This window comes from Sarcophilus harrisii, chromosome 3 (assembly GCF_902635505.1).
Source record: "Sarcophilus harrisii chromosome 3, mSarHar1.11, whole genome shotgun sequence".
Lineage (NCBI taxonomy): Eukaryota > Metazoa > Chordata > Mammalia > Dasyuromorphia > Dasyuridae > Sarcophilus > Sarcophilus harrisii.
This window is the reverse complement of record NC_045428.1, coordinates 292,346,178-292,418,266: the sequence shown is the minus strand read 5'-3', so window position 1 is coordinate 292,418,266 and position 72,089 is coordinate 292,346,178. Positions and strand designations below refer to the sequence as shown.

General features: G+C 36.0%; 1 protein-coding gene across 1 annotated transcript; it reads left to right on the top strand.

Annotated features, from left to right (window-relative positions):
* The first annotated feature begins 35,535 nt into the window (after positions 1–35,535).
* On the top strand, positions 35,536–71,803 carry CCDC80 (coiled-coil domain containing 80). The gene is made up of 8 exons (XM_003763586.4): positions 35,536–36,438; positions 36,842–38,711; positions 48,582–48,738; positions 58,602–58,738; positions 61,819–61,967; positions 67,538–67,641; positions 69,160–69,240; positions 70,044–71,803. The coding sequence occupies exons 2-8, from the start codon at positions 36,855–36,857 to the stop codon at positions 70,388–70,390; spliced, it is 2,832 nt and encodes a 943-aa protein (XP_003763634.2). The 5' UTR covers positions 35,536–36,438; positions 36,842–36,854; the 3' UTR covers positions 70,391–71,803.
* Positions 71,804–72,089: the final 286 nt, after the last annotated feature.

Here is a 72,089-nt window from a genome sequence, read left to right as displayed (position 1 = left end):
AAAACCCAGAAGCCATTGAGATTAAGAAATTTTGATTAGTCAATACCTGAACACTCTGGAGGAAGGTACAGTTATGAGATGTAGTAAGCCATAGTATAGCCACTTCAATTTTTGTTAAAGGCTTTGTCAGTAATGTGGTTAAGATTTATAAAATTATGAAATATGGTAAGTTTTGTTATAAGGATTTTTTCAGTGATGTAGTTGAGTCTGTGCAGTTTTTTAAAAATCTGGATCAATTGAGGCAGAAAGTAAGATAATTTTTAAAGATCTGATTTGCTATAGTAAACTAAAAGTACCCAGGAATCTCCAGTGTTAGGGATTTCTATATTGCCTTTAGCCTATAACATGAATTCCTACATTGCCTTTCTTTGGTGGATTTTCTAACAAAATGTGATCCCTGGATTTTTTATAGTATTTCTATTTGCAAGCTTAGAGCAAATCAGAAAAGTTATGAAACCACAGGAAAATAGAGAAAACTAAAGAGAAGTTAAATCAATTTAATTTTGAGGGGCCAGGTCAGGGTTGTTATTTCTCAGAAAACCATTTCCTTTGAATCATCTTTAATTATACTTTACAATATACACCACCCTAGGCAGAATTGCAAATTCTGCAAAGTCCATTTCTCTTTGTTTCAATTTAAATTGACAAATGCTTATTAAGTAGTTACCCTGCATAAGGCATTGGACTTGGTAGGGAGATATATATAATAAGCCCTACACTCAAGAAGTTGAGGGAATGTGGGAGAGCAAATAAACAAAGAATTATGAAACAAGAGCAGGAAAGATCTGAGCAAAATGCTATGAAACACTGGAGGAGGAAAAGGGCACTTTATCAGGATACTGAGGAAGGAGACAGAAAGGATTCATGAATGAGATGCCATGACAGTTGGACTTGGAAGAATGGAAGAATTTATGTTAATTAATTGAACAGAGCTGGAATGGATTCTGTTTCAGGTATTGGAAATCATAGGATCATAAACCTAAATCTGGAAGGGAATTTGTTGCTATTCAGTTATTTTAGTTGTGTCCCAAATCTTCATAACACATTTGGGGTTTTCTTGGCAAAGAAATTGGAGTGGTTTGCCATTTCTTTTTCTAGTTCATTTCACAGATGAGAAAATTGAGGCAAACAGGGTTAAGTGTCTTACTCAAGGTTACACAGCTTTTAGGTATGTGAGGGTAGATTTGAACTCAAATGCTCTATACTCCCAAGCCAGTGCTCTATTATACTCAAGTGCCCCTAAAGGAAATTTAGAGGCCCATTAATCCAAACCCCTCATTTTACAGGTGAAAAAACTGAGATCCAGAGAGGTTAACTGATTTGCCTATATTAGTACTAAGTGATGAGCAAGATCTTGATCTCTAAGATATACACTGGTCTGTCTGAAATACTTGTTTATACTGAGATGCAGTAGAATGTTGCTGATTGGCTGTATACTCTGGTTCTGCCTGGAAAGTTGCAAAACTAAATCTGTGCCCCAGGAAGCTGAAACTGCTGTTAGTGAGCTGTCTCAGCTTCTGATAAATCTTTTTTATATTTAATTTGGCTATTCAAGTCATTAGACTTCCAGTCACCTTGTTAATGGGTGGGATTCTTGTGGAGATCTCTGGAAATCCGGGCTGAAAAATTCCCCTCAAATATTTTCCTTTTTAAAAAAAAAACATTTTAAAAATCAGATAAGCATTTTAGCCACTTGTTCTGGTAACTTGATTAACATTTCTCTCTAACTTACTCTTTTAACTTTGGATTTTATCCAGTCTCCTCTGGGTTGATTCCAGATTTTATCCCTTGTATTGTATGACTTTTTCTGCCCTATTCTGGTGATTCAGCTGGATTTTTTTTGAACCTTTTTTACAGAGAACATTTTCAAAAAATAGGGCCAGTTTATTTGTGTACTGGCTTTTACTTTCCTCTCAATGTACCATGAATTCTTCTCTAAGACTGGGGAAATTGGGAAAGGAAAGGAAAGAGTAAGTGAAAATTTAATTAGAGACCTATAGAGGAAATCCTCAGATGTAAGAGATGTAGTGCAGTTTCTAGGGTGGTGTAGCAATAATCCCTAAGACCATCTGGGCTTGGGGATGATCTACTTAAAAATGATATATTTCTAACTGACCAGGATGCAAAGGCCGCAAATATTGCTGGCCATTAGATAATAGCTGTTGGTCTGTGATAACAGGGCTTCTGAGAATAATGAGCAACTATAATGAAGTGCTTAAATTTGATTCAGGCATAGAACCAAATTGCTGTCTGCTACTTGACAGCCTAAAAATACACCTCCAGAAGGTTTCCTGTGACCTCTGTCCAGAGATTAATGATTATTGCACTTGCACACAAAATCAGAACCAAATAACTCCTCAACTCCACTTCTAAGCCATAAAATTAGCTTATCATTGATATGAAGCATCTGGCCCTTCTCACTTTTCCTTATAAATTTACTTTCTTGCTCCTGGTTTTTTGCTAACTTTTTCTGGAACTTAACCTGTTATTAGTAGCTTAAATAAACTTTTATTCCTTAACTTGGAGACAAATTGAGTTTGCGAATTCTCTGGGCACATCTTCAGTTTGTGGGGTCCCTAATATTGTTGGTGTGTCTTTCATTTCAACATAAAGAGCAGACAAATTTGCCTTTAGAATAGCAACATAAATTTCTTCTGACCTAAAGCCCAAGAGGCAGAAATGTAGGCATGTCAGAAAATGAAGTTATTTTCTTGCTCAGAACAGTGTGACATAATCATAACCAATGTTCACATAGTGCTTTAGGGTTACATATAGGCTACATATATTATCTCTATATCGTTACAATAACTAGAAGAGGTGGGTATTATCATTATCCCCATGTTCTGACTTAGGAAAGTGAAGTCAACCTGCCCTGGATCCAACAGATACAGAGTCATTAGTAGGATTTGAATTAAGGTTTTCCTAACACCAAATTATTATTTGTTTATTCTTTCAATTGTGTCTGACTCTTGGTCTAACAAATCCTACATTTAGCAGCAGCTCTCTGTCAATCAATCAGCACTGCTATTAAGAGAAGCCAGAAAACCCCAAGGTTAAGGAACATTGAAATCTATCCTAATCCAGATACCTGATGCCTAGAATTTTTTTATGTTAATTTGATTGACAGTTATCTTCAATATTATGGATAAAATTACTTATAATATTTTTGTTGGTGATTTGTCTTATCAGCAGGTCCACATATGTTCACCAATTGTTTAAGAATACACATAAATTTTTACAACAATATGGCACATATGTGTTTATCTTATTATTTAGTAAGAACTTGGTCAAAGAGTTTAATAACAAAATAGAGGCTCCAAAAAAAAAAAAAAAAAGAATCACTTATGCTGTTGACAAACTATAATATGAAGGTGATAAAATTATTCCCACTACAGTATCAATTATGTTAAATAGACAAAAACATATTCCTAGGGCAAGAATAGATAGCACAGTGGATAGTTTCCCTTAATCTAATTTGTTACTTTCTTTGTCATATCATCCATTTGAATGCCCAGGCTCCCTTTTGGCATGTTTCTCTTAAGAACCAGTCATTGTTTTTCTCTAGAATACCCCAGCCATCTTTTGCTTTCCCATTCCCATTCATTAATTCTTTACAATTAATTTTAGTAGTTAACATTAAAAAGCAACTTGAGTCAATCAGTACATTGGTCAATCATCAGCCCATCAGTCAGTAAACATTTATTAAGTGTCTACTTTAGAATAAGTTTGAAAATTAAGGGCAAGTTCTTCACATGCTCCCCTTTTGAAATTTTTGGGGAAATGAGGACTATTAAAATTCTTCTGCAAACTTAGAAGGTAAAACTTTTGGCTAGGCCAGGATTCTTAACCATTTTTGTGTGTCATAGACTCCTTTCTTTGGAAGTCTGGTCCAACATTTGAACTCATGTCAGAATTGTGTTTTTAAATATATGAAATAACCACACATACACACTTGTTTGTTTGTTTTAAAGTCTATGGAACTACAGTTAAGAATCACTGCTCTATCAGGGGAGGGGTGGGGGGAAAGGAGGGAAAAAAATTGGAACACAAGGGTTTGTAAGGGTGAATGTTGAAGATTATCCATGCATATATTTTGAAAATAAAAAGCTTTAATTAGAAAAAAAAGAATCATTGATCTACCCCCCTAATTTTATAGATTATGAAAATCATCCCCAGAAGGATGAACTTCAATATCACACAGTTCTGAGTGGGTATAAGGGATACCATGAATATTAAATTTTCCCAAATTCCCAAATTTGTACCCAAATTTCAAATTCTGTTATCTAAATTCTCCCCATATTTCTCTCTTAGATTCTTCTGAATAACTAGCAAAAAGCTAATTTCTTGAAGCAGCATTTCTGGTTTTAGGAAGATGCAGAAAATGCTCAAGGTCTCTGGGAAAAGGAACAAAAAATTATTTATTTATACTGGAGTGGTAGTTCTAAGAATGGCTTTTTGCATTTTAAAATAATTGTTTTTAAATTTATTTAAAGAAATATATTTTTAATTTGTAAAAGTTAATCTTAGCTCTCTAGCCATAAAAAAACAGGTGAAGGGAAGGATTTGGTCCTAAGCTGTGGCGTAGGTTCTTAAACTGTAGCTTCTTGCTCAAGAAGATCATAGAATCATGGAGCTCATCTAGTCCTATTGAATGAGGAAACTGAATCCCAGAGTGGTTAGGTCACTTGCCCAAGGCTATACAGTTCATAAATTACAGAACCAGAATTCAGAATTTGGAGCAAACTCCAAATCTAATCTATTTTCCTCTAGACCAAAGCTTCTTAAATTGGGTTACAATCCCACATGGATTGAATAATTTAATATGGAGACCACAAAAAATTTGGCAACAGTAAAAGGTGCCAAATATTCCACCAAGATTTCATTCTTTATGTAAAAGTAAATAAGCACATCAATCTCATTAGTATTACTTTCACCTTTAATGAATGGTAAAATTATACATATAGTAAAGAATTATTTTAAAATAAACTTCTTCATGATTTATTATCAGTAAATGTTTGACTTACATACTTACTTCATATATGTATGATGAAGCAGTAGATTGTAAGAGAGTGGTTTGGAATGTGACAAATTCACAAAGAGGCATCATAGTTGTAAGGGTCTTTTATTGTGAAAAGACTCACAAGCAAAATCAAAATGATTTATCAATGGGCTATGAATGAAGGAGGTTTTTTAAGGGTCAAAAGGGAGAAAGAAAGAGGAAATAAGGGTGGAATTTAGGGTCTAGTCAAGAGTAAACTCAAATGTGCTATATTTATGTGTACAAGCATATGGTGTGAAATTAGAAATGCTAACAAAACAGTTGGAATGTGACTTTCATTTGCCTGGTAATGGAAACAGAATAGAGTTGATTAAAGTTCTGACAATGGAGACAGAATGGAATGGTTTAAGTTTTGCCACATCACGTATGTATCAGGGTTCATATAAAAATTTCTCAGGTAAAAAGGGGTCACAAGTGGAAAAAAATTTAAGTCCTGCTCTAGACCACATCATTTCTCAAATACCATTAACATTAACTCCCTTCTCTTCTTGGGCCCTGTCTCTGTCCTTAGCCATAATCCCCATTTAGAACTACATAAGTCAGTCACCATGGTATTATGATGCAGGGTGGTCTTCTGCTAAATTCTGGGACAGAGGCAGATTTTTCATTCCTCCTTTGTCCCCCAGAGAGGAGTATTATCCACCTCTACCTGCCCCTTACATGGTTTAAGGTACTAGAAATCAAGCTTATTAAAATGGATTCAGAAGTATTAAAATGTTTCAAAAAGTAGTGAGAAAGAGGAAGGAGGAAGCAAAAATCCTTAAACCATGTATAGGAATTTGTTTGATGCAGCCTAAATTAGCAATTGAGAAGAGTTGACATTTGGATTTGTGTTTGAGGTTTTTCCAATTTAATCCTGACGTGTGAGAGATGGTTGTTGTTGTTGCTGCTGCTGCTGCTTCTCAAACTTATTAAAAAAAAAAAAGTCTTTCCTTTTTAGCAAGTTTGTTAGATAGAGGCCCCAGTCTCTTCTCAGGATTGGTTCTTTCCAGTGAAATGATTATTGTGCTAATGTGGTTTGGGTTGGGAGAGAGTTATGTGAATTCATCCTAGAATAGACACAGTGTCAATTTAACTGAAGCTCTTAATTTGGATTTGAAAGGTTTCAGTCAACCTGAAAAGCAAACATCTCCTCCAGGGTTTTTTTCCCTCTTTCTTTTTTCTCCCATTAAATAACAGCACTGTTCTGATCTCTGCCTGGGGAAGGAGATAGCACAGTGGTTCTGAGTTTCCAGGTAATGTTGTCAGTCCAAAACTAGACTCTGAGACTGTGTAAGGTCATTGGTCAGTGAAGGAAAATGGAAGGAACTATCACATGATATTAAAATAGACACCAATACATTTATAATTTTGTGGTTTAAATCAACATATTTTAAAAATGTAAAATCTTCATGGGGAGGAGAGGGAGGATTGATGGTCCCCTGGGTGTATTTTGTAAATAGCTTATGATAGCACTGCTTCTCTCTGTCACTATGGTAGATTCTGTTCAATCCAGTTTCTGTAATGGCCCCAGATGATCCCCATCCATCTATTGTATCTAGGACAAAAGATTGTATAAAGAGAGAACTAATGGAATCTAAAAATAATTCGTGTTGGAGCTCATCCTACTATTATCAATGTCCCTTGTCTCCAAAAGGAAACTCCTAAATTGAATCTCTATTGTCTCAATAATGTGAGGCAGGAAACCTTTTAAATACATTTTCCAATATTTTTATTTTCTCAGTTACATGTAAAACAATTTTTGCATTTGTTTTTAAAACTTTGAATTCCAGATTCTCTCCCTTCCTCCCCACCCTGACCTCCCATTAAGAAAGCACATGTGAAACTATGCAAAACATTTCCATAAAAGTCATTTTGCAAAAGAAAACATAAATCTTCCTTCACCCCCAAAGAAAATTAAAGTTAAAAAAATAAAAGACTATGCTTCAATCTGTATTCAGACACAATCAGTTCTTTCTCTAGGTATGGAGAGCATTTTTCATCAGAACTTCTTCAGAATAGTCATGGATCATTGTATTTTTATGAATAGAGAAGTCATTCTCAGCTGATCATCCCACAACATTGTTATTACTTTGTACACAGTCCATTTTACTTTGCTTGAGTTCATGGAGAAGACTTTTCAGTTTTTTCTGAAAACATTCTGCTCATCATTTCCCATAGAATAATAATATTCCATTGTAATCACATACCACAATTTATTCAACCACTCCCCAGCTGATGGGCATCCTCTCAATTTCCATTTTTTTTTTTTTGCCTGACAAAAGAGCAGGTATTTTTGTACATATAAGTCATTTCGTTTTTTTTAACTCTCTTTTGAGATTGATAGTTAGTAGTGATGTTGATAGGCCAAAGGATATGCATGATTTTAAAGCCCTTTGGGCATATTTTATATCTTTTAATCATTTATCAATTGGGAAATGGCATTTTTTAAAATAAATTTGACTTAGTTCCCTATTCATTTGAGAAATGAGGCCTTCATCAGAGAAACTTGCTTTAAAATTATTTTTCCAATTACTATGGCTAACTGTATCTCCTCCCTGTTTATTCTATTTTTTCTCTCTCCTTTTACCCTGATCCTCCTCAGAAATGTTTTGCTACTACCACCTCTTAACCTACATACGTTTTCTCTTTTGTCATTCTCCCTACTTCCTATATCCCCTTTTCCTCCTACTTTTCTGTGGAGTAAGATAGATTTCAATACCTATATTGAGTGTGTATATTATTTCCTCTTTGAGCCAGCCTTTTTTTCTCCACTGTAAAATCTTTTTCTTGTCTCTTTTATGGCACCATTTACACCATTCCACCTCTCCCCTTTTCCTTTCTTCCAATACATTCTTCTCTTACTCCTTAATTTTACTTTTTAAGATATTATCCCTTCATATTTAGCTCATACCTGTGCCCTCAGTTTATATATACTTCTAACTGCTATAATAATAAGAAAGTTCTAATGACTTACAAATGTCATCCTCCCATTTAAGAATATAAACACATAAACCTTATTAAATCCCCTATGATATCTCTTTCCTGATTACATCCTTATGCTTCTCCTGAGTTCTTTATTTGAAAATCAAATTTTCTATTCAGCTCTAGTCTTTTCATCATGAATGCTTGAAAGTCCTCTATTTCATTGAATATCCACTTTTTTCCTTGAAGGATTAAATTAATTTTTCCTCGGTAAGTGATTCTTGGTTGTAATCTTATCTCCATTGTTCTCTGGAATATCACATTTCAAGCCTTCTATTTCTTTAATGTAGAAGCTACTAAATCTTGTATTATGCTGACTGTGATTCCATTATACTTAAATTGTTTTTTTCTGGATGCTTGCTATATTTTCTCCTTGATTTGGGAATTATAGACTTTGGCTATAATATGCCTGTGAGTTTTCATTCTGGGATTTCTTTCAGGAGGTGATTGGTGAATTCTTTCAATTTCTATTTTACCCTCTGGTTCTGGGATATCAGGACAGTTTTCCTTGATAATTTCTTGAAAGGTGATGGATTTTTTTTATCATAGTTTTCAGGGAGCCCAATAATTTTTAAATCAACTCTCTTGGATCTATTTTCCAGATCAATTGTTTTTTCAATGAAGTGTTGGAATCTTTACAAAGTGTTAAGCCATTGGAGTTGATTTAATCTTAGAAAGAGTTATTCTGGGCCAGAACTTGAAACAAGGTACTAAGTGGAACTGATTGAACAATGCTTGTGTTCACACCTTTAGAGAGCTCATAAGTATCTAAGTACTTAATGGAGTTCACACGTGTGGGAGGGTCTGGCCATAAGGGAGGTGTGCCCTACTAAGCCCTGCATCCTCCCACACGTGTGAACTCCATTGAGTACTTAGATACTTATGAGCTCTCTAAAGGTGTGAACACAAGCATTGTTCAATCAGTTCCACTTAGTACCTTGTTTCAAGTTCTGGCCCAGAATAACTCTTTCTAAGATTAAATCAACTCCAATGGCTTAACACTTTGTAAAGATCCCAACAATGAGGCATTTCATATTGCTTTCTATTTTTTCATTCTTTTGGTTTTGTTTGATGGTTTCTTGATTTCTCATAAAGTCACCAGGTTCCATTTTCTCAATTCTGATTTTCAAGGAATTATTTTCCTCAATGAGATTTTGTACCTCCTTTCCCATTTGACTAATTTTGCTTTTTAAGGCATTCTTCTCTACATTAGCTTTTTATGTTTCCTTTCATACCATTCTCAATTCTCTTCTCAATTTTTCCTCTCTCTCTCTTACTAGATTTTCAAAATCCCTTTTCAACTCTTCTGTGGTCTGAGATCAATTGTTGTTTCTCTTGGGGGTTTTGCATGTAGGATCTTTGACTTTGTTATCTTCTTCTGAGTGTGTGTTTTGATTTTTTTATCACCATAATAACTTTCTATGGTCAGAATCTTTTTCTATTGTTTGCTCATTTTCTCAGTCTATTACTCAGCTTTTAACTCTCTTTCCAGATTGGAAGGTACATTGCCCCAAGCTTCAATTGGTGCAGCTGTTTTGTGCAGCTGTTTTCAGAGATCCTTCTAGAGACTTGGCCACAAGCTCTCTTTTCTGCCTTGGAGCTGTGAGGAGGATCCCCATTCCAATGTAGTTGTAAGTTGTCTTGTGCTAAAGCAACAGAGAGCTTCCTAGTGCTAGTAAAGAGACTTCCTGTGAGCTGCCTCTGCCACTTCCTGCTCCTGGTTTGCTGGTCTCCCAAAGCCCTCTCACCTTAGTGAGACAAACTGTTTTCTGGTGACCTTCCAAGTTGTCTTTGATGTCTCTGGGCTGAGAAGTCTAGAAACTGCCAATGTTTCTGCTGATTCAGAAGCACCAAAGCCAAATCCTGCTTTGCTGGCACCTGGGGCTGTCCTGGACTATCACCCTAATGCAATGGATCTTTTCTGCTGACTTTCTACATTTCTATCTTTTTGTATATTTTGATGTTCTAAAATTGTTGAGAGTCATTATTTAAAGGGATTTGGAACAGTTTGGGGGAGAACTTGGGTAAGTCCTTGCCTTTACTGAGCTTTCTTGACTCCATCAGCAGGAAATCCTTTCCTCAGTCTTCTTTTTCTCAATAATGTAAGGCCTAAACTCCTTAATCAGGTCATTTGCTCCGAAACTTTCTAGTTAAAAGTCTAATAGTTAAACACCCTTTATTTCCCTAACTTCTTCCTACTTCTCCCCACTTCTCCCTCTGTCTATAAAAGTTGGCTTCTCCTCAAACCATGGTACAAAATCTCCTTTGGATTTTGTCTGTGATATTTTCTCACAAGTAATCTTTTTCTGGCAAAGAGAACATTATGAATTCATTACATGTGCCTTTCATTTTGTGCCTCACTTTTCAAATCAGTATTTGACCTTATCCTACATGTATATGTGTGTGTGTGTGTGTGTGTGTGTATATATATATATATATATATATATATATATGTATATATATATATATATATATACATATATATATATATATACATATTCCATTGGGCATCTAAATTATTTGAATCTCATAATTAAAAGGGATAGTTAGGGGTAGTTAGATGGTACAGTAGGTAGAGCACAGGGTCTGGAATCAGAAAGACTTAAGCTCAAATCTGGCCTCATATACCTAACACTTAAATGGCTGTGTGACTCTGGATAAGTCACATAACCCCAATTGCCTCACCAAAAAAAAAATGTTATATAAAAAAAGGAATAATTATTTTTAAATTAAGTACTTTTTAAAAAACAACAACAACAACAACAAAACACTTCTCTTCTTTGTTCCAATCTACCTAGTTATTTTTTTAATTCATCTTGAAATATGACAAATGGGTCCATTTGAGAATCAAATGATTTCCTTCCTCCTACAAAACAGAGACTTCTCACCAATCAATCCCAGTTGAGGCATCTGGGTTCCTGAGGATCCTTTGTTCATTTTACCCCTTTCCCTAATTTTTATAATCTCCCATGTACGCAGTCACAAGACCATTCTATATTTCTCTCACCTTACACAAACCCTCAGCTAAAGCCAAACTGGGGTCCTTACTGTATAATGCAGTAAGAGAACTTCTGTAGTCAGAAAGTTTAGTATTCGGCTTCCAGTTCAATTACTTTTCTTGGACAAATTCCTCAATCTCTTGTGAGCCTCCTAGAGGATCTGACACCAGAGGTCTACCCTGATTCTGATGATTCTTTAAGCAGCAGAACCCAGGATTAAATAGGACTCCTGTTGAACAAAGACTGTGTAGTTTGAGTTCTTCTCCATGAATACATGCCTGACTTTTCCAAACTTGGCTCTCCTTTATTTTTTGTGTTTATCTCAGCCTTATTCTAGGTTGCCTGCTCTGACTCACCCTGGACTGCCTAATCTGCACTGCAATTTATTAACCTCCTTTGCCCTGATGACTAAGGGACCCTGATTTTCCTTATTTGACCCAAGCTTAGTGCTTCTAATCATTGTTTCCTACAACCAGTCTCTGATGCCGACAGTTCCTTCCTACACAAGTATCCTACAGGAATCAAGCCTAATTTTAGCCTGGATGATCCTTAAAATCACATAATTATATAGCTCTTTAAAGTCTGAGGTCCTTTCTTTGTATCACTCTGATAATATAAAAGGATAAACCCAGTTTTAGATTGAGGAAATTAAGTCTTAGCAGAATTAAACAATTTGTCCAAAGTCACACAGTAAATAAGTGTCTGTGCTGGAATTTGAACCAGATTTCATGATAAGAGAAAAATAGAAAGAATCCTGAATTTGAACTCACATTATTTGAATTTTGATTCCCAATTCTGTCAACCTGTACAACTTTACATAGGTCATTTAATTTGGTGGGAACTCATTTTCCTTATCTATAAGACTAGAAGATCAATCTATATGATCTCGAATATTCCTCCTTGAATTAATCCCACAACTCCAAAATTGGAGGATTGTATTTACAGTATCACACTTTTGTCTGGTGGTACAATTAATTGGTGACACACTGATCCCAGAATCAAGAAAAACCTAGGCAAGTTATTTTACCTCTCTTAATTTCCTCATCACTAAATAATAATAAATTATTATAATTAAAGTCAATTTAACTTAAATAAATTATCATTAAAACAATATAATAAATACTTATCTCACAAATTTGTTGTGAGGATCAAATATGGTAAAAATATATTTGTAATAAATTGTATAAATAATATAAGTTAAGTGATTTGCAAGCTTGAAGAACTATATAAATGATTATTATTTTTACTAGTGTTAGCATTCTGTACATATATTGATGGGATATGACAGCAACTAGAATACAAGAGTATTCTTTAATATTTAGGTCCTTATCTTTAATATTTAGGTCCTTATTATAGCTTTAATATTTAGGTCTTACCACCACTACCTTCCATCCTGCCTCCAAAAAATTCCACTATCAGAATGAATTTGGTTTTTGGGGTCAACAGGCCTGAAAAAGATAACTTCCTTTGAGACTAATATTTGTATATTGATGCTAATATTTTTTCTACTTAAGTAATAAGAGGATTTTACATACCTTTTTTCATATTTTTCCTGGTGTGGAAAGAATGTTATCATCTTTGTGCGAATGTAATCTCTTCCAGCTTAGAATTTTTTTTTTTTACCACATTTTTCAGTTTTTGAAAAGAAAAAGTTTGATTAGTGCCTCACATACCTATGCAAAATCTTTCTAATACTGTTATTTGACATTTGTTCCTGGGCTAACTAAACTTGGCCCCTGATAATTTAGATTTGAGAATGGAATGAAATAAAACACTAATAGTATAGCTAACAATTAACAAAAAGAAATTTATTTAATCATATCAAAGGAAATGTATTCCATAAGGATATTAAGAAAGTAAACCACACAGTTCCTCAGCCTCTGCATTGCCTGTGGTGATCTCCTCATCCAGCACCAGGAAGGGGCTGGAACTTTAAAGGGGTTATTGGAATTGGATGACCAGGAAGAAACATCAGTGGTTTGATCCTCTGGTTTTCTGAGCCAGTTAAGTCTCAAGGCTGATTTCAACATCATTTAAGAAAAAAAAAAAAACTTGGCCAGACTACATGGTGGAGGATTCTGGTAAATATTCTTCTTACTATAATATTCTTTCTCCATCAGTTATTTAGAGAGGGCTGACTCATAGCTTGATGATGGTTGGTACTTTGGGTGGAAATCCTACCAACTTCTGCACACAGGACCTCTCCTGTTTACATTGTCTCACTATTGGCTATTTGCTATTTATAAATCTATACCTCCTTAGGGACATGTCTGAAAAGGAAGCCCTGTCACACAGCTTAGAAGAACAAAATAGTTTTTTTAAAGTGCTATGGAAAATTTAATGATTAAACAAAAGCATCATCATATAAATCCAAAACTATGTATGAACATACACTTCTTAATACAAGCAGCTCATCCTTATTTGAGATCTACAAAACATTTTCTGTCTGCCTCCTTTCTGTTCTGCATTTCTCTCTCTCTCTGTCTCTCTGTCTCTCTCTGTCTCTCTCTGTCTGTCTGTCTCTCTCTCTCTCTCTCTCTCTCTTTCTCTCTCTCTCTCCATCGCTTTCTCTGCCTCTCTATTAATCTGTCTCTGTCTCTCTCCCTCTTTTTCTTTCTTTGTCTCTTCTCTGTGTCTTCTGTCTGTGTCTCTCCCTCTCTGTCTTGCCCTCCTTTCTATCTTCTCTCATATACACAAATTCAATTTATTTATTTGTATATTTATCAGAATCAGGATCAGAACCCAAAGTTGACAACAGCCACTCATCTGGATTATGGTTTACCCCTCCTCCAATATTAAAGCCCCATCGTTTTTTTTCTACTAGACAAGTAAATGTAGCACATCATTTCATTGGCAGCTCTCCTTGGCTCTCCATTTAGCTTGTAGGCCTTTTTTTCCCTTAATGTGATGGAGCACTGTGTATGCTCCATAATCATCTCTGAATGATGGCAGGAGACACAAGCCATGTAGAAAAGAATTCCTTTTTGGACATTATTATAGTAAATATTTTCTTTCTTTGGACAGCAGATTGCTGTGAACTTGCCACGACAAAGAAATAACTGGCTTGCTTTGTCCCTAGAACTCAACCAAATCTGGGAACCAGATTTTTGGATTCCTTCTATTAAAACAGAAAGAAGAAAAAAAGGGCACTGTGTTAAACACTTTCCAAATATCTCATTTGATTCTCACAACAACCTGAGAGTTAGGTGCTATTATTATCCCCATTTTACAATTGAAAGTGAGGCAGGCAAAGGATTGATGGTTTACCCAGGGTCACATAGCTGGTAAGTATCTGAGGACAGATTTGAACTCAGGTCTTTAGGACTTCTATTGTAGCTACTGCTTCACCAATTAGTTTTAGTTTCAAAAGGATCCTCAAAAGAACAAGTGACTCAGATCCACACTCTAAAATGGCCCATTCTACTTTACCCTTCAGCTTGTCACATTTTTGAGAAAATTATAAGAATTGCAAAAAATATAGATAAAACATTAAAAAATACATTTTGAATCAGGAAAGAGAAACTGAAAATTATATATGTCCATCCTACAGCATTTTATTTTACAGGGAAATATGAGCCAATAGCCAGAGATAATCCTCGACCAGTTGCAGTTCATTAATAGTATGTTCCTTTGACCACATTTTCTCTGGAGAATCATTCCTTCAAGCTGCAGTTCACAAGAATTAATGAATACCAGTCCTGCACCCATGGGATGTTTTTGGGTCCATTGCATTGCCAATAATGTATTCTCACTTTTCTCAAAAAACATAGCCATGAAGCAAATAATTTCTCTGCTTTCCTTTTTTCTCTTGCAAATCTATTTCATGTTCCTTAAAAACAGAAAAAAAGTTCGTCAACTACGTGAGCAGGAAGTTCCCTGCTCAATGCAATCTAAGACTGCTTGTTCCAGTTCTTAAAGGGTCTTTGTATGATTCTACCCAGAAGCCTCAGCTCTTGGTACAGCAGGTTCTGTACTTAAACTTACAGCTGTCCCCAAATTTAGATTTTTTTTTTTTTTAAAAAGCTAATTGGTTGCACAGTACAAAATCTAATCAGATTTGGAACTTAGAATCATATGAGGTTTGAGCCATAAGTATATGTAGATATGTACATGCACATGGATAGCATTCTAGTCTACCTCCTTTATTTTGTTTCTCAAGAAATTGAGACCCAGAGCGATTGTCACTTGCTTCAGCTCACATAACTAGTTACTTGTAGAGCAAGGACTGCAAGTCAAAGACCTCAATATCCAGTCCAACATTCTTTATACTCTACCACACTGTCTATGAATCATAGTTTTTTTTTGTTTTTTTTTTGATAGTTTCATTTTGTTCATGCAATGGGTTCCACTCTATTCCATTTTGATCATTAGGACATTGATACACTAGGAAGTACTTGGAGGATGGTAAGTGAGGTTTTGAGAGACCTCAAATTCATATGGTATATGACCTGATTGAAGGAAATGAGGATGTTTAACTTGAAAAAAATATTTAGGGGAAACATATTAGCTATCTTCAATTATTTGATGGATTGTCACATGGGAAAAAATGGACTTCTTTTTGGCCTCAGAGGATTGAGTAAGGACCAATGGATAAAATTGCAATTCAATCAATCAAGGAATAATCAGGCAGCAAGAACTTACTGAGCATCAGTTGCTAAGCACTGGACTAGGTACTAGAAATACAAAGATATCAATAAAACAGTTTCTGATTCCAAAAGCTTACAATTTAGTTGGGGTTGATAATTTTGCATAGACAATATTTTGAGGGGAAATCACATTTAGACTTGAGCTAAGGAAAAATTTCCCAACAATCAGAACTGTTCACTTGTTGAGCAACTCTTAGAGAGGATTCTTGTTTAGGGATAGATTGGATTGGGTGAACTCTCAGATCCTTTTCCAATTTTGAGGTATTATAATTATGATTCAAATGAGGAATCTAATTTATTAATTATTTGGGCCTCTCCCTTATTGTTATGGGCCTGACTCAGGCCAATCATCTGGCAATTTATGTTGATATTGGAATGAAATGAAACATTTTTTATTTATTTATTTATTTTATTTAATAGCCTTTTATTTACATGATATATACATGGGTAATTTTACAGCATTAACAATTGCCAAACCTCTTGTTCCAATTTTTCACCTCTTACCCCCCCCACCCCCTCCCCTAGAGCAGGATGACCAGTAGATGTTAAATATATTAAAATATAAATTAGATACACAATAAGTATACCCGACCAAAACGTTATTTTGCTGTAGAAAAAGAATCAGACTCTGAAATATTGTACAATTAGCTTGTGAAGGAAATAAAAAATGTAGGTGTGCATAAATATAGGGATTGGGAATTCAATGTAATGGTTTTTAGTCATCTCCCAGAGTTCTTTTTCTGGGCATAGCTAGTTCAGTTCATTACTGCTCCATTAGAAATGATTTGGTTGATCTCATTGCTGAGGATGGCCTGATCCATCAGAACTGGTCATCATATAGAAATGAAACATTTTTGAATGGATCATTCAAAAGTTAATGAAACGAGATTTATTTAGTGGATATTCAATAAGGATATGCGTTGAGAACACCCTTATTGATTTAGCCCAGAGAAACTCCCTTGTTTCTGACTTGCCTGTTGTGGTCTCTAGCCAAGTATCAGAGAGCACCTGGAACTCCTTGTATTCAGGCAATGAAGAATTGATATGAATAGCCTGTATTTTTAGTCCCCTACGTCAATTTTTTTTTTTTTTTTTTTTTTGGCTGAGGCAATTGGGGCTGAGTGACTTGCCTAGGGTCACACAGCTAGGAAATGTTAAGTGTCTGAGACCAGATTTGAACTCAGGTCCTCCTGACTTCAGGGCTGGTGCTCTAATCTCTGCTACACCTAGCTGCCCCCCCACCCCATTTCAATTTTTGAGGATGGTTTTGACACCTTTTAAGGAAAACCTAACCTAACTTTTATGGGATCAGAGTTCAGATATTGCTTCCAACATATCTATCTCTTTCCTTCAATCTGTTGTTTATCCTGGACCATTTTAGTACTCATTAGCACCTCACCAAAGAATCTTGGAAAGACATAAGGGCGAGGTTCCCAGACTGCTGAGTCTGCCTTCCTTTTATTTCTTGAGGAGAAAATAAAAACTTCATGAGATAAGGCAGCCACGAATGGGAAAAAATTTGAGGAAGACCTTTGTATTCTAAAACATCTCCTTCATTGGTTTCCTGTCAGGAACCAATTTCCAATTTCCAGTTTCCAGTTTCCAGCATGTGAAGTGGAAAGAATATTGGATTTGTAGCGAGAGCACATGGAATGAAAGATTATGTGTTCTCTTCTTAAGTAATCTTAGGCAACAGCTGTGAGCCATAGCTCCCTCAGCTGAAAATTATGGCATTGAATTAGAAGATCTCTACATTTCCCTCTGGATTTAAGTCCCAAGATCTGTGAATCTATATCTATATCTATATCTATATCTATCTATCTATCTATCTATCTATCTATCTATCTATCCAACTATCTATCTATCTATCCAGACTCTTTTATGCAAAGATATTATGCAAAGATATTATATTTGTATTTCTAGTACCTAGTCCAGTGCTTAGCAACTGGTGCTCAGTAAGTTCTTGCTGCCTGATTATTCCTTGATTGATTGAATTGCAATTTTATCCATTGGTCCTTACTCAATCCTCTGAGGCCAAAAAGAAGTCCATTTTTTCCCATGTGACAATCCATCAAATAATTGAAGATAGCTAATATGTTTCCCCTAAATATCTAGACTCTTTTATGCAAAGAGCAACTTCAGTATTGGTTACAGAATTTTGAATTTCTTTAGCAAAGACTCTCCGAATGATTATCATTCTTTTGAAGTTTTCCCTGCCAGAGCCAATTTAGCAATGGTTAAGTGTTCATTTGAAGTAGATATTTTTTGGAAATGGACACAAGGAATTTAAAAAATCATTCTCAACAAGAATAGGCCATCAAAATCAGTGTAGTCCAGACATATCTAAACAGATTTCTTATTTTAGTAAATGCCTTCATTGAGGGTAAGATATTTATTTATTCTTTGATTATCATACATATCATCAAATGTCTGAGTGTTCAAGGAGGATTAGGGCCTATGGTGTGAGGGCTTGCCAAGTCCTTTTCAGAGCTGTTTGTTCCCTCAAATCACACGCTGATAAAACCATCTTGTCACACAAGCTAAATAAAGTTGAGGGTAACTCACAGGTTTCAAATCCAAAGGTGAATTAGAGGAACATCTACCCAAGGGTTTCAAGGTTTTCTCTGGTGGAATGGGTAGGTAAGAACAATTTGTTCCATTGGCCACGAAGGCAGTTGAAGCAAGTGCTCTGAATAGTTTAGAACTTGGCATATATCAAAGATACCAAGCTCATACACTGCATTCTGGGCCATTGCCAATTGCCTTGACTTTTGTCTTGCCACTGAACTTAAATGACTCTGGAAGGAGTGAGGCTGACAAATTTGTGCAATAGAAGTCTATATTCAATTTGGCAGTCATATAAAGAGCTGCTAGGATGAGATTTAAACAGTTTCCATGTCACAATGCCTCTCCATTTCCCTTTCCTTTCCCCTTTCTCTCTCTCCCTATAAAATTTATGTCAGATAAAAAGTATAATGGATCCTAAAAATAGGGTTTTGACCATTGTAGGTAACAGATGAATTGAAAGATTCAGGAGAGGACAGAGTGATGTAGTGAATGCTGACTTTGGAGGCAGAGATCTTGTGTTTTAATTCTTCCTTATTTGTTCCCTATATGGCCTAAGGCAAGGAGGACAAACTTTCTGGACCTCAGTTTCCTCCTCTGTAAACTGAAGGGATTGAATTAGAATAGACTTTAAAGAGTCCTTCTGGTTCTAAATATATGATCATAATTACTGAGAAGCGTCAAGAGTAGAGTTCTAAAAACATACACTGCCATGTTGGCTACAGATTTTAGACAATGATTCCAAGTTACTTATTGAGTAACTTGAGGTTATTCAATTTGATCTTCCTATCCTTTGACTGAGATGACAGAAAACTTGACTATTTTTGGTTGAAAAAACTAATGCCAGTAAAAGTTAGTATTTATATATAGACTTAAGGTTTACAAAGTGCTATGTTTATATCATTTCCTTTGATCCTCACAACAATTTTTTGAATCATTGAGGTCATTAAGACACTCATAAATCAGGGACATTATAATCACCATTTTACAGATAGAGAAACTGAGCCTAAGAGGGGATGTGACTTTCCTAGGCTCACATAGCTTGTCTGTGACAGAATTTAAATTAATTTTCCCTTAAGGACTAAAACAATATTCATAGCTTGTTTGGCTAAGAATGCTAGCTGGGCGGGGTGGGGGGGGGAGGAGAGGGAAAGAGGAGAGAGAGAGAGAGAGAGAGACAGAGAGAGAGAGAGAGAGAGAGAGAGAGAGAGAGAGAGAGAGAGAGAGAGAGAGAGAGATTAATGAATAATTTACTTCCAGGAGCTAGAGGATTGAGCTATCTGGTGATAGCATCAGTAAGAGAAATATAGGTTACCCATAGAAAGATAATAAAGGAGTAAACTTGAAAGTGTTGTAACAATCTCTTTTATGAAGGGGAGAAGTTTATTGAGCACCATATCCCTTTCTCTCCAAAGGGCTATAGAACTTGATTAAAATACTTCTAAGTACAACACAGCATCCCAAATGGATATTGTTTCAAGGCCTACAGATTCAATTAACTATAATGATACAAAAAAGGCAAAAGATAATAACTGCCCTCAAAGAGCTTACAATATAATGGAGGAGAAGACATGCAAAAATATATATTCAAAACAGGTCATATTTACAAAAAATAATAAATAATCAGCAGAGGGTAGGCAGCAAAATTAAGAGCAGTTGGGAGAGGTTTCTAGGAGTAAAAGATGGGATTTTAGTCAGGACTTAGAGGAAGTCAGGGAAAGTCAGTAAGTGAAGTTGAGGTAGGAGAACATTCCAGGCAAGATAAAGTGTTAGAGAAAATGCCCAGAGCCAAGGGAATAAGGTGTCTTGTTCATATAACAACAAGGTGGTCAATGTCACTAGATTGATGAGTATATGAGAGGAAGTAAGATTTTAAAAGACTGGAAAGGAAGGAGGGAATTTGGGTGATACAGAGCCACAAGAGTTTATCGAGTCACTTTGATGAATGAAAGATGGATTGGAGAGGGAATAGACTTGAAGTAGGCAGACCCATCAATAGATTATTCCAATACTCCAGATATGAGGTGATGAAATCCTGCATAGGAGCCATGACAATATTAGACGAGAGAAGATGTATTTGAGAGATATAGCAAAGGGGAAATAGATAGGCCTTGGCAATGTTTTGGATAAAGAGGGTGGGAGAATGGGGGAGTTCAAGATGATTCCTAGATTATATTACTTTTGACAATAATAGAAATAGGGATGATAAGAGCCAAAATAAATTACTACTTGGAACGTTTCCTGTGGAGAAGCAATCGATAATGCCTAGTAGAGAATAGCTGACAGAGATCAGGTTCAGCACAGAGCAGAACAAAAATATAGTCAGTTTTGCTTATTAGAGATGTGTGACCCTTCCAAGCTTCCTCTGATTACATGGATTCACACCTTTACACAGATGCCCTGGCCATATGCTCCCCATATGTGTATGACCTTCATATTCTCATGAAGGTCCATTCTTCTCACCTCATGTGTGAATGTCTTTGGAAGAGTAAAAATTCAAGATTTAGGAAGGGAATATTTTATGATGATTTTACTAGTTATAAGAAAGTATTATATAGTAAAGTGTTACTTTACTAGTACTGCATGCTATTTAATTACAATGCCTTTCTTATAAACTGTGTGTCATGTGTCTACTGGTTTTTCAAGTGTTTTCCTTAGTTTTTGACTTTTGTTGTTTGTGTTTAAAATAAAATTTTATTTACTTTTAAGTTTAAATTTAATACATTATTAATTATTTAAATTAATTACTTTATATAATAATATATAATTATATGATTGATAAATTAATTATTAATTTGATTTAATTTAAAATAAAAAATAAATTGGTTAAATTTTAAAATAAAATAATTTTGTTAAAAAATAAAACTAATTAGTGAGGACTTGTAAATATTCTAAACTAGCTATCTGTGGGCATGGAATGAGATGTATTGGCTAAAAATCAATGTTTTCCACTACAGAGGTTTCCACAGGAACAGAACTTCAGAAATTGTGATAAAAAGTTCCATATCATGTTAGTCTTGGAGTGTCTGGAAAGCAATAGCTTCTTTTCCTAACCTCCCATGAGATTTCAAAAGTTTCTTTATATCTACAACAGAATGATTGGAATGTGCTGTGGAGACCAGACCCAACTCATGGGTGTGGTGCTCCAGAACAAAATCTCTGAGGTCATTGGTTTCAATCTTATACATGCCACTGACTAATAGTAGCTACTGGCAGTACAAATATATTTGATCTGGGCAGACACTTTTCATAACTGAAGAAATACTAATCAGTGACATAAATTAAAGTCAGTAACAGAATCTTTTTTTGTAAAAATATTACTCAGGGGCTTCCCAATGGATGGAGCACTGGCCCTGAAGTCAGGAGAACCTGAGTTCAAAATTATCTCAGACACAATACTTCCTGGCTGGGTGACCCTGGACAATCCCAAATGCCTCAGCCAAAAAAAAGAAAAGAAAAGAAAAGAAAAAAGTTACTCCATAGAACAACTAAAGATTGCACAAAGATATTTTACATGGTCATTCCATGTTGCATTAATGAACCAGTTTCCTGAAGAGCTAGGATATAAAAATGAATAAAATTCTATATCTTCCAGAAAATTTCAGAAAATTATAGCTAATTAGATATCATTTTACATTCATTCCCCACCATTCTTGAAAAACCTTTCTTGGACCTTACCATCTCCTTAAGCTATTGTCCTTATGAGGTTGGACTTGATAATCTCTAAGGAACCTTAGAGATTCCTTTCTCTAAGAAAGATTCCTTTCAGTTCTAACTCTACTCTCCGATGATGTTTTAACTGCCAAATGTAATAGTCTTTTCTCAATTTTAATCCTTGTTGATATATCTGCTATGTTTGACACCATTAATCTCTCTTTCACTCTGGATTTTTGTAATACTATTGTTTCTTGAGTCTTATTTTACTTGTCTGATCTTTTTTTACTGGCTTTCATCAATATCCCAGCCCCTAATTGGGCAGCTATGTGGCACAGTGAGTAGAGTACCAGGCTTAAAGTCAGAAAGACTCATCTCTCTGAGTTCAAATCTGATCTCAGAAACTTACTAGCTATATGACATTGGATAAATCACTTCAAACTGTCTCAGTTTCCTCATATATTAAATGAGATAGAAAGAAAATGGTAAATCAGTTCAATATATTTGTCAAGAAAATCTCAACTGGGATAAAAAGAGTCTGAAAAGACTGAACAACAATTGCACTCTAATGGTTATAACTAACGGTGCTTTGTAATATTCTCTTCTTTTCCATAGAGTATGACAGGGAAGGGAAGGGATCATCTGAGCCAACAAACCCCACATTTTACTGATGGTTTTCAGTAGGAAGCTTTAGGGAACATCCAGAACTTTGGACTTTTTGGAACTTTCTTGAATCTTCTGACTTTCAAGTTCACTGATTTGCAAGTCTTTTGAGAATTCTGGTTCTCAGGTAGCTAATCTAGGATTGGGCTATATTTAGTAATGAAGAATGTTGTCAAAAGGCAGTTTATTTTAAATTCACCTAATGATGCTGTGTCTTTATAGACTCTACTTCACAGAGGGATGAAGATGAGGCTCAAGGAGATGAAGCCTTCCAAGATGCCACAATTGGCAATCTCACTTAATGATTATATAAAGGACCTGACACATGTAAAGTGCTTAATAAATGTTTCTTGATTGACTGCTTTTGATTGATTCATACTCATTGCTCTCTATATGTACACTATATATGAATATGAATATAGTATTCTCTATATATGAATACTATATATTCTTTTTTGTTTGTTTGTTTTATGAGACAAATGGGATTATGTGACTTCCCAGGGTTACATAGCTAATAATTGTTAAATGTCTGAAGCCAGATTTGAGCTCAGTACCTCCTGATTTCAGGACCTGAGCTTTATCTACTGAGTCATCTCTAGCTGTCCTCTACCCTATGTATTCTGACTTTAGAACTTGAGAGACACTTCAAAAATATGTTATACAAATCTATATCTAATTGCTTACAGTCATGGAGGGAGGGATAGAATTTGGAACTAAAGCCTTTAAAAATATTGAAAATTGTTTTAGCATGTAATTGGGAAAAATAAAATATATTAAGTTTTAAAAATATGTCATCCAAATAACAAAGGCCTGATGCAACACTTTTGCTCATTTTGGGAGTGAGGCTGAAGGAAGAGGAAAAGAAAGGAGACATTTGGATCCCATAGACAGAAAAAGGTGGCCCCCATCTACCTCCCTTTCCATGTTCTTTGCACAGAGATCACAGCTGTAGGCAAAGGTTGGAGACTGATGGCCAAACCCATTAAGACTACGGAGTAATTGTAGAGGAGGCCAGACCTCCTTGAACCAGCTGTGAATCTGTCTGCTGTCTCCTGACAGCTGAATCTCCTGAATGAAAGATACTAATGGATGTTCTTTTAAATAAACAAACAAAACACCAAAAGGAAAAACAAAACAAAACATAAATCTCATTTTAGAATTTATAACTATGGAGATTTGGGTGAGACACAGGATAAAATACAAAGGAAAAATAAATTCTCTATTAGTTTCCATAGGTTATCCTAGATAATCAAAATACTGAGTAAGGTCTGGGTTTCTCTCTCTCGTCGTCATGATGAGTCCAAAGTATGAGACACCATCTTGGTATGTCACACAGAGATATTCACATTGCTGATACTTGAAGTTGGCTGGTTCTAGGAGAAAAACTTGGGACTAGATCTACTCCCCAAAGTAAGGAGAACTAGTTAAGTAGGAACACGATGGGTAGATGAAGATTTTGTTCTATTACCTCATATGAAATCCATCATATTAAATAAACACATCTGGAAGCACAGAAAAAAAATAATACTAAGTCATCCAAATAAGCTCTTAAAAATTAAAAGCCAACGAACTGAAATTCTGCTCATCCAAAGAAGCAACCAGGCTCTAGAGCTGGCTAGCCATTCAGGACAGAGAGATTATATAACAGGGAGATAGGAGCAGCCAGAGGTCAAATCTTTTTTTTTTCCCTCCTACTTATTAAGAATATAATAGAAAGCCACGTAGTGAGATAGAAGACAATAGGATACAGTCTTCAGAAAATTTCTCCTTGTCCCTAAGGGCCATTTTATGGCCAAACCCTTGAGACTATAAATCTAGACAGGGACAGGCATAGGTCTAGGAAGGAACCTGGTGGAGCTGATTTGATTCTGGGGTTGATTGTGGAATAATAGTCTACCTAATTGTTTAGCTTTATCTGAAATTACCTTTTCAACCTCACAGATAACTAAATCTCCAATTACTTGGAATTACTTTGACTCAATGTTATGTGAGTATGTGGAGGGGAGAGGAGAGGGTGGTCTTCTGGAATAGGGATAACTGGGAACCAAGAGAGATCCTGAACTCTTCCTGAGTAGTGGGTGTATAAGTGAATAGTTGGAAAGGAGATAACATTCTAAAACTGAAAAAGACCAAATTAGTTCCTTGTGGGAACTTAATTAATAAATTAAAGTATTGTTTTCTTGGGGAAGCAGCAAGATTTAGGGGGAAATGCATTGAACCTGAAGATGAGACCTTCATTCAAATTCCAAATTTAGCACTTACTAGTTGTATTATCATGGGCAGGTCACTTACCTTTTTTATCCTCAGTTTCTTTGTTACAAAATGGGGTTAAATTATTCTTATGCCACTGACCTCCCAGATTTTTTATGAGAAATGTGATTTGTAAGAGTTGGAGGGTTTTTACATATTAAAGTGAATTATTACTACTAGATATTTCTTGAGAGACCACTTTTATGGTGCCTACTAGGGTAATTGACTTGTGATAAAGTAGCATCATGAGACCTAGTTCTTAGGTGATAGTTCTAGGTCTTAGGTATAGGAATAGGAAATAGTCAATAAGTGTTCGTGCAAGGGAGTGTGCTTAACTCCTGAAGAATGATATTTAAGGGTTTGTAAAATGCATCAGAGAACAGCTGATGAGTCATAGGTCACAGGTCTGGGGCAGTTAATGCAAGAGCTGAGACTTGGTATTGGATACATTGGACAGTGAATAGCACATTGGATCTGAAATCACTTACTAGTTATGTGACCCTGAGTACATCACTTAAATTCCTTTTGCCTTTATCAATTGGAGAAAGAAATGGTAAACCACACCAATATTCTTGCCAAGAAAATCCCATGGACAGTATTAGTATGTTATGGCCCATGGGCTCATGAAGGATTGGAAATGACTGAAGAACAATGACAAATTGAACACACTAGTATAAATGTCAATTACTGCCCATGGATTTCTTATATTCAATGTCAAGGAACTAGATTTGGAGTCAATAGACATGGCCTCAAATCCAGACTTTTATATATATATACATGACCATAAGTAAACCATTTTCCTTTAAGCCTCAGTTTCTTCTATCTGTAAAACAAGGACTAGATGATGTCCTGATTTCCTTCTAACTTTAAAAGTGATGATCCAAAGTTCCAATTTTAAATCAATTTCTGAATTGTCATGTGATCAATCCTTTTCATCTTGACTAAATGAGGCAGCCAAGTGGTATGATGGACAGAGTTCTGGACTTGGAGTCAGGAATATCTGAGTTTAAATCCTATCTTGACACTAAATTACTTAATCTTTCTCAGTCTTAGTTTCCTCAGCTGAACAATGGGTCTGATAATAGCACCTACTGAAAGGTTGTGATCCCTACATATGTGTGTGTCTATGTGTAGATAGATAGATATGATATATGTGTCTACATATATAGTTTTGCAAACTTAAAAATTCTTTATAAATGTTAAGTATTATAATTCAATCTTCTTGGTCCATTTCTTTACAGACCTAAAACATCCTACTATCTCTTTGCTGGGGTGGATAGGGAGTGGGGGTAGATTTATCTGGGAAATAGAAATAATGGTATTGCATTAGTTACCTTGTAGTAATAATCAGTAATGTGAATTTTGAATGACTCTCATTGGAAAGTTAATGTCTTCATATGAAGCCACAGTTTATTTTGTTGTTTTTTAAATAATTACACCAACCCTTATCTCCACAGAAAAACCCTTTTCAGATTATATCAGTGTGTTTTTGTAGAGATAGCTATGTGTAGAGTCATCCCTGTGTAATTTTAGGTACAATCTATGTTTGTATTCATAAACTTCTCAAGGACAAGTATTCTCATGTTAAAGTATTATTTACTTAATTTTTAGCTTATACATATGCATTTTTCCCATATAAGTCATGTTGAAGGAGAAAAATTAGAACAAAAGGGGAAAACCATGAGAAAGAATAAAAAAGGGAAAAAGTGAAAACAAGTATAATCTGCATTCAATCTACATAGTTCTCTTTCTGGATACATATGGTATTTTCTACCCAAAGTTTATTGGAATTGCCTTGGATTCCTGAATTGCTGAAAAGAGCTAAGTCTATCAAAGTTGATCATTGCATTATCTTGCCGTTGCAACGTACAGTATTGAACTGGTTCTGTTCACATCACTCAACGCCAGTTCATATAATTCGTTCCAAGCTTTTCTGAAATCAGTTTGTTCATCATTTCTTATTGAACAATAATATTCCATTTCTTTCATATATTATAACTTATTCTTCCATTCCCCAATGGATGGGCATCCACTCAATTCTTTGCCATCACAAATAAAGCTGCTACAAACATTTTTGTACATGTGGGTCCTTTCCCCTTTTTTTAATGATCTCTTTGTAATACCCAGTTTGCTTTAACTTTTTTCATTCTCTCCAGCCAATACAGGACCAAGCATATACAGAGTTAATAGAGTAAATGGCATTACATCAACCAATTAAAGAATTTGCAAAGCTTAGTATGAGGTTGTTTTTTCCTCTAAGTCCCTATGTTTGAAATTCATTTAATTGCCTAAGGATGAATGGTGGTAACTGGTTTGTGGCCATGTGGTCCAAACATCCATTCTTTGGTTAACTGAGAGCATATATTAGCGTATCATTTCAGTCATTTATGTCTTTTCCATAAAGATAAACTCAGAAAAACATGAAATAATTCCTAATTGCCCATCTTAATAATATAGTGGAAAGAGATTTGGTATCATAAGACCAGGAGTTGATACCCAGTTCTACTACCAAGTAACTGTATGACTTTGAACAAGTTACTTAACCTGAGCCATGGTTTCTTCATTTGTAAAATGAGGTTAATAATATTTGTACTATCTCCTTTATAGGGCTATATAGATCACCAAATTATATAATATGTTTACAGAATTTTGTAACTTTTAAAGCTCAACATGACTGCATTCTTTGTAATAGTATTATGTATAGAAGAATAATACAGTTAAGAGTAAATAAATATAAGTATAAAGACATTTTAAAAACTAAAATTTAATAGAACTAAAAAGAAAACTATCTTCAACACAATCTTTCCTTAGGATGGAAAGCTTATGGGTAAATTAATTTAAACATCTTGTTATTAAGCAAATGTACTTAGTTGTGTTATGTTCACTATCAAGTTTTTAATAGAACATTTAATTGTTTAAAAAGCATTAAGTGAAGCATATGTAGATAGTTTCAAGCTCTAACTTTAGGACAGCTTAGTGCTGATGGGTCACTTTCCTTCTGTCTTAGCCTTCTCACTCATAAGATCTAATTCTCCCGTGTTCCTCCATGTCTTTGTATAAGCTTTGGCTTCTGGAGAAAGAAATGATTTCTACCTTTTCAGTTCCGTGGCCGCTTTCTAAGTAAAAAAAAATGTTTTTTTCCCTCTACTTGATCCCCTTCTTCAGCCTTCAGAGACACAACTTGGCCTTAACTTTCAATTTGTTAAATTGACTCAATAGCATTATTTTGATTAATTTCTGAAAATTTCCTTGAAGTTTTTCAGCAGGGCTTTAGTCCCAGACTACTCATCTAAATGATTTCATTTGTTAAACCTTATTCCCCTAATTATATTAAAAGCTCCTGGAGTCAGAAAACATATCTCATATTTCTTTTGTATTCTCTCCACCCCCACCAACTCCAGCATTAATCAATTAGTTAATTTGTGCATTCATCAATTCAGCAAGTGTATTGGGCACTTCTCCAGGGCAGAATTTTCTGCTAGGTATTCTAGGAAAGATAAAGAAGGCCCACAGTTTGAGTTTATAGTACTGAGTTTATAGTAGAAGACAAAGTATGGTTTAGTGAAAACAGCATTAGATTTGAAATCCCGAGGCTGACAGTTAAATACTGGCTCTGACTCACAAGTTGTATGATCGTGGTCAAGTCACCTAACCTCTCTGAAAGTGTTTCCTCATCTGTAAAATGTGGAAATAATACTTGTTCTACCTACATCACAGGGTTATGGATGGAAAGAAAAGTCACATTATAAATTTTAAAACACTATATAACTGTAATTTACTAATGAAAACCTTGAACCACCATCTAAATGTCTTTTTGGATCACAGATGAGCTACAAGGAAACTTAAGGGTCATCAGCAAGTTTTTTAATATTAAATATGGCAGCAACTTCATCAAAAGTGTCACTTTCTTTTTTTTTAAATTATAACTTTTTATTGACAGAACATATGCATGGGTAATTTTTTACAACATTATTCCTTGCACTCCTATTCCAACTTTTCCCTTCCCTCCCTCCAACCCCTCCCCCAGATGGCAAGCAGTCCTATACATGTTAAATAGGTTGCAATATATCCTAGATACAATATATGTGTGCAGAACCGTACAGTTCTCTTGTTGCACAAGAATAGTTGGATTTGGAAGTTAAAAATAACCTGGGAAGAAAAACAAAAATGCAAGTAGTCCACATTCATTTCCCAGTGTTCCTTCTCTGGATTCTGTCCATCATTGATCACTTGGAACTGAATTAGATCTTCTCTTTGTCGAAATTTCCACTTCCATCAGAATACATCATCATACAGTATTGTTGTTGAAGTGTATAATGATCTCCTGGTTCTGCTCATTTCACTCAGCATCAGTTCATGCAAGTCTCTCTAAGCCTCTCTATATTCATCCTGCTGGTCATTTCTTACAGAACAATAATATCCCATAATATTCATATACCACAATTTACCCAACCATTCTCCAACTGATGGGTATCCATTCATTTTCCAGTTTCTAGCCACTACAAACAGGGCTGCCACAAACATTTTGGAACATACAGGTCCCTTTCCCTTCTTTAGTATCTCTTTGGGATATAAGCTCAGTAGTAACAAAAAGTATCACTTTCAAATGTGAATGACAGGGCTATTTAATGTGTATTAGGATGAAAATACAGTTTTTTTTTGTGTTGGCCCCATAGAGTAGCACTAAAATCTTTCTATTACACATTACACACTGTCCATACACAAGGAGTTAAACCACAAATCCCTGACAAAGCATGGAAAAGAGTCTGCTAGATAATGTGACATCCTTCATGCTTTGAAGCTGCCCAAGTGCTTATACAGAGCATCTCATTTGAGGTTCAACACAACATTATGAGATGATTACAAGAGGTAGTATTATTCTCATTTTATAAGATGAGGAAAACTTAGAACAATTAAATGAATAGAATTTGAATCTAGGTCTTCTTGACTCCAAAATCCAGCTCTCTCTCTCTCCTCCCTACTCCTCACTTCCATGTCTCACTGAAAAGCAATATCACCTTCCAACCTCCTCTCCAACCAGGAACCCCAAACCAAAAGCTCTCCTTTCCTGCAAGTGTTTGTAGCCAGCAGTGTTCTTGCCCCACTGCCTCTGCATTCACTAGATGCTGTTTCTTTCTCATTCAGGGCTGCATTTCTGTACCACATCTGGGCCTGGTATATCTGATCAATGGAGGTTCCCTCTGTCTCCCCAGACTCAGACCCTGATTCCACATGCAATCCAGGAGATGAAAGTTTCTGTGGTTCTTGCTAAAGCTCCAGCCACACCCAGCTAACTTGAGAGTTTCCCATTTAGTGTTTCTGCAGAGCTAACCCAAAGGTATTTATACTTCACACAGGTTAACCCCCCAGCCTGGGATCTTTCTTCAGATCTTCTTGGGTTATACCAGGAAGAACCCTGTCCTGTCCCAAGTCTTCTTGATTTTTCACTAGTCTAAGTTCACCTCAAGGTGTAAATTTCTTCTGTTTGTGGGGGAAATCTGGAGAGCTTGAAATTTATCAACTTACTCCTCTATCTCCCTATAATCCTCCCCCAAAACAACTCTCTGCCTATAATAAACATGTAGAGTACTGTACCTGAGGTCAGGAAGATTTAAGTTCAAATCTGGCATCTAACACTTACTAGCAGTGTATTGCTGGCCTCCTTCATCTTTCAACACAGAGCATTTTCAATGGCTATCTTCCATTCCTGTAAATCTTTTCTACCCTACGTCTGCCTTCCAGCTTCCTTGGCTTTTTTCAAGTGTTAGCTAAAATACAATTTTCTATGAGAAGGGATATATTCATTATACTATATAGTCATTCTAATATAGTTATGCTTCTAAATTTTAGTGCCTTACTTGAACCTACCCCTAATTTTTCTTGTTTACACATAATGTGTTTATATATCACTATCCCATTAGATTGTAAGCCCCTTGAGAGCAGGGACTGTTACTTTTATCCCCAGGATTTAACATAGTGCCTGGCACAAAATAGGCATTTAACAGATGCTAATTAATTGAATTAACCTATTTTTGCTTCAATTTCCTCATATATAAAATGTGGATTATTTTCCACATAATTATAATAGCAACCTACCTCAGAATTGTGAGATCATTGTAGATTGTTTTGTAAATCTTAGAATGCTATTTAAATTACTTGGCTCAAGGTAGAGTATTTAGGGGTATTGTTTGGGGAGAGGGGAGGGAGGAGGGACAATGATTTTATTTTCCCTTCTGTGTATTTTTCTAATTTTTGTGAACTACTGGACATTTAAGTGAAAAGGTAGTTCTGGTGCCAATTTGAGGGGTGACTATTATAGCTAATAAGAGAAATTTGGGGAACCAATATGCCAATGTCAAAAGAAAGATGAAAAGTTGGCAAATTAATGAATCAAAATTCTTATATGAAGCAAGTTCTTTTGTAAAAATTTGTTCAGATTGATACATGGCAGATCCCCAGACAAAATTTGCCAGATGTTTTACCACTCTCGCTGCCATGATTTAAGGTTGAGGCAAAAATCCAACATAGTTTCCCCTTGGTTCCATTACAGTTTCTCATCTCTTCTTTGTTACCCCTCCTGGATAGAATCTCCTCAGTACATCTCTCTTTTTTTTTCTTTCTTTCTTTTTTAAAATAATAGCTTTTTATTTTCAAAATATATACAAGGTTAAAAACTACTCTGTATAGCATTTAGCCTTGCAAAATCTTGTGCTCCAAATTTTTCTCACTCCCTTGCCCCCACCCTCTCCCCTAGACAGCAAGCAATCTGATGTTAAACATGTGCAATACTTCTATACATATTTCCAAATTTATCATGCTACACAAGAAAAATCAGATCAAAAAGGGAAAAAAATAAGAAAGAAAACAAAAAGCAGGCAAACCAACAACAAAAAAAGTGAAAATACTATGTTGTGATCCATATTCAGTCTCCACAAACTTCTTTTTTGATGCAGATGGTTCTGTCCCCCACCATTGTATTCGAAAAATTTTAGTGGCCACTAATTACCCCCAACAACAATATAAAACCCTCTTTGACAATTAGAACACTTCACAAAACTAGTACCTTCCTACCTTTCCATTTTTCTTATACTTTAATTTGTTCCATGCACTTTATGATTCAGCTATGGTGGTTTACATGGTCCTCACACATAATATTCCAGTTCTTGATTCCTGTTCCTCATTCCAGAAATGCTCCCCTTTCTCTTTCTACTTCCTAGGTTCCTGGTTCCCTTCATGGGAGCTGATTGTTAAATTTCTGGTGTGAGCATTCACACTTTAGAAACTGGCAAATGCTGCAAATCAGTATTTGATTTATAGTTTTGGTGATTTCTAGACATAAGAAAGTGATGGAGAAAATAATAATGCAGATTAAGCACAAAAGAGCCTTTGTATCTTTTTTCTTTTCAGAGAGGTAGTTGTTAAACACTTACCAGAGCACTCCCGTCTATCCATAACAATCCGGTTTATAACAGGTTATTAATCTCAATTTCAAACCTAGGTTGGCAGGTCTTTTCCTATTGCCCCTATGTGCTGTTTTATTCTCTCCCTCCTCAGTTTATACACTTCTAGCAGTTCACTACATTCCCTCCAACATTAATTAATTCATCCCAATTTCTTCATTCTTAACCTTCTTGATTTCTCCTTTCCCAAATCACAAGGTTACAGAGTGTTACCTATAAATTACTCATTAAATTGTTATGCCACAGTTCTTTTTTATTGTCCTGACTCAGTTTCCCTAAATTGTCCTGTCTCAGTTTATAATTGTTCTGCTCAACCATCTCTCCTTCCTAATCATGATGGTCCAGATAAGCATCATCAGAATGTTGGGTGCCTTTCCCCATTCTGTAATCCCAATTATCAGATATCCCCCATGCCTCCCCTCACCCTATCAGAACCGGATTATTAGTCCCGTGTTCCTGCTCTCAACACCCTGACTCTGCCCCTGCCTCAGTCTACCCCTGTATCTGAGCCACGTGTATATATGTCATTGAGAACTCATATTGTTCGCTGGATTCTTGGAGATGATAGTCTCATTCAGCTCAGGGACTAAACCCTCAAGTTTCTCCAGCATTACAAAATTAGCATTCTCAAAGCTAACCTTTCAATGCAGTGGTACAGTGGACAAAGCACCAGTCCTGGAGTCAGGAAGACCTGAGTGGAAATCTAGTCTCAGATACTTACTAATTCTGTGAGTGAGTAATCTCTGGGCAAGTCAATCTCTGTCTACCTCAGTTTACTCAGCCTAAAATGGGAATAATAGTAACACCTGCCTTGCTGGGCTGTTGTGAGGACCAAATCAGATAATAATTGTGTAATACTTAGTATAATGGCTGGGATATTGTAGAAATTATAACTGTTAGACACTACTGCTACCTTTTATTTGTAGAAATAAGGATTATCAAACAGTAAAAAATGAAGGAAGAAAGCATTTCTTTATTGTAAAAATGTGCCCCCGGCACGTTTAACTGAAGATTTCCCATTTACTAGGGAAGATCTGTCTGCCTTCCTGCCATGAGCCCCAAATAGAAACATATTTGGTTTCTAAATGATAACATCTCTCTTAAGATGATATGCTACCAAGAGTGAAAATATATTGGGACAATGTGAAAATAAATTTCTTAAGGATCCAGTCACTATCTTCTTGAAAACTACATGCCCCCTTGCCATCTTTGTCAACTTGAAGCTATTTGCCACCTCTAGCATATGTAACTAGGTTGCCATCTAGTGAGTAAAGCTCATATATGGGGGTGAAGTCTGAGGTCCTCATAGTTCAGTTCAATTGTTCATATAAGTCTCTACTGCTTTCTTTCTGGGTCTCCCAGAATTAAAGCTTCCTTAGAACACAGAAGCTGTTGTTAAGTATTTCAGAAATGCCTATAAACTTGGTAAATCTAGTGCTTTGTGTTGGGAATTAGAGATTTCTCCAAGATGGGGATAGAGGGATTATAGTGAGGAAATCCTGTGGACAAGTGAATGGATCCAGAAAGAAGGCGAACCAGTCAGGAGAATCTGACACCCTCTAAATTCTTATGGAAAGGAGAAATATAGGTTGTGGTTTAACAATTTTTACTTCATTGAGCCAGTGGAGGAAAGAGGATGAAGGAGATATAGCATGAGGTACAGAAAGAAAAAAATGAGGAGTAGGGTGAAAAAGGAAAAAGGAGAGGAAGGGAAAAAAAAGAAGAAATCAGCATCCAATACAATAAGGGGCAAAATACACTGGCAAGGGACTGTATAGAGTACATATGATCAAAAGATATGACAAATCAAAATTCATTTCTTCCCTTCTAATATAAAATTTGTAGTCATCTCATCTCACTAATTCTCCTCTTTTGAAAGATCACATATTCTTATGCTTTTCATTTTTATATTTTCAATCCCCAGGAATTAATTTCTTCACAGTAGGTATATAAATATTTGCTGAATGAACAATTGAAATTAGAGGATAGGTATTGGATTGTCTGTGAAAGGATTGTCTTCTGAATTCCTTCACCAGTCCAATCATGAGTGTTTTCTCTCTTACACAAGTGACAGATCTCATGCTCTCTGGCTTTCAAAGGGGCCTTCTTTCCTAGAAACAATTGTCTTTAACCATCCCTTTGGGAGACTCATACTCATATCCTACAGGAATGATCCAAAGCAACAACTTGGAGAAATAACAGAAAAAGCAATGCATTTGGACTCAGGGAAACTGTTAGAATCTTGATTCTGCTTCTACCTGTGTGTTCTGGAGCAATTCAATTAACTTGTGTAGGCCTTAGTTTCCTTATCTGAAAAAATCAGGGAATTGAAATAAGTAATCTCCAAGGTGCCTTCCACTTGTAAAAATTAGGATTTTTGAACATTGATGTCCAAGATGGTGGGGACAGGGCAAAAATGAACAAGGGGATAGAAAGATATCGGTATATCCAGTGACAATAGTCATGTAAATGGCCTGCAGAGAGACAATTACTAGTGTCAATTAAGATTGAGCACAAACCCACAGAGGATCTGCCTCTACACTCAGCTTAATCACCTGAAATACTTCCCCTCTACTCCTAAATTCCAACAGAAGCTCCAAAAAGACAAAAGAGAGATGACTAGAGACTCCCTCTTTGGGAACTGTCAGCATTAGTCTGTAACTATTACTTCTATTCCTCTTCCTCTCCCCAGATCTCTGCCAGCTCCAGTGTCCACCCCACCCCCTACCCCAACACATGTTGAGTTGAAGTTAATTTTGTCTCTTCCCTTAGCTCTGATGAAAGGCAGAACTTGCCACAGACTCAAGGGACCAGTCTTCATTGTCTACATCTCTAACCCTTTACCAGCTTCCCTTCCATGCCAAGGAGAAACAGGGAACCAAAATGTGGTAATATGATCCCCAATTAGCATAAAATAAAAACAGCTCAGTCATGTTTTCCGTGCCCCTTTCCAATCTTAAATGAAAAGTGAGAAATAGGACAAAAATATAAATATACTCAAACAACTAAAAATAAAGATGTAGTACATGCATATACATGCATTTAAAACAACCTCAGACTTTGTCTCTTAAAAAAAAAAGTCAGCTGGAGGAAGGAATCCAAGCTATTCTTTCATTCCAAGAATACAAACAGAGGAAGAGACTTTGTCTTTCATCTGTGGTGCTGAAAGGGTTAAGTTCTCAGCCATCCTTCTCCAAAGTGATTTATGATGATGAGTAGCATTTCAAAACTCTCTCCCACTCTCAAAGAAGTCTCCCCTTCCCCTCCCCCCTTTCCCTATGGAGTCCTCCCTTAACGTGTTGAAGTGGGAAGGAGGCGGTGTTTTGCTGATCTGTTAAATTCTTAGTAAAGTTTCTGAGATTTCCAGTGGCCGCTGTTGTTTGACTTTGGTTTGGAGCAGAGCTGAGGTTATCCTGACATTTCTGGGACTGGATCCAGCCAAAGGGAAGAAGAAGGGGGAAAGGGAAAACGAGAAGAGGAAAGAAAGGTGGGGAAGAATACACCGAGACATGAAGAACTGAATAAGGAAAAATACTCCTTTCCCTTATCGCATTGCTGTGTTTTCCTTTAGTCTGGAAAACATATTGATCCTGGTACTTTGGCTCGCGGGAAACAAAGGGACTTAGCCAGATTGAGGGAGGGAAGCATGATAAGAAGAACCATGGAACTTTAAAGAGATACAGAAAGAATTTTCCCAAATATCTGGGACTCCACTCTTGCGGGATGTAATGTGTGCGGGAGTTTGTATGCAACCGCTACAAAAACCAAGTCAAAACTTCAGGTAAATGGAGGTACTAGGATTTAAAAGGACGATTCCCTTCATCTCATTCTACTTGTCAAGAAGATCAAGAAGATAAAGAGAGAGAGAGAGAGAGAGAGAGAGAGAGAGAGAGAGAGAGAGAGAGAGAGAGAGAGAGAGAGAGAGAGAGAAAGAGAGAGAGAGAGAGAGAGAGAGAGAGAGAAGGAAAATCTACTCAACTGGAAATAAGAATCTCTGGAGTCTGTGGCATTTTAAGTTCAAAACTGGAGCTGCTGCAAACCTTTGGTGCTGTTCATCCGCTGAAAGTGAAAAGAGTTGGGAGGAGACTGATTTCTTCTAGGGAACTGTCCTGCGACTAAGCTTCAAAGCTTCCCCCTCCCTGCCAAACCCTCTGCATTCCATCTCTATGAGCTAAAATGTAAGTGTGTAGTCTTTTTCACCCTTTAAAAATGTTTTTTATTGCTTATTTGAATAAATGAAACGTGCATATTGTCACACTTTGTGTGCTTGGCTTGCCATCTAGACAGCCAAATGAAAAGTCAGTGCAAACATGATGACTGAGAAGATGAGCTAGAGTTTTGGGGTTTGGGCTTTTTTTTTAACTTACTGTAAATGTTTCTGGAAGGCTCCTTCCAGAGTCACTGAACTACAAAGACTTGAAAGCAAAAATGTGCCATTCCTTTATTCCTTTCCCTCTCCTGCTCCCTACCCCCACTTAAAGGATAAAACATATAGATCCGCCTGCAATTAAATCACTTTCTTGTTTTTCTTTTCTCTCTGTTTTTATGTTCTCACCATTACCACTGCCCATCGCTACTCAGAGTGGACGACACAATGAACTGGATGATGGAATGGGGCTTCACCATGCTGCTGACAATGTGGGTAGTATGCCACTCAGAACCCCACCCTCAAAAAGTGGACAAAGCTGGAAAAATGTTGCCAGTTTCCCAGGTTAATGGTAGACCACTTCGATTCCTGAGGCACACAGGAAGGGCCCAGGGAAATGTGAGGCCTATATCTGATAATCCTGACCATCCCATTTTAGACAGAAGGAGAGCTGTGCCTGTATTAAGATTAGCCCGCCCAACTCCCCTGCCAATGCAGACCAAAGTGGGTGGCAGCCGAATGAGACAAGAACAGAGACCAACAGCCAAGAGCTCCCCAAGAGAGATGGTAAAAGATGAAGGATCCTCTGCTCGGGCAAAAATGGTGCGATTCCCATCAGGGTCCAGCTCTCCCAACATCTTAGCCAGCTTCGCAGGGAAAAATAGGGTTTGGGTCATCTCTGCTCCTCATGCCTCTGAGGGCTACTACCGTCTCATGATGAGTCTCCTAAAGGATGATGTGTACTGTGAACTAGCAGAAAGACACATCCAGCAGATTGTGCTATTCCATGAGGCAGGGGAGGAAGGTGGCAAGGTGAGAAGAATCACCAATGAGGGCCAGATCTTGGAGCAGTCCCTCGACCCTACTCTCATCCCCAAACTGATGAGCTTCTTGAAACTGGAGAAGGGAAAATTTGGTATGGTGCTGCTGAAGAAAACCCTACAGGTAGAGGAACGCTACCCATACCCAGTTAGGCTAGAAGCAATGTATGAGATCATAGATCAGGGGCCCATCCGAAGGATAGAGAAGATCCGGCAGAAGGGCTTTGTCCAGAAGTGTAAGGCAGCTGGTGTGGAAGGACAGGTGGTTGAGGAAGGGAATAATGGTGATGGTGGAAGGAGCAGACCAAAAGTGGGCAGTGAAAAGAAGAAAGAAGATACAAAGAAAGGACAAATCCAACCAACAAGGGAGAGCCGAGTGAAAACAGTCAAGAAATTGGTCACTACAACAATAGCTCCTCCTCCAAGGGTCACCATGCTTCTTCCATCTCCCTCAAAGACATCAGCCTGGACCACTCCTCGTGTAGTGACAGTAGCAACCCGGCCCACCACCACAACTACCACCTTTCCAACCACTCAGAGAACATGGACTACTAGGATTCACACTACCTCTTCTTCCCACAGGCAGCCCTTGCCAGCTGAGGTGACAACTCCCAGGAGTACGTGGGAAGATTTCTACCCCACCTCGAGGAAGGAGCAGCACAAGGAGAGGCAACAGACTACCAAGAGACCAAGCAAGACCACTGGCTATGAGAGCCACACATCAGCAACCACCACAACCCCAGACCACTACACAAGGACCGGCATAAACCGTTTCCGTGACAACCGTACAGATAGGAAAGAATATGGCCCTCGGGATCCAAATGTGGTGCCAGTTCAGCACAAACCAGTGAAAGCAAAGCCACCTAAAAAAAAAGCCCAGGAAAAGATTCTAAGCAATGAGTACGAGGATAAGTATGACCCTAGCCGCCCTACTGCCTCTCATCTAGAAGAAGAACTGGAGGTAGGGAACATTCCCCCTAAGAAAGGGAAAGAAACAAAAAAGCATGATCGGCCTGACAAGACTGAGAAGAAGAAGAAGGTGAAGAATGAGAAACCAGACAAACTGTTGAAGAGTGAAAAGCAAACCAAGAAGGACAAAACAGACAAAAAGAATAAGCAAGAAAAAGAACGAAATAAAAAGAAAAAGGGGAGCAAAACAGAACAAGATGGTTATCTGAAACCCACTTCAAAGCTTTTCACACAGAGTTCCAAAAAATCATTGACTGACCTGCTGGAATTTTTTGAAGGGAAAAGGCGACTCATTGTAAGTAGACTGCTCAGCCTGCTATTTTAAGGGGGGTGGTCCATGTTTTGGTTTGTTGTTTTTATGAAACAAAACTGGGAGGTAATGGATGGCTGGATGGATGGCTGGACAGATGGATGGGTGGATGGGTGAATGGAGTGAGTGAATGAAGGAAAAAAGGAATTAAAGAAGAAATGAAGAAATAAGTAGAAAAGCATTTGTTAAGCACTTAGCTTGTGCTATCCACTATGCTGAGTATTCAAATAAAGAAAAGACAGTTCCTACCCTCAAGGATCTTACTTTCTAATAGGGGGAGACAATAGACATAGGAAAATTATATTTTGGTTTAGAAAGCTATAGGAATGATGAGTGCAACCATAGACAGGGTACTCATTATGGTATAGTTGCTGCTAAGTATGGGGAGAGTAGTAAAACTATGCCAAAAAAATTAGGCATTCAAAGTATTTTTGTCTTTTTGCTTTTTGTTTTTTTAACCACAAGAGCTGTTTGGATCACCAAAGTTGTCCTACAGCTCTATATAGACTCACATGGAGAAAACAAAAGTCCAGAATTTTCTGTTTGTCAGTAAGCTGATAATTTTCCTTTCCCTCCTTCACAGTCTTATATTTTCATACATACACCTCTCTCCCTATGATCTATAGGGATAAGAGAGGAGAGAGAAAAGGTATTCTAAGGGGTCAGGGTGGAGAGAGAAGATAAAAAGGAGTAAATCCCAGGTAAGCTTTGTTGACCAAAAGATTTCACCTATTTCATGAAAACCAGTTTCTTTGTCACTGAGCAAGCATAGATAGAGCTGTTCTAGTGGGGTGGTAGGAATAAGGAATAGAAAAAAAATTAAAATCACTTTAAAATGAATATCAAGACCAATTTTGAAAGGGAAAAGAAATCACAAAAGAGAAGGGTATTTTTGGCAGGAGGGTAGGTGATGAAGTTGAGAGGGCAAAACATGTGTGTAAGAGCCTTAGTCCCTTTTTTAGCACCAGATGCCAAAATTGCTATCTATTCTTCCTCATGATTAGCTCTCTGGGTCCTTGACCAGGTAGCAATGGGAGGGTGCAATGTAAGATGGAGGACAGTTCGAGTACCAGAATTTATAATGGGATAATAAGGAATAACTGAGTTTAAGGATAAGATTCCAATTAATTCTGGGCTTTATTGTTGAAACTAAAAAAGGAGGGTCAGTATGTATGAAAGTTAATATATTAAGATCATTCATACACTTAAAATCTATCACCATTGAACCCCAAAAAGTGGTATCTGTATTGGCAGAGATAAAATGGTATTGGTAATAGAGAGAAGATGAAGATTTGGAAAAATATCCAGTTAAAACTTTAGTTCTTCCTCTGAATCACTGGGTAGTTCTGAGTATTACACTTTACTGGGCTTTAAGCATTCCTCAGGCCCACATAAGGGTTACTGCTTTACAATCACATAAGAAAACAGTAAAAGCTAGTTAAAACTGAATTATGAAATATAGTTATGGATTCTCCCTAGGTCCACATAAAACATAAGGGTAGTTTTTTATAAATAATGTGAAAATAGTACTTTCTCACTATTCTTTCTTTCCCTTTTCATTGCTCTCTCAACTCTACCCTAGATACAAAGTTTCATGCCTAATTTAGCCTTCCTAAAAATATTTAACTTAATAAATTCATATCTTGATCAAATTATTTCTTTTCTCTGGGCCTCAGTTTACTCATCTGTAAAATCACTAGATAAAATGACTTGACAACTAGAATTAGACTAGATTGGTATGGCTAAGCTCCCTAGCATTCTAGGATAGTAAGGTCATAGAATTTGGAAATGGAACCAGCCTTCAATTCAATCTCTTAACTTTACAAATGAGAAAACTGTATAAGAAAGTTAAATTAATGGCTCTAGATCACATTGACAGTAAGAGGCATAGTTGCCCTTTAAGTTCTGATCTCCTTACTTCAAATACAATTCTTGTTTTACTTCAGATATTGTCTATTCACTACACAACACTGATCATATATTGTCTTTGAGTAACACTAAACTTCTCCCCACCCTAAATTTTTTTTTAATACTTCTCAGGAACAGTTGAATTTTAGAAGATTTATGGACTGTTAGAACTGGGGAAAAGACACCCTAAGTGGTTTTATTCAGGATCAAAGAAGTCAAGTCTGGAAACTAGGGCAATACTCATGAATTTCTAATTATATGTATTTCATGTGCCACATATCCCTAAAATTACATTATTCTTTAAGATTTGACTTTTCATACCTATCGATTAAATAGGGTACTGATTGAAACCCTCTTCTCACCAATTCATTTCTCTGGTCCCTTGGTAGCCGTTATACAAACTTTCCATATCTCTCAATCTGAGCTGGATTTGTACCAATGACCTGAATTGAGAGGCTCTGTCTCCTATTAGTCTTTGGCTGTTTTACCAACTAAGTTCAAATAGTGATTTGGAGCTTTAAAACAAAGCAGAAATCCTGGTGGTATTCATCTTAGGTGGGACAGTTCCCAGAATTCTCTTCCATCTTTCAGCTGTTTCCCAGGGTTCATGTCAGAGTCCTGGAACCAAATCCAGAACTTTGGAAAGTTTAGGTGGAAAAGAGAGATATATTTTTTCCCCTTGAAATTTCAGTTATTTTTATTAATTTTTTTTTGGTTTGAGTTACAAGGAAATAATCATAGATTAAAGAATAGCCATCAGTAAAGGACAGGATATCAGTGTCATTAAACTATCATTTAGGAATTAAAGGGTATATTTTATCTGGAAAGAAAATTATTTGGGGAATGATTTATATAGAAATCTCCCACTTCAGGTCCCTCAAATTTGACTCACTTTTTCATTTGCACTACCCCAAGACATAACTGAATATTTATTTTGGGATCTCTGAGACCTACTCACACTCTTTTAGAGGGTGATCATGGAGAAGAAGCTGTTGCCTTCTCCCCCACTCCTGGGAACTTGGGGCATCATGGGAGCTTGTTTGCCTGACGCTGCTTTGTGAAATCATCCAATCCTGGCCACTGTAGCTTAGCTGACCAGCAGACAGAGTTCACCTTTTGGCCAGGTTATAGTGAGAGAATGTGCCAAAGCTATAATTGTGAACCTTCCTGGCAGATTCCTCCTCTGAAAATGCTGTGACCTAGTGAGTTAAAATACAAGGGAGGTTTTAACTACCCTCTCCTAGACTGCACTCTTTTCTCTCCCTCCTTTCCTTCCTTATCCAATGATCTGAAAGTTCAACTCTGCTTTTTCTGCTTTTCATATCATCACTAACAATAAATCTTCAGCACTTGAAACTTAGTTGACAGTTTTTGCTGATGTCACATGGGGCAAAGCAGAATCCAAGTTGGCTTGCTGGTGGTTTTATGAGCTCACCAGAGTTAGCAAGGGCATAAAGCTTGTTATTAGAAATAAAATAGAAATGAGATATATTGCATTTTCCCCACTGGTGCACCCTTTCAAATCATGATTCCACCTGAAATTTGTTTTTTGAATAGCTAAAGGTGCAGCTAGTTAACTCAGTGGATGCTGGACCTGGACTCAGAAAAATCTGAATTCAAATCCAGCCTCAAATACTGACTAATTGTGTGACAATGAGAAATTCATTTAACCTTTGTTTGATTCATTTTTCTCATCTGTAAAGTAGGGATGATAATAAAACTCATCTTCTAGGGTTGTAGTGAGGATCAAATGAGATAGTATGCACTATATAAATGTTAATTATTATTATTGACAAAAATAAGAATCAGGTGAGAAAAGATGGCTAGCATTGTCTTGAATATGGTATTTGTTGTTGTTCAGTCATTTCAGCCATGTCTGAACCCCATTTTGGGTTTGTTTTTTTTGGGGGGGGGCTAAGATACTGGACTGGTTTGCCATTTCTCCCTTCAGCTCATTTTATAGATTAGGAAACTGAGGCAATCAGGGTTAAGAGACTTGTCTAGGGTCACATAACTAATAAAGTGTCTGAAGCTGGATTTAAATTCACGTCTTCCTGACTTCAGACTTTATACATTTCAATACCTAGCTGGACCTGAACATAGTATAGTCACTTATTAAATTGGAAAAAATAATCAAGACATAGTAAAGATAAAAGATTGATAGAAAGTAAAAGAGTATAGCCTTAGAGGAAAAGAGGAGAATAAGAATCATATTGGGATAAATGATTTTATGCTTACTATTTAGCTTCTCTGTATCATAGTTACCTTTACATCTTAAAGATATAAAATATCTTCCAAACTTAGATACAATTTTTTAATCTCCCAAGGAATATAGTGGTTCAGTTAATATTCACCAAACTATAAAGACCTAAAAGAAGATACTAAAGAAGTTTAACTGTAGCAGCTAAAATTTTCTTTCTAGTGGCCCCAATTTATCCTGATATCTTGGAAATGAACAAGGTCTATGGATTAAAGCAAGTGTACAATATTTGCAGCCCAGCCAATCTGATATCCAACCTGATATGCCTCTCATATGCCTCACAGTTTTATATTCATGCAATCTCATTCTTTTGAGGACCAAAAAATTCACAATCATGAATTTGAAGTAGGAGGTTTTAATTAGAACCTAAATTCAGATTCCATTATTAACTTCCTAAATAATCAGGTCATTTCCACTTTCTATGCCTTGATTGTTTCACCTAGTGAATGATGTGATGATATTGAAGTAATTGATCTCTGATGACCCTCTCAGCTCAAAATCTACATTTTATGAATAGTTCACCAAACCTTTATAAGAATTGTGGCAACTAATGTTTTCAGTTTGCAAGTGGGCAAAGTGAGGCACAGAGGTTTTATAGGACAACTCATCCATAAACCTGAGATGTTCTGATTGTTGGGCCAGTTCAATTTTGCATACATGCTAGTTTTCAGCAAGTCAATATAGATGGAGTCTTGAACTCTCATTGGGGATGTGCTAGAATCAAATTGAGTTCATGAAAGCTCAAGAGAGTTGATTAAATTTTCAGGGTAAATCTTTGTACTTTGGAAATGAAAAAAAAATCCAACTATATATAAATCAGGGTTTGATTTATTGTTCTGTTACCCTTCTAGACTTAATACAGTAATGAAGAAAAAATGTTAATAATCAAATTAAACTTAAAAGCGAGTCTCATGTGCAGTCACTCCTTCCCAAAAGCTGGTTGTTAAACATTTACCAGCAAAACCCTGACTATAATTCTAAATTTTTACTTGTCTCCATTATTTGAATCGCAGAGTACTGAGAATTAAAGATTTCTAGATGGTACAATGGGAAAAAAAAAATGACAGGGGCAACTAGGTGGTGAAGTAGTTCAGCCCTGAAGTCAGGAGGACCTGAGTTTAAATCTGATCTCAGGCACTTAACATTTCCTAGCTGTGTGACCCTAGGCAAGTCACAACCCAAATTGCCTCAGCAAAAAATAAAATAAATAAAAACAAAACAAAAACAAACAAACAAGCAAACAAAAAACCACTGGCTACATCTGAAACCAGAGAGGCTGGGTTCAAATCTAACAATTGATACTTACTGTCTGTTAGTCATCTGATCTTCTTGGATCTAATTTCCCTCAGCTACAAAGTGAAAGAATTGGATTAGCTGACTTCTAGTTTTCTTCTAGACTTGACAGATCCAATTTAAGAATTTAAAATTTAAGAAAAACTTTGCAGACACTGATTATAAATAAGGTAATTAAATTATGAGAAAATCTCTACTTCCTGTCATGATCTCAAAGCAAAACTTTTACCTGAACTACCCAGATGTTTGTTTCCAACCCTTGACTTTGCTCTGCCTATACAGACATAAGTCTATATGACTTCCCAGATCAACCATTTATTTGCTAAACAATTGATTAATCGATTTGATATTAACTGATTGAATCAGATAAATAACTTAGTGATTTTATTAAATTGATTAATGTTTGATTATGGTGATAGTTAAAACAAACTAATCTTCAAGCCTTTTGAAATCATGATTTTACATAGAGATAGCTGCAGTCCACATAAAATCTTCGAGATTTTTTGCGAAAAGCAAAACCTTGTACTAAACTCATTGTCTTGTACCCAAAGATCAACCCATTGCTCAGTCTACTGGTGTTGAATTTCAGGAATTCAGTCACAAGCTCATGTAATACAAATGGCTCCCTTTGGGAGGTGAACCAACCATACGTATGTAATTGAAATACAAGGGCCAATAATGTCAACTTGACCTTGATAATCTTAGTATTTGTGCAGTCCTCTGCTTATTTGGTCCATTTGGGAAATCAATTTAATTTAGAAATGATTTAAAAATTTTGAAATAACAGATTACTTCTCCATTAGGGAAAAAACCACTGTAGCAATCCAGAATCATTTCAAGGCTGAATACAGTACTTTAAAAGAATTTGGCATTTAGATAGCATCTTCATGTTTAGGTATAGCCAGACTTTTCCCATTCTGATCTATTCATTTTCCTTATGCAAACAAGCTTCCTAATCCAGTGAGCGTGGATTGAGCCAATGTTCCATCTGGAAAGGAAACATGGAAAAACAACAGCCATATTCTATTAAAGCTACAATACAAGTCCCACTTTACACCCACCAAATTGGAGAGATGCCCAGTGAAATTGCTAGACAACAGTGTTTACTGAGACTAGCACCCCTCCTTCCTTAGAGACCACTGGGATGCTCTTCTAAGAAAAAGGGAATTGGAAATCTTTCCTGGATATGATTCAAAAACTGTTTTAGTTGTTGCCAGATAGAAAATGAATGTTGTATAGATGTCAATGCATAGAAAAACAGTCACCAAAATATGAAATGAATACATTCTTTACTTATTGAATCAATCATAACAAACAGAGAAGATGCTAAGGTTTATTTCTCAATTCATAGACTGATGTAGGATGGTAATCTCGAGTTCTCTTTCCTATCTTCTTATGGCAAAGTCCATCTACATTTGCTATTTCTTGGCACAGTTAGTTATGATAATCAGAGGCATGAGGCTTCACAGTGGATAAAGGGGAAAATATCTTTTAAGTTCTTTTCTGGCCACTTTTAAGATTAAGATAGAGAATTGTCATCAAATCCTAAGATCATAAATTTAGGACTGGAAGGAGACCTTAAAGTTTATTTAATCCAATTCCCTAGTTTAGAGATAAGAGAACTGAAGCCTGGACACATTCCTGACTGTCCCTGGTATATCCAGAGTAGGTCCCTGTCTTTTGGGCATTACCCCCTATCCATTTAAAAAAGACTTCCATTCTCTCTAGGCTAGACCCATCAAAGATAGATTTATAAGTCTGCCTAGATAGACCCCTGTCTAAAACAAACCTTTTCTCTTTGGGATCAGCTTTTGCATCTTTAGGTTTGGGTACTGACTATGTAGGATACCTGTTTACCTAGGGGAATCCCTAGACCGATAAACTCATGCCTGTATGTGATAGGTCTATTTCTCCAACTAGCCTACAACTGTGTCACACATCTCCTGGTAACCCCAGTATTCTGCACAAAATAGGTGTCCAGTAAATGTTTATTGCTGTTCATATTTGTGATGACGATTTTGTGATTCAGTCATATTTCAATTGTATCTGACTCTATGGGGTTTTCTTTGCTAAGATACTGGAGTGCTTTACCATTTCCTTTTCCATCTCATTTTATAGATGAGGAAAGAGAAGAAAAAAGGTTAATGAGTTGTCCAGGATCACATAGCTAGTGTCTGGGGCCAAATTTGAACTCAGATCCTCCTGACTCCATGACTGGCACTCTATCCACTGTTCCACATAGCTGCCCCATGTGATACTGATTTTATGACATCATTAAGTTACTTCTTCCCCTTAAGCTCAAAAGTTTTTAACCATGCATTCTTCATGGATTGCATGGGGAGAAAAAACTTTCTCGATTACCTTTTCCCTCTTCCTCCTCTCCTCAAGGCCAAGCTCAGATTATTGAAATATAGTTAATTCTTCCCTCTCCTCTACCCTGGAATGCCTCCTTTTAGATTTACAAAAAGGCAAGGAAGAGCCTTATGTCCAAATGTGGGAAAGATAAGAAACTTCTTTCTCCTCATTCTCCTAAAGATCCAACCAACCCTGCCCCCTGGGCAGAGGAAAAAATCAAGATCAATATGAACAGAATAAAATTGTAATAATTATGAAAGTGAACAGGATATCATCCTTCTAGATAAATTTATATATATATATATATATATATATATATATACACACAGAGAAAGAAAGAGAGAGAGAGAGAATGAGAGAGAGAGAGAGAGTGAGAGAGACAGAGACAGAGACAGAGAGAGCATTTACAATGATTTGGGCACAGAACCAAGTACTGTGAATACAAAAAAAGTATAATGCTGATGTTAATTTTTTATTCTTTTAAAAAATGAATGCAACCTAATAATTGGCGTGCTTTGTTCTTAAGGAACTTATGGTATAACTGAATAAACACAAAATTTAAATGAAAACAACAGATAATTCAGGGTAACTTAGATGAAATGTGAAAAATGTGGTCCAGACAATAAATGCTACAGGAAATCAAAGTTGTGAAAGATAGCTTAGAGATGATCTAATGTAGTCCTCTCATTTTATGAGTGAGGAAACTGAGGTTCAGGAAAATTTTTACTTTCCCAAGGTTCATTTCATGAATTGGTGTGAGTGAACAAAAGAGTGACAGACAAGTACTTGTAATGTAAATGCAGTTAAGGGAAAGTTATCCAAACTATATTGATAATCTGATAGATGAGACATTGGCCCAAAGTACTTTGGTCAGAAAAGGAAATTCTTTCTGGACACCATAAAAAAAGAATTTAGAGAAAAAGAAAAAGGAAACATTATCATATTAACAAAACCAACCCCCCCAAGAACTATAACATATCAAATTGGTATAGAAGACATTAGGATTTGGAGAATTTTTGGAAAAGGGCACTTAAAATGATCCATTGGGTGGGAAGAAGCTTTAAAGGAAGGCCTTGAAATCTAATATTCATGTAAGTTTATTTCTAGAGGTTTTCTAGAGAAAGGTCATCTCTTCAAGTTCCCTTAATTAAAATAGGGAGAAAGGGTCAGGAGAGTAAGAGTGAGAGAGTGTGAGAGAGTGAGAAACTGATCTACTTTTTTCTCCTACTATATATTATTACTCTTCTTCTTTTTTCCCCCCTTCCCCTCCTCCTACCAGAAGGGCTGATGGGGTCCTGGGTAGGAGCCTAGACTAGAAGAGATGTAAATGAATCCGAGTGGGGTGCCCAGAATTTTAGAGTCAGAATATTTGGCTGAATAGACCTGGGTGTAACTTTGTAGGTCCTTTTTTTTTTTTTTAATGTTTGCACAAGAGAAAATGTGTGGGCTAAAGGTTTTCTTTAAAACTGTTTTTAATGCTGAATAAAGACCCCAAATAGAATCAACAGAAATTTAATTTTGTATTCTCTATAAGGCCAAAAGTATTTTGGTCAGCAAAACTATCTAATCAAGCAAAATGAAGCATTATTAATATCATCTGGTAAATTTTTGACCAGTTGGAAACATAAAAGCTAGAATGGCCTTATTAGATCTTATCATTCTGTTTCAGCAACTGGACAGTCTTGGTTTACCCTCACAGAGTGGAGTATGATTAAATGTTTAACAACTAACTCTCCAGGAAAAAATGAAACTATGCATATAGCACTTTTAAGTTTAATCTGTACTATGAATATTTTCTCCATCATTTTCTTAAGCCTAAACAATCATTGAAACAATAACACAAGCCCTGATTTGTAGTGTTTGCCAATTTCTAAGGTATAAATGTTCATACTGAAAATTTAACAATCATCTCTCAGGAACCATCTCAGGATGGCTCCAGCATACATCTGTACCTCACCCCATTCTTTTAGATTGCTTTAGTAAGATCTTTCTAAATATTACATACAGACTAACATTTTTTTGTTTCTTTATACCTCTAGCTCATCACTGCTCCTAAGGCTGAGAATAACATGTATGTGCAGCAGCGAGATGAATACCTGGAGAGTTTCTGCAAAATGGCCACCAGAAAGATTTCTGTGATCACTATCTTTGGACCTGTCAACAACAGCACTATGAAAATCGACCACTTCCAGCTAGGTGGTTTAAATTTTTTTTTCATTATATTTTTTTTCTTAAACTTAAAGTGGAGGGAGGTGGTTTGCATCACTATTGCTTCTTCGATGTAGTATCATGGCTCTATTTCTTTTTTCCCTTCTCCTTTTTCCATAGAGGTCCTAGAATTTTCCATATAGACTCTAAAATGAAATTTATGGCCTTTTTTGGTGCTAGTTTAGAAGACAGTGAAATGGTGAGAATGAGAGAAGGAACCCAAGTATTAATGGAGAGGCAGGGATGCGATGAAGAGAATTAAGGCACAAAGGCAATTGCCAGAATTCTAACACTTTTATGTGGATCCAACTCCTCCTAGAACAAAACCTTTTGATGGGCTTGTATGCGAAATAGATATGTTTTGTAGACTGGACATAGCAGGTGCTTTACTCACTCACTCATAGACTCAGGGACCTGCCAAACTCCTTGGAACTCTTCAGTTCCTGGCAAGACTTGGAGGAAAATTAGCTAGAGTTGAGAGAAAGTTGTGTGGGCTAAAGGAAAAAGCAGCTGAAAAGATATAGTGGACTGAGCCTGATACTGTTGGAAAAGGAATCTTGACTGAATTTGTTTCTTGGCAATTAAAAAAAAATACTAATTAGCCCTGTGAGACTGACAAATAATAATGTTCAGTGTTAAGGCTGTAGACTATCATGACCTCATAATCCTTTTCAAGATATAGACCAAACATTACATTACAAAATGTTTTTTAAATACAGTTCTAAAACACTTGAGAAAGAAAAATTTCTTTTGGCAAAATTCTGTTATGTATATATATATTTCCTTATTTTTATTATTTACCTCCTACTGCCACAGTATGGGATTTTTTTTTCCTGCCTTCACCTGTATTTCATATAGGGAATTCTCAGTAAGCAAACTCTCTCTACCCATGCAGATCAATGTCTTGAAAGTTAGAGTTAAGAGAACTAAAAAATAAGTACCTTGTCCATAGTCACACAGCCAAGATGCATCAAAGTCTGGATTTGAACCCAGATCTTTACAGCCAGCTTTCAATATGCTGTGTCATACTTCTTGAACAAATTAACATTCTTTATTTTTAACCTAATCAAAGACATTACTGCTGTTAGAAACATGGGCTGTCTGAGAAAAAGATGAGGCATTTATCTATGAGGCAACCTGTACATTCTTCTTCCCCTTTTTGGAGAGTAGAAAAACATAACAGGGGCTTGCCACCCATGGGATCTGGCTGGCCTCTTTGGCATTCTTTGTGGTTACCATCCAGCCTTAGTCAGGAAGTGGAATCTGGAGTTGGATTAAATTATAGCTGTTAAGTACTTGGAAGTCTTTAAAGAAAAGTGTACTTATACTGTGGGCTATTTATATTTTCAAAGTTCTTTGCAATTGGGATTTATTACCTCAGCTTTTGTTCTATGAGGGAAGGTAGATGGCTATTTCTCTTTTAAAAGATAGGAAATTTGGTGTTGGTTAAACTGAAGTAAAAAACCAAATAGACAAAAATGAAAACAAAAACAAAACCTCTTGCCTCCTAATTTTTAGATTGTGCGTTACATTAAAATCTGATTTGATATAGAGAATATAGATACAGAGAACTAAAGTCCAGTGTAGAGAAATGTGTTAGGTGATGATAGAAGCTCAAATCCAAAGGATTCAGAGTATCAAATTTGTTATCTACCAATCCCATATATAAAGTATTTTTAAAAAGTTTATTATACAAAGATAGCCTTTAGAAAAAATCATTCTCTCTTCTCATCTCAGTATCTCTTTCTCCAAATATTATAAGTATTTTGTGTTGCCTGACAATTTTACAATGTAATTCTGTTGCCTTTTGGACATCTGGATCTAATGTAAATTGTATAGATGCCTATGTTTCATTTCTGCTTCATAGGGAGCCAGGCACCATAATTTGGTTGTTTGCTTCCTTTGGATGCTAGACTAGGCTTGCTTTTTTGGGGACCTTTTTTATTCTTTTCCTTTTTGAAGTCCAGGATGCCTCTCTCCTCATTTCTCATCAGATTTGAAAGGAAAGTCTACCATGTGTGCACTACTAAGCCAGAACTGACAGAACAGCTATGAGAAAATAAAAATCAGCTTGCACCAGCATCCAAAATCTCACATAAAACTTTGGCCCTGACCAAACTTCAATTGTAAATTGATCAGATGGCTTTAATTTTCCATTTAAATTTTTTTCAGGCACTTTTGGCCTTTCCAAATTTTAAGTGGGCCCAGAAGTAAAATCCTTTATCCAGTCCCAGTGTCATCTGTATTCATGAGTTCCCCGCCCCTCCCCAGCACTGGCATTCAAGAGACTGCTGGATCTAGATAACATGTGGCTAAGGACCTAAAATCGAGGGTATTTATCTTACGTAAGGTGTGCAGGGACAGAGAGACAGAGAGAAACAGAGAGGGAGACAGAGAGAAAAAGAAAGAAGCATAGACACTGTACGATTAATCTAGGTTCAGAATTCGCATTCAACAAGCATAGTCTTAAAGAGGGTGGGTACAAGTTTATTACTGCTCAGAACCTTGATTTAAACAAGATATAAGAAAAAAGAGGAAACTTATAGCATAAAAGTAATGGGCAATTTACAGACATGGTGATCACCAAGACAATATAAGAAATAAACAAGAGATAATATACGACATTCACCTTCACCACTTCAAGGAAGCTCCAACATATGGATTCCAACACGTGGAAGAACCCAAGTCACAGTTATCAGTCTTGAGTGGGACAGGAGTGGGTTTTAGCCAAGAGGTACCAATCCTTTTGAGTTCTCAAAGTCCCTTTTCACTAAGGGGTTTTATAGACTAAGAAGAAAGAAGGGATTATGCTAAATATTCTCAGTTGATAGGTTTTCCTTGAGACAGAGCAGCTCCCTCAGGTACAGGATGCTCTATCACAAGAAGTCTATCAAAGAGAATATTTGTTCATTCCTTTAGGAGGATTGTGTTTACTCCAGGAACTGGCCAGGTTTTTGGAGTTAGCATAGACCTGCCCTAAAGGATACTCATTAATAAAGGTGCCAGGAGGATGGCCAATCCTAGTAATGCTTCCTGTGATTTATCAGAAGCTAGGAGTACATTTCAAAGTTCTCAGCAAACAATTTACACAAAGGCATGCCTGAGACTCACTGGGATTCTCTACACACACACACACACACACACACACACACACACACACAGAGAGAGAGAGAGAGAGAGAGAGAGAGACAAACAGAGAGACCGAGAGAAAGAGACAGAGACAGAGACAGAGAGAGGGAGAGACAGAGAGAGAGAGAGAGAGAGAGAGAGAGAGAGAGAGAGAGAGAGAGAGAGACAGACAGAGACAGAGACAGAGACACAGAGACAGAGACAAATGACAGGGAAAGAAAGAGGATAGGATAGACACTCAGATAGAGAGAAAGTTATTTTGCTTGAGCAAGTTCCAATCCATCAGATGCACATTAGCTAGGGTGGTACAGGGAAGCCTGGAAACTGTTCCTCTAAGGCATGAGGCTAAAGTTAAAAGAGTACAATGTTTGAAGGAATTTCTTTACTGCCAATGGTATTTAAAAGATGCTAATCTTGGAGGAGACATATGAGTGTGTGTTAGGACAATGGAATTAAAGGGAAAATCTCAAGGGAAAAGTGGCGGGCTACAAATTCTGTTTGTTCAGTAGAAGGAAAAGACAGTCCTGTTCCTTTTTGGCAATATAAAGGTATCTATTTGTTTGTTCCCATACACACACACACACACACACACACACACACACACACACACACATACACATTGTTGTGTTTGGAGATGAAAAATGTGTGATAACATTTGACAGGTCCGTTTCTCAGCACAAGAACATAGTGTGCCCTTTAAAGAAAAAAGATTTTTGGTAGTTTGGGGTTGGAGATAGGGAGGTTTTCAGTAGAATACCGAAAAGAGGATGTGGTTTTAGAGGGTGAAATGAAAGTATAAAGAGGAATGGCAGAGGTACCTAAATCAGGTGTAGTCAAAATAAAAGCCACAGGCAATTTTTTTTTAATTAGCAAAGAGGAGAATAGCAGACTGCATCATCCTTACAGATAACAGCTGGATCTGCCCTCTTCTTTGCCTCAATATTTTCTGCTCTGAATAAATTCTTTTTATAAAGTTGAATCTATCAAGGATTTGAGATAGATAAAAATATATTGATCCTCATTATTTTTCCTCAAAAGCAGCCCTGGCAGATTGACTACATACTAATTATCCCTTGTTGTTGAATCATTTCCCCATCATATCCAATGCTTTGTGGCATCATTGGGGGTTTTCTTGGCAAAGATACTGGAGTGGTTAGTCATTTTCTTTTGCAGCTCATTTTATAGATGAAGAAACTGAGGCAAATAGGATTAAGTGACTTGCCCAGGGCAACACAACAAGTGTCTGAGGCTGAATTTATGCTCATGAAAATGAGTCTTTACCTACCTGACCTTCTTAGTTGATGATGAATTGTAGATACTGCCTCTTACTCAAATTATGAGTGTTGAATGTCCAGATGCTCTGTTTTCTGGAATTTAACCATTGTTTTCCTCTTTATTATTTAACTTTTGATTTTAATAGTTTTCAATCTGAGAGAGTATAAGAACAGAGGGTTTAGCGCTGAAAGAGATATTTGAGATTATTATTAGTGTTGCTAATGTTTTATATATATATATATATATATATGTATGTATGTATTTAGTGACACAATGGTTAGGAATGGAAATGTCTCAGTGTGGGATCTTTCTCTGTGTCAGTAAGTAGTGATGATTTGTAGCAACTAGGTGATGTAATGGATACTGTTCTCATCTTGGAGTCAGGAGGACCTGAATTCAAATAGGACCTCACTCACTAGCTGTGTGACCATGGGCAAGATTGCCTCATTTTGTAATTTACTCATCTGTTAAATGAACTGGAGAAGGAAAGAAAAAAACAATTCACTCCAGTATCCTTGCCAAGAAAATCTCAAATGGGGTCATAAGAGTTGGACATGATTAATTGACTAAACAACAATTTGTACAGATGCCTCTTGCTTCCGCCTTACCCTTATCTATGTTGTCCCCAATAACTACCATCCCCTTCTTTTATCCTTTGCTGCACATAACAACTCAATCATTATATTTTGGTGTAATATGGTAAGAGAAATTTGGAGCAATAAGTATTTTCTTTTGTAAAGAAAACATATGGAAACTATATTCTATAGGTAGGAACAGGACCAGTTAGCTGATGATAACAGTATATAATTCAATCCCATTTCATTCAGCAAACATCCACAGGATATGTGCTATACTCTCCACATGCAAAAAAATGAAGAAGTGAGAGGAGACATTGATTCTGACTTCAAAGAATTTACAACCTAGTAAATACTTTAATATACAGTTAAAATTCTTCAAAGGAAGTGAATAAGGAAAAGATGGACATTTCTCAAGGACAAGAATGTTTAAGATACAAAAAGAACCAATTTTGATTATGAGAAAAAATCAAAATCAGAAAAGGTTATGGATGAGTCTATAAGAGTGAAACTTATTGACCAATTAAATTTTGGGTTGCGCTTTTTTTGGGAAAAGATGTGTACAACTGTTGTTGAATATAATAAAATACACTAGAAGGTCTTCCAGGTATTCTCCACATACATAAGTATTCCTTGAAGAATAATGTTCAGTAATACAAAGGTTTAAATTAACTTAGTCTAGCAAGGTTGACTAAGAACAAAAAAAGTATATTTCAGGGGTGTTTTTGGTATTGTATTTTTAACTCTGTTGTAGAAAAGAAGAACATCAGAGAAAATATAGGCTATTGGCTGAATGGAGCAATAATAATAGATGATAAAGAGAATTAACTGTTTAATCTTTGCATTTGTTTTCTTAGCCAAGAAAAGTGATCTTTAGGTTAGAAAAGACAGAGCAAAAATGACTAACAAGAAGCTAAAATCCAAGATTAGTAGGAAAATAGTAAGGGAACACTTAGTTGACTTCAAGTCTCCCTCCTGATTAAGGTCAACACAAACCTAGAGTGCCAAAAACTTCAGTTAAGGTGATTGCTGAACTATATCTTTGAAAGATTGCAAAGAAAAAAAGAAATGGTATAGGATTAGAAATTGGCAAACGTTATGATTTTTAAAAAAAGGAAGAGTCTGGAAGTTAGAGGACGTTGACCTTTACCTGATAAAATTCTGTACTTTATTATTAAAGAGATGTTTAATGTATGCTTCTAAAAGGATGGCGTGACTATAAAGAGCCACTAACTCTTTCTCCCTCCCTCTCTCTCTTCCCCTCTCCCCCCACTTTTCTCTGTCTCCCTTTCTCCTTTTCTCCCTCTCTCTTTCCTCACCTTCCTCCCCCAATCACTAGATTGTTAGATCAGAAAAATAACATAGATATGACTTACCAGGATTTTAGCAAAGTATCAGACAAAGTCTCTCATGCTCTTCTTGGGGCCAAGGTGAGAAATATAAGTTAAATGATGTCAGTTTGGTAGACCTAGAAATTCTTGAATAATTACACCTGAAATGTTTTCATAGAAAAGGGTCTCTAATGGAATGTTTTAAGGATCCTCTTCTGTTCAACAGTTTTATTAGAGATATATTTAAAGGCATAGAGATATCATTGCCACATTTGCAGATGACAGAAAGCAAAGGGGGTTTGCTAATTCTTTGGATGATAGAGTCAGAGACCGAAACATCTCAATAGGCTATATTTAACAAGATGGAATTTAGTAGGGATAAATATAAAGTTTTGAATTTAGATTTTAATAAATCTGCTCCCCAAGCGCGAAATAATAGCGCCAGAAATTCATTTGAAAAATAGTCTATTAGTTTTCACTTTTGACTTCACTTCAATGTAAGTTCAAGAGTATCATAAGACAGCAAAGAAAATTAATTTTTCTTAGGTTGTGTTAAGAACTTAAGGGGGTTGTTAGTCCTGCTATATTCTCACATCTGTATATTGTGGGCAGTTCTGAACACCATATTTTAGGCTGTGAAGAATACACAGAGACTGGTGACCAAGATGAAAAAGAATCTTGAAATCATTCTATTTAAGAATTGACTGGAGGAACTGGGAAGATTTAGGATGAAGAAGAGGAGATAGAGGAAAGAGGAAAACAATAACTCTCTTCATATATATGAAGGATTATTATGTAGAAGAGATGTGAAGCTTCTTTTACATTATTTCATAATATAAAATTAGAAGAGATGGTGAAAGTTGTAAAAAGATAAGTTTGGGTTTGCTTTGAGGAAAAGCTTTCTAATAAATTAGAGCTGTCTAAAAGTAACATTTCCAAACACACATATATGCACATACACATGTATACAGTTCTATATTTATGTTACATACATGTACTTTATATACTTTGTATATGTATATAAACACATAATACGCAAATGTATATGTGTATATGTATATAAAATTTTGGGTGACAGAGGTGCCTTCTCACAAGGGGTTTTCAAGAAATTTTGGATCTGTCTTTTTTACTTACCTCTTTTCTAAGCTGTCCTTCTAAAATGGTGATTCTCCCCCCCCCCCCCCCAATCCATTCCTATACCAAGGAGGCCTGTTGAATAGATTTCAATAGGCTTATGTACTTGGATGGGAAAAAATTAAATCTTTACCTCAATATTTTCATTGTAATTCTATGTGTTTTAATTTATTCATTTAAAACATTGTGAGAAGGGGTCCTTAGCCTTCGACAGATTTTTAAAGGTAAACATGACCAGAAAAAAGTTCAGAATGAATGACTCTCATTATGGGACTTTTGGCAAAAAAACCCCCTATGTACTAATCCTATATCCAAACCTACCCAGAATATAGATGGATTTTCTCTATCCCAGACTCTGGGACAGAACATAGAACAACTAAAACACTATAAAATGGACTAATACTATGGCCAATATCAAATTGAACAGGATAAAAGTTAGAGGGTTGTGTAGAATTTTATAGGAAGCTCATTTTTCTATCTATATATCCATCTATGCCCACATTTACATACACACACACACACATATATATATATATATATATATATATATATATATATTCAAGCTATATTACCCATGCTAGGGATAGGAGAGTTGTGGATACTTTTGGAAAAAATTTCAAATAAATTGTGGAACTTATGGATGCATTTTCAGATTGAAGCTGACCTCTCTTTCACCTGACATTGATTTAAATAAAATCAAGAACAGGACTAGCTTTTTGGCAGGAGCTGGTAGCTGGAGGCAAGAGCTGTCTCAAGGTGGACATGAGAATAACTTAACACCAAACTTGGTCAAATCCTCAGCTTGTCTATCATGATTATAGTACTACCAAGTAACTCAGCTGTAGTCTGGCATTGGTCAGTTTTTCCATTGTTTTTCTTTGGCATCTTTTGCTATGTGATCATGAACATTCATTTTGGCACATGACTGTCCAGAGGGCAAGAAAGAAAAATTTGCTATATCTTTGGTTTAGTCAAAAATCTCTTGGCCAAGTTTTTGATTGGAAGACCAGATCATGAAACTAAATTTCTTATCTCATTTTAATGAGTCCTCATTTGTAATGATTTAGGTAATATAAACAGATAGGGTCTGTAAAAAGTTGATTCTGGGACATCTTTATATTTGGAAGGAGTGGTGTTTTATGGAGCCAGTTTCTGATCCTGTCATATATTCTATCCATTGTACCACTTAGTTGCCTCCCATGAGTAGGGAAAGGAGAGAGCAGGACCCAGATTTAGAGCTCCTGACTCCAATTCCATTGATTTGCAAAATATATCATTCTGTTAATATCATAAGATTACAATAATTAATTTCTGACTTACTTTATAAAAGTGATTTGTATTACAGGGTCATGAATAATAACAATGTATATATGCTGGTAAATATTTAGCAACTGGGTCTCCAGGAAAAAAGCACATGTGATATACTTTTCAGTTTAATCTGCATCAAGATTTTCATCATCACTTCTTTAAACCTAGACAATCAACTAAACAATAAATCAAGCCTTGATTTGTAGCATTTGCTGATTTTCAAGGTGTCACTGCTTACACTGAAAATTTAACAATTGTCTTTCATGAGCTGGTCCTAGCTGGCTTTAGCATACCCCTATTTATATCTCATATGGTTCATACAATAATATAGGGAGAGTAAATACTATTTTCTTCCTGTTATAAACAAGGAAACTAAGATACAGGAAAGTTGTCATGACATGGAATCTTACAAAAAGCCTTAGAGACCGTCTGATGGTCCAAGTTTTTTTTAACTCTGTGTGTCATGAATTCCTTTGGCAGACCCATGAAGCCTATGGACCTGTTCTCAGAATCAGGCTTTTCAATGTATTTTTTAAAAAGAGTAAAAAGGAAACCAATTACACTGAAAAACAGTTATCCAAAATAATTTTTTTAAGTTTACAGATCTCAGGCTAAGAATCTCTAATCTAGTCCAAAGCTTCTTAAACTATGGATTGTAACTCCTGCATAGCTGAACATGGGATCGTGAAAAAATTTGGCAACAGTAAAAATTTCTGAATACAGCAACCAAAAATTAATTCAAAATAAAATATGTGATGAATTCAAGGTGTTTCTGGCAGCTCTTGCCTATGTTGCATTGAACAAGTTCATCAAAATTGGTTCTGAATACACAACTTTGTGCTGCACATGCACAAACACTGCCAGAAACTCTTTGGCTCACATTTGAGATGGAGTCTTGGAAGAATTTCTCAGGCAAAAAGAGGCCATGAGTGCAAAAATTTAAGAAGCCCTGATCTAGTATAACTCCCTTACTTAATAGTTGAAGAAACTTTTTTTTCCAGAGAAGTGAGAGGTTATTGGTCTCACACAGGTGTTAAATAAGAGAACCAAGATTTGAGTACACTAGCCCATACTCATTAATGTTTTTATCTCCTTTAAGATAATGAGAAACCCATGAAAGTTCTAGATGATGAAGATTTAGTAGATCAGCATCTCATCAGTGAACTGAGGAAAGAATATGGAATGACCTACAATGATTTCTTCATGGTGCTGACTGATGTCGACATGAGAGTCAAGGTGGGGATTTTGGGATCTAGGGCTCCATTCTCTAGTATGAGAATTCTGATTTTTTTTTTTTTTTACAAATGGTTTTCTTTGATTGAAATGTATATATCTTATTCTCCCCCATATGGTCTATACATTAGTTGTATCTGTTTTAGTCTTAACCTTTGCCTTTAAAAAGTCAAAAACGTCTGATTATTTTCATTTGTATCAAAGATATGTGTGACTAGATTATCTTTTACAAAACTAATATTTGGAAATGCAAACTTGCTTATGAAAAATTGTGGAGGAGGATAAGGAGTAGGGCAAATAATTACGAGTAGCATCACATAACAAAATTTTGAAGGGAAGCTGTTGAGTTGACTTCAGTTTTTAAGGTGCAACAGAGAAATATATTGTCAACAACATGGAAACCAGGAGTCACTAATGGAGTTAGTTCTTTGGCCCTAAATAGAAGGCACTCTCTTCAGCTGGTGCCTTATTGGTATGCAGAGGCAGTAAGGATTGAAATAGTGATGGAGGTAGCAGGAAAGTTATAAGCTTCCAGAAGATAATCAGGCTATGTAACTTTGGACCAATTGCAGGTAGCTTGGGTTGTTCATAGAACAAGAATCCAGATTCAGGGGAATTCATGAGATGCCAGAAAGTTGCAGACTTTATTTAATTTTATTTTACTTACTGAAGAAAAATTTCTCTGAAATTGGCAAGAATTTGATTCTTTCTTCCCCATTCCCATTACCTGCCTCTCTCCAGTCTTAAAAAGCTCTGCCTTAGCCATATGCAAAAGAATTAGTAAGGACAAGATAGCATAGGCTGCTATCACAATGATGATTGCTTCTTCTCAGCTAGCTTTTAGGGTTTTCCCTTAGAGGATGATTTTGAGAGTTAGTTCGTTCCTTTTTATCCATACATGGCTGCACACATTCAGTAAACATCAATTTTTATATAAAGATCTATAGTCTAAGAGCCTTTCTAGCTCCAATATCATATTATTCTATAAATTAAGTACCAGTACATATGCAGAGAACCATTCCACCTTGGGACAACTCTCTAGATCAGTATTTCCCAGCCCCAAACTTCTAGATATTCCAACAAGGTAAAATACTTAAATTTACTTTTGTTGATTGCTCCACAGCTCTAGATGGTGTGGGAAATGAGGTCTAGACTTCCAGGAAGATATTATAGGTATGCAGAAGGAAATGAATGAAGGCCTGAGTTCCCCATATATGATTGTGTCATATCTCATTTTACTAAATATATACATAGACAATTCTCACAAATATTGTAGGGTTCAAGGAACTGTCAGATAGCTTGATAGTTGTTCACATTTCCTCAGTTGCCTTTTGATGATAAAAGTACTATGATGATATTTTTCAATGAAAAAAAACTTCATTTGATATACTCTGAACATTTTTAACATTATTTTGTTTCTGATAGTTTCTTCTATAGGCGCTTAGTTAGGATCACTCTTTCCTGGACTGAATGTTTTAAAGTGCTATTGCTACTAGCTAAGTATAATATTATTATCAGGTATTAATAAACAATCCAAATGGAGTGATTTTGTTATTATTACTCACAAACTAAATCTATCAAAATACCAGTAAATAAGTTCCATATTAGATCTATTTGTTAACCTTTTTGGTTTACTGGATCTCACACCAAGGTCTTGGTCGTCCCTTTTACTCTTCGATAATTTTTCATGATTTCAATTTCAATTTCATGATTTCAAAATCTTTTCTCCTGCTCCTCCATGGTGTTTTGTAAATGAGCTTTCACTGTAATTGTTGTGGTTGAGTTCTGTCCAACTCTTCATGGCTCTATTTGGTTTTGTTTGTTTGTTTGTTTTGTTTTGGCAAAAATAGTGAAGGGGTTTGCCACTTCCTTCTCCAGTTCATTTTATAGATAAGGAAACTGGGACAAACAAGGTGAAATGACTAGTCTAGTGTCACACAGTTTCTGAGGTCAGATTTAAATTCAGAGAGATAAGTCTTCTTGACTTCAAGCCTGGCACTCTATGCCACCTAGCTGCCCATTTCATTCTAAGCAATGTCATAGTAGATTACTATTACTTCCTCCCCCCATTTAAGTTAACAGAGAGATTAACTGTTTGCTGGATAACATGATTTCTGGGCTATTTTGGTACGATTAATGTTCTGTAGGATAGAGCAATAGTGCCATCATTTTTATCCATTTCCTTTTTTTCAATCAGTAGTTTATTCATGAAAAGTCATAAGAAACTCCTGAATCACAATACAATACCTAGTATTTATTCTCACCTCTGCCATGACCCACTAGTGACCTGATTATACACAGACAGATGACTCCAGTATGTCAGCCTATCTACAATTCATTTATTCTTGACTGTTAAATACATGTGATTTCATGTTTGCTTATATTATTTGTTATTTGTCATGTCCAATGCTTTCTGACTTTCTTCTTGAAGAATGTATTCTGAGGCAAAAAAACTTCTACCTAATTTGTAAGACTTTGACCTATTTCTTTCATTGATCCTGAGTCATATTTTCCATCAGATTTACCTTTTCCTGAGTTACAAGAACAGTTTCTCTGTACTTCTTTCAGCCACTATTTCTTTCCCTTCCCTTCCACCTTTCTTATAGGCTGAGAAGTTTCTTTACATAGGTTTATTACTGTAGATAGACTTAATTGAGTAATTTCATTCACTTTTCTTTGTTAAAGATGGTGTTCCTCACTTCTTTTTTCTGTTGTAAAGTACATGAGAACCAGCTCAGCATCAAAGGCAAGGGAAGTGAAACTGGGATATATATTCATAGTGAAGAATTTTGGGGGTAGATGAGTGACTTCACAGTCAAAGTTCTGTAAACCTGAAATACACTGAAAGTATAAGTCATGATATTTCATTCAGGACTTCAGAAAGGGAGAAAGCAGTACTGTGTGGGGCAATAAGTTAAATGGATGAGCCCCAATATTTCAGTTTCCATGACTGTAATCAAAAGTTATGCTGCTCTAGGCAGATTGGGGAATGCAATTCCAATCCCCAATTGAAGAAAAACTGTCCTAATGAGTAACTAGAGTTTGAGTATCTAATTGTCTTTTCATTTTTCTTTCTCAAACAGCAATACTATGAGGTTCCCATAGCAATGAAGTCTGTTTTTGATTTGATTGACACTTTCCAATCTCGAATCAAAGATATGGAAAGGCAGAAGAAGGAGGGCATTGTCTGCAAGGAGGACAAGAAACAGTCATTGGAGAACTTCCTATCCAGGTACATGTCCTTTTGACCCTTAGGAATGGCTGGGTTTTATTTGACTTTAAATCACCTTAGGTGATTAGGCCAAAATATTGATATAAAAACAACAAACAAATGTTTGTAGATATGTAAGGTCTTTATCCTTTCCTTTTATCCATTTTCCTTTTATATCTTTTTTATATCCTTTTATATCTATATATAGAGAGAGAGCAATACAATTTTTAAGAATGACACAGAAAATTATCAAGTGAGGAGGCTATTTTTTTCTCTTGCTACTTGGAAAAGACTCTGATAATGAGGATTATGATGTTGGATTCATGCCTGTGCTACTGACTTTGTGATCTTGAATCAATAATTTCTCTCTTTCATGGTTCTTACTGGCACAGAGTACAGATGACTGATTTTCCTTGACCATGAGTTGACTTACAAGATCTCAGAATAGTAGAGTCAGAGTGAGAAATATAATCTACCACCCCCCTCCCCCATTTTACAGAGGAGAAATTGAGGCCTAAAGATAAGAAGTAATTTCTCTAAAATATTGCTAGCAAAAGATAGAACTGGAATTTCAACCCAAATCTTCTGAATCCCAGTTCAATATTCTTTCCCATGCTACTTCTACCTGGATACCTAAATCAAAGGAAATACAAATTTGGGAAAATTTGAGATATCAAATAATTATTTAGTGTCCAAAATATCTAAATGTAATTTTAAGATTTCAAGAATATAGTTCAATGCAAATGTACAAATCTATCCAAATGACTTTTATAAATTGAGAAAATATTTTTTTAAAAAATGAATAACTCTAAAGATACGGATAAATGTGCATTCCTATGAGGAACATGGCATCAGACTGAAAATTGATGTGATTTTCAAAGTGCTCCTTAACCTAAGATCTCACTGGTGGCCAGAGAAAGAAAAAAGGTTATTTTTTCTATTTTATGTCTTGAAAAATAAGGCAAGATTGAAAGGGGGAAAAAAGAAAAATAGATCTCGATCTCTCAGGAGATAGAAGAGGAAACAATTATAATTGTACTGATTTTTGCTTGGCAGAAGTCTTGTATTCAGCTTCACTATGTCCTTCCCACTATTTTCAGTCTAATTAAGGAATTTCTCTCCTGCTATAGCATCTCCATAGTGTGCTCCTTATTTAAGATTATCGACAAAATTGTAATTTTTGCCTTGAAAGTTTTATTCAAAATTGATAGATTTGGAGGTGCTGCTCCTTTTGAAAGGACAAGGTAATTTTGAATCCAGAAAGTGCTATCCTGCCTCCTCAATCCAGTCACTCCTTTTATTGTTTTATTTTCTAAGCCCCCTTGTCTTTCGAAGATGATATGAGAATGGTCATTCTCATGTTATTATTCTCCTTCCTCCCCTGCTCATTACCAATAAATAAAAGGTGGGGAGATATCAAGTCATAAGTATCACAATGGGAGACTTTTTCTTTTAACAACCTGGAAGGAATTCTGAGGCCATATAGTACAATTTTTACATTTTACAAGTGAGGAATTTGGGGTTCAGACAGAGGAAAGTATTTACTCAAAGTCATGTCCCCAATAAGGGGCAAAATCAGGGACAAAGCCAAGATTTCTTAGAGCCTCTAAATGTAATGTGTTTCCCATGACTTTATACCTTTCCCCAGTGCAATGCCATCAAATAAAATTGTAAATTTTGCCTATTGTCTTAGGCTAACCCTTTTGCAGAGGGGGACATTCAGGATTAAATGAAAAGAGTTCTCAGTTAAAGAAATTATCACCATTTCTAGCAATAGAAGCTCATTTGAGAAAATGCTACCTCAACCCAATGTACTAACCCAAACTGCTCATAGTTTCACATTTGCTTATGTTCTATGTCTCTTATTCTAGATAGTTTCTCTAGTTGCAAGGGATGAATAAAAGGGAGGAGCATGTGAGTAAAAACCTCTAAAGCTAAAACTTCAGGAAAGAGGGATATGGAAAATAGCAGAATTAACTTGGTTTTTGTCTTCAAATGGAACTTTTTCTCCAAATTTTTTATGGTATTAGCAGACACTGGAGCTAGTCTAGTCTTCAGTAATGTTCATTTTGTTTTGCCTATAATTATCTCTCCTTAAGAACAAAACCACAGGGAATGGTATTAAATATATTCTTATTTGGGAATATTGGTGAGATGTGTAAATACATGTACAACTTAAGAGTTGTTCATTTGCAGAGTAGCCACACTGGCAGGGAAACCACTGTTCCATAATAAAGCAGTGAGGTGAGATTCACAACCTGTGCCATATCCAGAAGTACCAATCCCTTGGGGGGAACCAGCAGAACTCTTGGGGTACCCCTGTGGAGAAAGAGGCATTACTTAGCAAGGAAACAGCCTGCTGTTCATTATGTCTGAGACAGCAGGTCTTGAATCACATACCACAGAAGTCAGGACTTCATTCAATGGCATAGTTAAGTAAACAGGCCAAAATATACATCACCCAAAATAACTCCATCCAGAGGAAGACTTCATAGCTCTGTGTGAGGCCTGGGAGTCTGGGTTAGTTGGGTCCGGGGTAGATGGATCAGTGCTGGTCTGGCAAAATTCCTAGAAAAGCAGAAGAATGTACAGAACAGACCCTGACAGCAGTCACCAAGCTATCTTCCTGGAATCCCTGACAGTCCTGACATCTCACCCTCCTGCCCTGCCCTGCCCTCCTGCTGAGCACACACTTCTCCTCCCCCCATTCTAAACATAGATTTTATGTTTTCTTTCCCTTTTAAGAAAAACAAGTAAGAGGAATCATTCTCATTTAATGGTCATAGCTCTCAGTAAGGCTCATTAAAGGCCTTCCATTTAAAACTAATATTTTCACAGGGTATTGTGTTCTTCCCTAGTCATTCAAACCTTTGCAACACTTCCACATCCCCATCCCCCCTACTCTTGAGGCCATTTATTTTTGTTCTGTACATTTGGTCTCAATACCAAAACAGTGGGACTTGATAGGGAAGGAAATGAATATGAAAGCCATTTTTTTTTGTTAATTCTTAGCTCAAATTGACCCCACTACAATCCTCCTATTACTTTAAATACAAGGCAAAACATATTTTCCCTAATGAATATATCTCAAACATCCTCAAAATGTTACTTGGTTCTACTTCTTTTTTGTATAAATTATAATCATTTAAAGCCTTTAAAAATGCCCTTTTGGCTTGTAAGACTATAATGAACAGGGTACAAACTATGTTCAGTGGACATGATCCCAATTCCTAGAACAGCATCTATTAACTTCTGTTTTATGGACATACACTCGTCTATGTTAAGAGTGGTAGTAGTAAAAATAGAAATGAAAAAATAGGGGCAGATAAATGGCATAATGGATAGAGTACTTTTTAAAAAATAATTGGAAAATGGGATACCACAGAGAGAAATAGTACAGTCAAAAGGAAATAACAAATAATTACATAGGCAAGAGATATACAGAATAAATTAGAAATAACAGAGGGAAGGTAATAGCTTTAATAAGCTTGAGGGTTAGGAAAGGATTCTCGAATGGATATTTCTTCTGTTACTTGAGGGAAAGAAGAGAGTGGTTGATGTTACTGGAAATTTTGGAAAACTAAATAGAATATGGTTTTCTCAGTGAAGCAGGAGACTAAGTCATATATTTATAAATGTGGAAAATAAGAATATAGTTGGGAATGAAAGGAGAAATGAAAAAGTTTAGAAAAGCAGGAGACTAAGTCACATATTTGTAAATGTGGAAAATAAGAATATAGTTGGGAATGAAAGGAGAAACGAAAAGTTTAGAAAAGCAGGAGACTAAGTCATATATTTGTAAATGTGGAAAATAAGAATATAATTGGGAATGAAAAGAGAAACGAAAAAGTTTAGAAAAGTCATTGTGGAAAATTTCAGGTAGCTTATGAAAATGGAGCATTGTCAGGTAACACAGAATTATAGATTTATATCTGGAATAACATTTAATTCAAAACTTTAATTTTACTGAAGAGAAAACTGAATTCTAGAGAGGATAAGAGTTTTGCATAGGGTCACATATCTAGAGAGAATTTGGACAAAAATCTTCTTGACCCAAAGTTTGGTACTCTATCCTAACCATCATGCCCCAGAGATATGCTTCAGCTGAGTTTATGTATGATAAAATTCTAATGAATGAAATAAACTCAATTTTGTCACTTTCTCAACAATATGCAAGTCTTGAATAAATATGAAAGGAACCAGATGATGGGAGTTTCCAGGCATAAAAATATAAAGTTAAAAATGGTTGCTGATTGAGATGTATGGAATTCTAGAATTGTAAGTAACTGAAGCGTTAAAATATCAGTGGGCTCAAGGGCAAATAAAGTTCAGGTAGAATAAAAGATCAACCTAAGAGGATAGGGACGGGCAAAAAGGCCAGAGGATAAATAATAGGTTTGATATGAGCCAAAGAATGGGAGAAGGATGAAAAGTGAGGTTATCAAATATTAAAGTTCTAGATCATGAAGTAGTGTCATGCTACAAGGTGATAAGGTGTTTGGTTGATACATCTGTGCTAATATGTGGTTGATAGCACATTAATAAGGTCAACAGAAAGGAAGAATAATGTGATCATGTTGGTAGAGAGGCTCTTGATATGAATAATGAAATTCCTGCAAGTTAAGGCTTCTTGACTTTTAATGTATCATACTTCTTTAATGCTCTAATAAAACTATTGGAATTCTCAGGATAATGTTTTTAAATGCACAACGTAAAATACAATTACCATTTTAAAAAATGTCCATTGATTCCAATTTTAGAATACTTGCATACAGATGGTGACAAAGGAAGACTGTGAAGAGGGGATAAAATCACCAAGAAAGGAGAAAGTTAAGAGAGCAAACTGAATTTTAATAGATAATGGAAACGAAGTTGAGGGAAAGAGTGGCTTAAGTGAATTGTGCTGATTTCAAAAAGGAAATAATACTGAAAAGTGTCAATAAAAGAAAAGCCATTGAGCAGAATATGTCCTGTCTTCCTTCTGGCCCAGTGAAATGTAGGAGTGGTAGGAAAAGCTTCCACCAAAGAAAACTGCAAGGGGTATATGTCTTTGAGGGAGAGTCTGGTATCAGTTAAAATAGACTATCAAAATATTGCTTTCAGAGTTCAAGGATGGAGGTGAGTTTGTTGAGAAGAGAACTGGTGGTTCCAATAAGTACAGGGGATCTGGACTAGGAGACAGGGAAATTAGAATAGAGAGGGCCTAGGGAGCAGTAAAGCTGATTGAATAGGAATGGATCTTTGAGAAGAGGTGACATGGTCATGAAACGTATAATTTAGGTAATAAAACTGGATGAATAGGTTTGGAGAAGCAGTATACTGATACATCAATATAACAGAAAGTATGTATAACACTTTACTAGATGAGGCACACTCTGTTATCAAAGTTTAAAGAGAGAGGGCTTGCAGAGTTAATCTAACCCATAGTTAGAAATAGGATTTGGAATGTCATTGTTTCAGCATGAATCACTGTAGAAACTCAGACCCAAATGGTGTCCTGTGCAGGTGAGAGGTGTCCTTTGGACTTTGGAATGGGGAGGACAGCCAATTCTGATCATGCAAAGCCTAATTTTCCATTGCTTACTTCCCAGATTCCGTTGGAGGAGGCGTTTACTTGTGATTTCTGCTCCTAATGATGAAGATTGGGCATATTCACAACAGCTCTCTGCTCTCAGTGGTCAGGCTTGCAATTTTGGTAAGAAATCTTGCCATTGCTATTCCTACAGGCTCTTTTTTTCTCTGCCTCTTTTTTTTTTTAATAATAAAAATAGAATGCTTTAACTCTTGCAAAAATGCTTTTTTATGTATTGTCTCATTGAATCTAATTGAAATCTTATTTCAATTACCATAAATATTATATACCTCAAATATAATAATAATGTATATGTGTAATATTTCCTTATTATAGCTGAAAAAACTGAGGTTCAGAGAGTTTTAATTATTTATCGATGGTTATATAGCTTTTAAGTGTCAGAGGCATTATTTGAACCTGTTTTCTTGATCCTAAGTCCACATCATTGAAAATTATTTTAATTCAGATAATAAACTCCTGAGCACTGATTAGTTTTCATTTGTGACACACAAACGTTTATCCCAAGGATCAAAATCATTTCCATAAGGAAAAAGTGAAGGGAAAAAAAAACTAGCCTGCCTTATATTTATTTTGTTGATTTCACAGACTTGTATTTGAAAATGTGATTCACATGATGAATATGCTTGGTATTTGGGTAGGAAGCAACCTTGCCTATTAGAACTATGTGTACTGAATGTACTGAAAGGAAACAGGAAAAACATATATACAGTTTCCCCTAAAAGCTACATCTGACTGCCTTTGGGCTTCTGTTCAAAAGAAGTCCATTTTCAGCCTGTCTATCCCCCATCACTAGGCTACAGAACTAACACTGTTATTAGATGATTAACTCCAGATTACTGTCTGGCTTGAGACTTTGTCAAGATCTTCATGACATCTCAGTATTGTGCCATTACAACCCCCTTGTCCTTCCTGCTTTCTGTCTGTTGTATCCCTTCATCTTCTTTATTTTTTAAAGGATCCCAGCAATTACCAAGCAAATTACCCTCTTCCTTTAAATTCAGCTGCATATTTGAAATAAATAATGTGCTTTTCCCAAGGTTTCCCCTTTGGAACTCTTAAAAATAATCTCCAGGGCATACTTTGACCTAAGGGGTCTTAGGTGAATTCTTAGGATAGGATCTCTATCAACTGAAGCAAAGTAAGTCTCTGACCTTCCAGTCCTTCCTCTGAAAATTAATGAGAAAAACTACTAAGGGAAGGCATTGCAATTTCTGGCTCAGCTTCCTTCCAAGCACCAGCCAGCCCAAAGAATCTCAGACATTTTAATGAACTAACTGCTTCATGTCTTGTTTCATCATTCCAGAGGATGCAAATCACAGTTTAAGACCAAGTTCTTCTATTTCAATCTGCGAAAACAGTTGAACATTCTTCAAACCCTGAAATTAATTCTGAGAGCTACAGAATTAGTAGTACTTTTAGTACTTTTTCCATTTTGGCATTTAAAAAAAATCCTGAAGTCTAATGTGTAAATAAATTATTCATCTCATTTTCTTGTTAAATATATGTATTAACTCTGGGAAGCTATCTTAAATGCTTAACTGCAAAATTCTGGGAAGTAGTAAATGGTGGCTATTTGAAAAGGATTGCTATAAAATAACTACAACTCTCATTTCTCCTCAGGTCTGCGCCATATAACAATTTTGAAACTGCTAGGCCTTGGTGAAGATATTGGAGGAGTTTTGGAATTGTTCCCAATCAATGGTAATATGTTTTAAAGTAACTATTAACCAAGTTAATGCCCATGCATACATACACACATAAAGCATATTCTTGAGACCAAGAGAATGCTAGAAAATGAATATTATCCATTTAGAATGTCACTTAGAAAAGTAATTAATAATATCTCTTTCTTCCATTAAGTCTATTTAATTTCACTAAATTTATTTTATAGCATTCTTTGCCTCTATCCTTCCTACACTCACATTTACCGATGAAAAACTACTCTTGGCTATAAAGACATTAGTTGAAAGAATGACTTTGGTTGCCAAGAAATGAGTTACTACTCTAAGGGGAAACAAGTTCAGGAGCATGGACAATATAGTCTTTGTTAATGATCAGCTTACAAGAAACAAATCTGACTAGAGTTAAATTAGCATCTGATTCTACCTCTTCTAACATTTCTATGAGAGAGACATGATGTGTACTAAAGTTCATTACTAATAATATTATAAAATAGCAAGAAAGATAAGTACTAGAAGCAGAAATAAATTTCTCTCAGAGGTTGGGCCAAGTTGATAACTATTCTGAGGTATTTGGGGGATATTATACTCTTTAAAGACACATGACCCCAGCTGAAACTCATGCCTTGTCTCCCTGCCATTTTGTTATATTTTAAAATGATGTATAAATAATTCTGATGTTTCCTTATGGCAAAATTCCTGCGTTACAGCCTTATATGCCAAAAGAAGGGAGGGCTGAGTTCCCTGGTTGGTCCTGTCATATTGTTTTTTCCTGAACTACAAAACCACAATTCATTGATGACTTCTATTTCAATCCCATTCTAGGAAGCTCTGTGGTTGAACGAGAAGATTTGCCTGCCCATTTAGTGAAAGATATACGGAACTATTTTCAAGTTAGTCCCGAGTACTTCTCCATGCTTCTGGTTGGGAAAGACGGAAATGTCAAGTCCTGGTATCCTTCTCCGATGTGGTCCATGGTGATCGTATATGACTTAATCGATTCCATGCAACTCAGGAGACAAGAAATGGCCATTCAGCAGTCACTGGGTATGAGGTGCCCTGAAGATGAATATGCTGGCTATGGTTACCATAGCTATCACCAAGGCTACCAAGATGGCTACCAGGATGATTATCGTCACCATGAGGGTTATCATCATGGATACCCTTACTGAGCAGAACTATGTAACCTTTGCCTCCCTTCCATTTCCCAACCAATAATCCCTGCAGTTGTTAAAGCCACATATAGCCAGCTATGTAAAGAAATTACTTCAAACAGTTTAAACTACTCTGCTTTTTTCTTACAGTGTTCATCGGAGACTAAATAAATAGCAGACTTTTGCATTCCCCAAAGTGCACGAGTCTTTCAGAGTGAAAAAGTTTTGAAATAGTAACCTCAGAGTTTTAAAGTAACAAGGACTTCTTTTTGTGTTTTCTTTAGCTGAAGGGCATCTGTTGTTCAGTAATTGTACTAAAAACTCAGATGATTTACTTTTATTTCCTTCAAAGATGGACACTTGTGGTAGAGAGAAGACTGTAAAATGAGCATTTTGATGCTTTTTATTTTTTTCAAAAGTATTTATTGGAAAGTGAGAATTTTGTATAATGTCAAAGATGATGAGTAAAAGGTCATAGCCCAGATTTATTTAAAAAAAGGTGAATGAATGAGATTTCAGTTTGATTCTTAACACCTTTTAAAATGTCTGTCAAAAAGAAACTTTACTTAAATGAATCAAGCTTCATATTTTGAGTTTCATTCATAAAACATGACAATGAAAGAGGGGATTACAACAATTTGCTGAAAAATCTTTAACCAAAGGGAATGGCCATGCCATGTGACCTTGACCACAAAATGGCTCTGGCAGCCACAGTGACTTCCTTGTGAGATTGGGGTTTGCCTCCTTGCAGGTTATCCCCTATTCAGCACTCATGACTACTGCCTCCTAGGCTTCCTTTATCAAAGGGCTTTGGGGAGCACAAAACTTGGGCAGGAAGAAAAAAGAAGATATAGAGTTCCAAAGCTTGCCTTTGAATTTAACAAAGGGTATAAAGCCAGCTATCTAACCAAGGTGGAATCATTTTAAGCATGAGAAGGCTAGATCCCTCCTATCACAGATAATGTCCATGTTTATTTGCTTCCTTGGACCTACTATTAATATAGTGTTACTATATTAGAAGAATACAGACACATAGTCTCCATGGTTGCTTTTGTTTCTACTGTGTCAGATTTGACCTATTTATATCATAGTGGAATAAAACTGTGGGAGGGAAGTGAAATCATTTCTTAGAAGGTGGGTTTTCTTTTTCTTTTTTCTTTTTCATTTTACAATGGAATGAAATATGCATTCATCATTCATTCATTCATTCAACAGATGTCTATTGAATGTCCACTGTGTGCCTCATTAGGCTATTTGAACAGTCTTACCCAGTTTTACTGACTGCCTTGTTCTGCTCCTATAATAGGGATGTGCATTGGCCATTATTTTTGTTAACTAATACCAGAAGTTATTATTGGCTAATAATAAAATCATTATTAGCTAATGATAACAAATAGGTCAATATTAAATAAAACAAATGTTTATGCATTTGCTGTTAGTTCTCTTATGACTGCTGTGTAGGGGTCTTCAAGCATCTCTATCAAATCTCTGTTTTGCTGCAAATGAAAGTTCAAATGGGAACCTAGATCTGAGATAAAAAAGAAAACCTGAAAAATTATCAGGAAAAGGAAAACTATCATGTCTTTTTCAAAAGAAGCAACTGAGACCCTGAAAGATTTCATTCCACTCAAAAAACATGTCTTAAGCAACTATTCTATACACTGTTCTGTATATAGAAAGGATAAAAAGATTATAGGATAAAAGACACACAAAAAGA

What these genes read in the sequence shown, in the direction of transcription:
- CCDC80 (XM_003763586.4), top strand. Translation starts at nt 36,855, where the DNA reads ATGAACTGGATGATGGAATGGGGCTTCACCATGCTGCTGACAATGTGG. An exon ending in AAGGGAAAAGGCGACTCATT is followed by an intron (nt 38,712 to 48,581) that starts GTAAGTAGACTG and finishes TTATACCTCTAG; the next exon opens with CTCATCACTGCTCCTAAGGC. An exon ending in ATGTCGACATGAGAGTCAAG is followed by an intron (nt 58,739 to 61,818) that starts GTGGGGATTTTG and finishes TTTCTCAAACAG; the next exon opens with CAATACTATGAGGTTCCCAT.